Genomic DNA, 72,089 nt, shown 5'->3' on the forward strand with positions numbered 1-72,089 from the left:
CTTGGAAATAGGGTTGCATTTTAGATGTCTGTCTTCAACTACATAGTGCTTGTACACTTCAGGTCTGGCAGTTATTTTCCCAGACAACTGCACTCCAAAAGTCAGGGGGAAGAATCCCACAAATTCTTTGTACTGACTAAGATTTTGTAAACATGAATTCTGAGGTGAAGTGACAGGCACGAAGTGAGTTTTGCTTCACTTCAGTAATAGGAACAGAAACGCGCTACATTTCTTTGTAGAGCTGCACAGACTTTTCAATATAAGGAAAAGCTGTTAAATCACTACCAGCAGAGAGGTAATTTTAGTTTTGTCCTGAATGTACAGGTGAAATATCACACCTGGCTTTTCACAATCAGTGTAGAACCCAAGAACGACTCTAATGCTGTTTCCAAGATGATCTGTGGTTTCCCTTGCAATTTCCAACTGACTGGAATGTACAATTGTAGCTAAAAAAGATTGAGTCTTTATAGAAAAAAAGATCTATATGTTCTAGAAAATAAATTTATGCTGAACGATAGATATATAGAAAATGCTTAACACGTCAGTTATGTGTTATGGATTGACAAATGCTACAAATGACAACTCTTTCATTTTCCTCCCGAGCAACACCTTTCCACTGGTACCCGTTGATCACAAGGCTTTCCTATTCAAAACGGTGCATTAACATCCGTATCCACCCCACAGTTGATGACGGAGACCTTGTGTTTGCCACAAGGTCACATCGGGGCTGTTTTCCTGAGCAGAACCTGCCCTGCACTTTATTATTCCCCACTGTGTCTTTTCGGCATTTAGTCTCACCTCCCATGCAGTTCAATCTACATGCCACATTACATTCTGAAGGTGAATTCCATCACCACTCAAATTACTTGCGAGGATTAGTATTAATTTTTTCAACCCGGAGGTTATAATAGTGTGAAGCGCAGGCTCATTTGGCAGGAGCAGTGCCCACCGCTGTCTGCCTCCAGTCAAGGTACTGCGTTTCAGTCAATCAGACCCGAGCGTCGCTTTTCACCTGCGACAAAAAGGTGTCATTCGTAAAAACAAGGGGAGCGGGTAGGCGGGATGACTGGAATAATTGTCTTTGTGCCCGCGAGGGAGGTTTAATTCCAGCCCTTCCCCTTTGTGTCTCCCATTTCTACCTCCTCCTGTATGAAAATAAGCCCTGAGAATTATCACTTGACATCTACAGACAGTGTTATGGCTGAAACATGGCCAGCGGGTATTTTGTGTGTGTGTGTGCGCGCGCACGTGTACACGTGTGCATTCGTGTGTTTGTGATTCTTACTGAGGTGACATCCATCCTGACCATTGTGTAGCTGACTCCCAACTCTGGGAGCCTAGGCATGCTAATGGCAAAATAGAAGCTTTTTAGAATAATGATTTGGTGAGGATGCAACAGTTACCCATAATTCCTCTGCCTGAGGGAGCGGCATTGCTGCGCTGTTTTCTGATGGACAGTAATGGTGGAAGGGGAAAAGGTCACATCAAATTAAACAGCGCCCCAAGCTGACAATCGGGCATATAAACTGAGCATGTAGATATTTTTAAACGGGTCAGCATCGTCAGCTTAGCTTCTGTTATTAGCTTGTATTTAACTATTCGGTCCTTGTTGATCACCACAGTTTTCTTCCTGGTATTTTGCACGTTAACTGAATGTTTCATGGTTTGCAGTATATCACGTGGTATCATACAACAGAGACAAAATATACTGTCGCCATAAATGTTTAATATGCGCAAAACACTATATAATGTAAAATGTATGGCACTTACTTGAAGGGGAAAAAATAAGCAATTCTTCAAATGCCTTGTAAATGCTACTGCGATATTCACATAGTATTAGCAATGTTACTAATAGTAAATTGGGCTAATCGTATTCTGATCAATTTCTAAGAACCCACCAATGGAATGGCGATTTTTAAATGGACAAAATCAAGTGTTGTTTTCCATGAGTTTCCCCCCCCCCCACCAAACACTCTGCAGGGAGTAGTAGATCAAAAGCTAGTCATGAAATGCTAAGCACACAAAATGAGTCCTTGGGGAGGAAGACTCGGAGCAAGCGCGTAAATGATAACAAATACAATGAAGCTCATTTGCAGAAGTGTTTAATGACGAGAACGGTGTCGAGTGCGGGCGGTAGTGCTGGTGGAGAGGCTTGGAGAGGTCCAGGTGAAACGATCAGAGCTGCAAGATACTCATAATTGAAAACAGTCAACTCGCCTTCCCCACTCATTATGGTGCCATATCCCATGAGTGGTGTGTGGGCTGATTTCTAAATGCTCCAACTTAACAGATACGGGTTTTATACTTATAAATAGCTCCATTAAGAATGCATTTCTCTTCAAGGTTTTGGGAGCAAGGCATGGTTCTGACCTTGAATAGGCTGTATCTTGCGCTTGAATTAATGAGATGAAAATGAAATTAAAATGTAGGGCTGGATTTACCAACCTTTCGCGGCGTGTTGTGTGCCTGCAATGCAGACGGCGGAGAACTCTGGCATTCGCCTGACTTCACCTTCATGTGCTGATGAAAGTTTGGGTAATGTAACAGCAATGGCACAAAATATAGCAGTGGATTCATGCGTATCATAACCTGTTGATACCTAATTACGTTTATGAACGCCTACTTGGGGCAATGTGTCTTTTTTTGAAAACCAGGTATAAAGATATTCTTGAAAAAAGGATCAGTCCGGTCAAATGGCTGTCGTAGTAAATACTGCCAAGAGGGTGTTGTAGACAGCAACCAGGAGTACTAACGTGACCAAAAATGATATTTCAGTACAAAATATATCAATTTGAATCATTAAACAAAACATGCAGACTTTCAAGTCATGAACTAATAAAGTTAGTAATTGCTAAAATATGGAACACACGTCGGCGGTTACACCAGCTATAAACTCACGCTTGATACATGAGCACATTGCCCACGTTTAGATTTATTATGCTGTTGCTGTGTTCAATTAGTTCTCATTAACAGGTACCTAAATTTAAAAAATATACATAATTAAAAAATTATATGTAAAATGCAGAAGTGGGTGTTTTTTTAATTTAAAACATCATTCATTGGTAATACATTGGAATTACAAATTCTACATGAAAGGGCTTTTTCCACACAGTTATCTAAGTGCACGAAATAGATTTGCAGTAGATTGAGAAACCGTTTGCCTTTGAGTGTTCAAAATTAGGCTTGATGATAGATGATGGATCTAGATGGGCTGAATGGACCATTCCTGTTACTAAACTGCATTCTTATATTTTTTATGCTTATTCATTCATTTGATGTCCTTGTCTGAGGCAAATTATATAGCTTGTACAAATGCCTTGTATTTTAACAGCTACATTTGCTTCTGAAGCAATCTAGGGTAAGGCAATTGGTAAATGTAAACAATGTTGATCAAGGTTTGAAGAAGCAGTAACTATTAAAGACCAACTTCAAGTTGGCCAGAAAAAGCCAAGCATCGTAGCGGTAGGCCTACTGGTAGACTAATGTTATCTAAGTAGCTTAAGTTAATTATAACTAACATAATTATACTAACAGACAACTTTCTGTTATTAGTTTGGGTTGAAATTGTATTGATGTTGATTTTTCACACCAAACGTAATTATTGGATTCCAACTTTATTTCCCAAACCACAGTGCCAGTTTGCATGGTGTCAGGCTCCAAACACTGAATTGAATGTTTGCTTGGATGGGCAAACAAGATGGACATGGTGTGTTTTGATTCTCTCATTACTAACGCCACAGACTTGGGTGACCTGCTCGATTATGACTGTGTTGCTCAGAAAATCATCTTTTCGAACTTAAGCATTCATCAACTGAGTGACATAGCCCTGAACTTCCCTTCCAATCAGCGGTTTGATGAATGGTGAATTGAGCTTAGAAATGAGGACAAGTGCTTTTTAAAGCGATGCATTGCTTTTGGTTACCAGGTGTGGTGCATTGTGCTTCACAACTTTTGATCTTGAAATCCAAGAGAAGATTGCTTCATTCAGCAGCACAGTGATGCAGACTGTAGATTATTGTACAAAATTCAAATTGTTCTGTATACTCATTGAAAGGTTTGATTCTGAGATCAAATCCATCACCATAGAAACTCTCAGGTATTGAAGCTTTCACACACATGCCAGAGTCTAAGAATACACAACAACATCCAGGTTATTGAAAAAAAAAGCAACTCTTGAAGTCCTTTTGAAATGTTTTGAAAGTACTTTTGAGGTCATTAGTGGATACACTGAACAGTAGATAATGAACATGCTTCACCTGTAGGGCTCTCTGCCTAACTTTTTCCAAGGAGCACACGTACTCCTCAACTGTAAAATTTAGAGTGCTCCTAAATTTTTTCAGTAAGCATGTATCAATTTCACTTAAAATGTGAGCATCGTAGAGCACTGACCTGTTAGCCTTTTCATAGCACAGAAAATAAGTAGCTTGTTATCTGTGGAATACATGGATGCTGAATGGTGATTCGGAGGTCAAGGTTGTGTTCACCACTGGCCGAGAGACTCGTGTTCGTGTTCAGTAGGCCAATGGAGATTAGTTCCCATTAATCTCTCCCCAGTCCCCACACTGCTCCTGACACTGATAGCCCAGTAATTCTCCGGGTTGTGAGGCGACCATTTTTGTCTCTTGGGATGCGGGAGGCCCTTGCAGTTTGCTTTGAGATGTTGCATGTCTTGTACTGTTATTTAGACTTATATATACAGCGCTGCGAAAAAAGTACTTACTTCCTTCCTGAAAAAAATCCCCCTTCCTGATTTCCTGATTATTGTCATGCTGACTGGTCTCGGTTGGTTAGGTGAAATGTAATATTAGACAAAGGGAACACATTTTTAAAATTATTATCAAACACCCCTATCACCCATGGAAAAAAAATAATTACCCCCTTAGTTACTCAATAAACCAATTAACCAAATTTAATTGATAATTAAATTCACCTGATTGAATACAGCCAGGCTTAATTGCAGCCAGATCTATTGAATCTAAAGGTCACTCATGTTCAACCTTACCATCAGAGTGAAGTAGTCACCTCAAAGTTTCTACAAGCACACTATGCCACGATCAAACAAAATTCCAGAAGAGATTTTCAAAGTTGAAATATATCAGTCTGGAAAGGGTTACAAAGCCATTTTGAAGGCTCTGGGACTCCAACTAACCACAGTGAGAGCCAGCCATTATCTCCACTATCTCCATTATCTCCATTATCTCTATCTTGGAACAGTGGTGAATCTTCCCAGGAGTGTTCGGCCTTTCAAAATTTCTTTAAGGGCGCAGAGACGACTCATCCAGGAAGTCACAAAAATCCCGGAAGAACATCTAAAGAACTTCAGGCCTCTCTAGCATTGGCTAAGGTCAGTGTTCTTGACTCCACAATAAGAAAGAGACTTGGCAAAAGTGGGATTCATTGGAAAGTAGTAACGTGGACATCACTGCTAATTAAGAGAAACATCAAAATGCTGATCTCACGTTTGCAAAAAAGCTCTTGGATGTGCACAACAGCCTTTTGGGATAATTTTCTATGGACAGATGAGTCAAATTGGAACTTTTTGGATGACATAGGTGCCATTATTACATTACATTACATTACAGGCATTTAGCAGACGCTCTTATCCAGAGCGACTTACACAACTTTTTACATAGCACTTTACATTGTATCCATTTATACAGCTGGATATATACTGAAGCAATGCAGGTTAAGTACCTTGCTCAAGGGTACAACGGTAGTGTCCTTACCCGGGATTCGAACCTGAGACCTTTCGGTTACAAGCGCAGTTCCTTACCCATTGTGCCACACTCCGTCCCATTATGTCTGAAGGAAAGCAAATACGGAATTTCACAGTCAGAACATCATACCAATAGTTAAACATGGTGTTGGTAGTGCGATGGTGTGGAGATGCTTGGCTGCCTCGGGACCTGGACGACTTAACATTATTGAAGGAACCATGAATTCTGCTTTGTATCAGAAAATTCTTAAGGAGGACATCTGTACGTGAGCTGAAGCTAAAGTGTAATTGGGTTATTCAGCAAGACGATAATCCAAAACACAAAGCAAGTATTACATTTTGTTAAAGATCTGAAACCACTGTGACAAATGCAGTAATAGTGGAAATCAGGAAAGGGGCAAATTACTTTTTTCATGACTGTGTATTGCGTGATCTTTTTACTTCCATTCGGTGGGAAGAGAAGGAATAAGATTTGCAATGCACTAGTACTCGTTAGACATGGTCAATTAAACTTGAAACTTGTACCTGTGTTTGTTTGGACAGGGTTTCTTTAACGTAGTTCTGCCCTAACTATTCATACTGGTTTTTGAACCAACTACAAGTGCAATGCTTGAATTGCAACAAACCGATAATTGTTATTTAGATACTTTTAATGTTTACTGAGGGATAATTTATCCCTGTAAGGCCACATTAAGTCAGAAATAATTACGTGAAGAATAAATGTCTCATCCCAGAACTTCATTCAGGTGAAATAATGTGTTTGTTTTCTGGACTGTGCTGTACAATAAATGATTCCTTTAGAAAGAGATCTGTTTTTTTTAATTGCTTTAATTATAGACTGAAAATTGAATTTGGGGTTTGTGTGCTGCTAATTACTTAATGTGGACACCTGGTCACTGAAACTGTACCAACTAAGCAAAACGAAATGTTCCAAGATAAAAATAAAATTTAAAAAAAGGCAATGAGCTAAACTTGCGTTGTGTAAATAAATTTCAGGAAACGTTATTGGAGGACTTAAGTGCATGTTTTCAACTACTTTATATGATCAAAAGCTTGGCTTTCCTAGATTGGGGAGGGGAAGTTATGGGTACAGGAACTGTGGGGACATGGTTGTGCCAGTAGCAGGCTACAGCTGCTCCTGCCTTCACAAACCCTACTGTCCCCCCCCGCCCTCCCGTCAAAATGGAGCCGCTGCCAGCGCTGAGAGGTACGCCCTGTTGATGGGGAGCTGGGGAGGAACGGGCAGCGGGGGCACAACCTGTCAGAGGTGTAACTGCCAGCCCAGGCAGCCGTACGGAGGTGACGCCGAATGAAAGTGACTTTCACAAGTTCCACTCCCGATTTCCGCCGCGCACGCCGTCAAACGCAGGGAGCCGCGCATCGCCAAAATCAGGTCAGCAACTCTGCAAGGCTCAGCTTGACCCCATCAACCACCCCCCCCCCCCATCTGGAAGAAAAAAAGCAGCATTGGGTTTAGGCCCAGCACACGTTAATTAGATTCTCCAAGAGCGTAATAAAATGCACATTAAATTTTATGCCGAGGTCTAATTGCATTCTGATCTGTGTAATTGCGTTCTTATTACGGCCGTGGAAATGTGACACCTTGTTTAAAAGAAATGGCGAAAATGGCGAGGTCGCCCGGTTTCCTGGAGCGGCCCGAGGAACGTGCGCGTGCACGCACGCGTTCCGTCTCTCCGGCCTCGAAATGAGCGCGGGGTGACGGCGGCTTTCTGAAACGGGTCGCCGGGACCACCGCGGGTCGTTAGAAAGGTAATTTACAGGTACGAACCCTGAAGATTAGCCACGTTTACTGTGGTGCCTTCATCCCTCTGTCCTTCCTCTCTGCCGCCGCTTCGGCACTGAAGAGGACGATGACGGGAGCAGCAGCGCAGCGTTGCCGTTGCGGAGTTTGAGACTCGGGGATGGATATTGTTGTGCATAATACTCTCTCACCGTCTGTGCGTCCGCGAGTCTCCTGGCTCCTCTGTCACATCCAATTTGAGAGCACATTCCCTGGCATCGGGTTTTAGCTGTGAAATGGCTGTCCGTCGGGGGGGGGGGGAGGACAGGGAAAACAGTTTCTATCTGATTACAGTGGTGTTCTTGGTGTACCTGACACAGCCACCCACCACAGAATCATCAATCGACAGGAATCCCTGGGATGCGTAATAATTTCTGTCTGTCTTTTTTTTTTTTGAAGGAAGACGGGTTGCATGGACTTAGCAGTCTGGCTTTGAAAGCCACATACATTTATGGAAATATGGAAATCTATCACTTGCACTCGGTAGTTAATTTATTGAATTCAGTGAGAGATTCTAAATTTAATAAAAATGTGAGCCTGGATGGGCTGAATAGACAGTTCACGTTAGCACGTGTAATCACATCAGATACTTGTAGGAGTGAAAGACAGATTAAAATATATTAGTATTGCCACAATCTGTGAGCCCTTGTTGGGCTCCTTCAGTGCCACAAACATGTAATTTCATATGACATCATGGGAAACGAGCGGCTAAAATCTGGCCTGTTTGATTGGTACGTTCACCGTGGTGTGACCGTTTGAAGCCTTAGCAGCACACAAGCTATAGCATTATGTGTTTGGCATTTGGGAGTTATCCCCACCCTGCTGCTAACTGGCTACAACATAAACCAGACTGCCGACAGTTCCACATTCATTACCAGCTACTGTTCATTACCAACTGTAGCATGAAGAGAGGCTGTACTGGTTGTTAGCTAGCCAGTTTGCCTCACTTTAAGCTACTTTGAAAACATGACATCCTCATGCAGCGTTAATTCCAGTTCTGGTGTCTGTTTTTATCCTTTCTGTAACACGACAGGGCTTAGATAATTTCATGCTAACATTCATTTAAAGGGTATTGCTTTCAGAACACAGACAGTTTCTATGATTTAGTGTGCAGTCTTTGTCCTGCTTGTCTTCTGGCTGTGAGAAGTCCAAACTGAATTACAGATCTGTTTCCAAGGGTTAAAGTCCCCTTGACTCTGCAGGGGACAAATGCAATAATCTGAAGTGTGAAATTATCTCTGCCTAATTTCATGGCCCCACGAAGCTTTACATGATGTAATCAAGATCATTTTGCACGTAAAGCTGCCTTCTGTGAATGTGTTTTTACTGATAGGGGAGAGAATGAATTATTCTGAAGAGCGGCAATTTGGTGATGTCAATGGTTTGAAAGTACTTGAATGTGCCATTGTCAAAGTGGTTGCATCTTAACCTTCTACACTCTCACTATTGTGATACATAATTCCTGCATCAAATGACAAATTATTCCAAACACATTTGAAGCCATGTTTTCTATTTTATTTGAATTAACATTTATATGACCGCAACAAAAAAAAGAAAAAAGAAGATTGCGGTCATCGCAGAGTAAGACCTAGATGTTTGAACAAAACGCATTTCTAAAGTTATTAATATTCATATTTCATTGCCACTATTTCAGCGTAGCAGCCCAAATAATTTATTCGGAGTTAATAAGCTCCAGTTACAAACACAAATGTGACTGACAGATAATAAGTCTGTTCTGATGGTTGCATGGTGCCCAGCAATGCTATGCGATTATGGCACTTAATCTTTTTCGTGTATAGTTTTTAAAAAATGTTGCGCAGTATGTCAAATAATATATGACTTCATGCTTGATAACTACACTAATAAAGCTGGTGAGTTTAAGAAGGATTAGCGAGAGGGATTTTGGAGAGCAGGAGACCACATTATTACTGACGGAAAGGAAAACACCCTTGGGTTTTGTGAAACTCATTTCTAACATGGAGTAAGAGAGGGGGAGGAAGTACACTTAACCGGCTTAATGGAGACATAAAATTCCCTCCCCTCTTACAGCGTTTATGATTTTGGGGTGTGGGGGGGGGTGGCGGCTTCCGTGGTAGGATGTTGACTTTCCCATCATGCTTTAGATTAGCGGTCACAATAGAGCTGGAAGGACCTTTGCTGCTGATGGCTTTGCTGTCACAGCTAACCTGAGCAAACGTCAGCAGGGTTCGCCGCCTCTCTGTACTGTAAGGTCAGGGACCGCACCGAAGCAGTGAGCTCAAGATTTTATGTGCAACCTCACCGTCACTTAAAAATATAAAAAGATTTAAAAAAAAGACTGACAGAAGAGGAAAAATCTTTTGCCCCGCGCGCAGTACATCACGGACGTCAGGCAGAGAATCGCACGCCAGACGCACGCAGCTCATCCAGCAGGACCGAGCAGCAGTCCCCGGACCGGCGACGCTGCCGCCGTGAAAAATGAGGGTGCGATGAAACAGCTGGGAAGATGGGGCGGGCGGGTTTCGCTTGAACTGCCGAGTTCAGGCGTCTCATTTGGGAAGGGGGGTGGGGGGGGTTTGTGCGCCACAGGTCCCATCGTCCCTCATCAACGCGGGTCCTTTTTTTTTTTTTCTCCCCCCCCCCAAGAAGTGGCCAAAAATAGCTCCGGCGGAGCTGTGATCTTAATGCGGCGTGCCGGGCGGGATGTGAGTGATGACATCTCGCATGACAAGCGCGTAACCCGCGGACGGCGCCGGAGCCCCGCGGATGTAATTAAAGGAGATATCGGGATTAGGCGCTCACCTCGTACGCGTACGGCTGCACGGCAGCCCGCTAGCTCGCCGTAGCGAGCGTGTGTCACCTCTGTCGACCCATGCGGTCCCTCGCCCCGCGTCAACCTTTAGGATATATTTAGCTGACCCACTTACTGCCAGGAGCGTTTCCCCCCCCCCCCCCCCCCCCGTGGGATGTTTTTCACTATTGTAAATGTGTTTGTGTTTTTGTGAGTCTCTCTCATTTAACAAATGAACATGTTTGGGGAGTAGGATTCCCAGGCCCTCAGGTATAGGCAAACACAATAAAAAAAGAAAACACTGATGTAGCAAGCTTTCAAAAGGCATCTCGAAGGGACATACCCACAAATTGTGCAAGAATGTAAGAAATACACAGAATGCACATCTCAACTCTTCCTGTTAATTATCTTTGATTTACATAGAAGATGCCTGTATCATGGGTGTGTTCATGAACTGATCGCATTTCGTTTGTAAAGCGTCAGTGTTGTAAAGCAGTATTGATACAACACCATGCAGGAAGGTTCAACAGCAGTACAGCAGCAGCAGCGATCTGGGAATCAAACATGAAACCACCACATTTTGCACAGAAAACACTGCCACCGCAACAACCTACTTGTGAGAAGGCTGTGGAAAAAAACAACAAAAAAACAAACAAAAAAAACATAAACTTGGTCTTATTTAAACATACCACAAACGACAGCTCTGTGGTTGTGTATAAAAACGATGTGCTTCTCACAGTAGATTTTGGTAAACTTGTACCGTACAGACGTGCAGGTGGCGTCAGTGGGGAAAGAACTAGAAAGAAAGTTGCGTTTCATTAACTGGGATTAGGCCAGTTCCTTCTGCCTCGTTTGCCACGTGATTGGAGTCGGAGGCCAGGATAAAGGCAAAGCTTTCTCAGCCTGATTGGCTCCGATAATCAACGAGGTTTATAATTAGTAAGTGGATAACCTTTATGTTTCACGAAGCAAGTTTGTGTGTGTGTGTGTGTGTGTGTGCGTGCGCTGCGCGTGTGCGTGTGCGTGTGCGTGTGTCGTGTGTGTATTGATGTGTGGGTGTGTGGTGGGCCCTGTGTCATTGCTAATTGCTGCTAATGGGCAGGCTGGGAGACCGTGTGTCAGAGGATTGAGTACTTCACTTCCATAAATTATCCCAATTTCTCCTTTTTCGCCCCTACTGTCACACACACGAGCTGGGTCAGTCATCTGCCTCCCGTCTGCCAACCCTCCGGAGTGTATCGCATGCGTTTCTGAGAACGTGGACGCGGCGGTGGTCCATCAAAGGTTAATTGCTTGTGTTAATTTCAGGCTAATGAACATTTTGCTTGGAGGGAGGACATAACACTTGAAGACTTTTTTTTTTCTTCTCTGCACTTTTTTTGTGTGTGTGACTGAAGTTGTGAGTGGAAAATCTGGGTCTCTTAGCATCCTTTGAAATGTGTGATTCTGGAGAGTCTTATGCAAAGTTTATTACTCATTAACACAGTTACTGAGATGAGTGTTTGGCCTCTAATAGTAATTACTAATTGAGCAAGAGGCAAAAGCTAACTAGAGCTGTGATTCCCTGAAAATCCTGCCCCTATGCATGCAATTAAATTCAGATTTAAAGCGAGTACCGTGAGCTGTGTTTACTGCCTGTTACATTCTCAGAGGGATTTTGATCATAAATAGAATATGATCCTTTTAATAGCTTGGCTTTGTATTAAACTCAGATTTTTTTTTTTTTTTTGCAATTGTCTGACAGCCCAGTATCGGTTACTTACATCTGTAAACAGTTATGGGAAGCTCTAATGCAGTGGTAACCAATCGTGTTTCTGGAGATCTGCCATCCTGTAGGTTTGCATGCCTACCCTAATTTGGCACCTGATTCTACTAATTAGCAGCTCAATGAATGATCTCTAGCTGTTGAATGAGGTGAGCTTTGTTAGGGTTGGAGTGAAAACCTAGGATGGATAATTCTTCAGGAATGGGGTTGATTACCAATGCCCTAGTTGGTATCCATTTAAAAGAATCAGGTTTAAAAGGAATCCCATGACAATGATGTCACAGTTAATGCAAACGCTCCATTCTGGGGCAGCCCTCAAAGGAAGGACACCTTTATTTTGCAGCCATTTGAACTGTGCAGACTGACTTGTGGGTGGGGAAATCTGAAGAATTCTGTACAGGCATATGACTGAACACCCCATTGTAAAAGCACTTATCCAAGCTGCTGTGGAAGTGTTGCACAGTGTTTTATAGACATTATCTGGCACTTGCTCTATTGTAAAAAATAAAATAAAAAATGATGAAAAAATAAATAAAACAAAGACTTGATAGGCATACTGAGATTATCTCTATCTGTCATGTCAGGTATATTTGTAATTTATTTATAATAGAACTATTAATCTAAGCCCTAGTTATGATTAGACTGAAATGCCATTTGTCCATGTAGTAATTACTAATTTCATGAATCTCTATTATTATTATTATTATTATTAATAATAATCTTTACTGAATGGTTAGTAATGGTGTGTGTGCCCTGCGATAGATTGGTGACCTTTCCAGGGAGTATTCCTGCCTGTCGCCCAGTGCATGCTGGGATAGGCTCCAGCACCCCTGGCGACCCTGAGCAGGATAAGCAAGTATAGATAATGGATCGATGGATGGAGGACTGGTTGGTCCACATGATTGGTTTTTATTCGATGCTATTGCAAATACCTGCCCACGTCTTTCCATGACCTGTAACAAGTGCCATATTAATAATTGCCTCCTTTTTTTCCCCCAGCGGTTTTCTCAATTTGTAGCCTTTCCTAAACCCAGAGCAAGGATCTATACATATACGGCATGCGCGCTTTATGTCCTTTACTGTTTATGTTATGATGGTGCACCTTGTGTGTGATGCTTAAAGCCCAGCATGCATCTGTGCACTGGAACTAACGGTGTCAAACGTTTCCAGACCGAGCGGTCCAAAGATGGCTGCGTTAGATAATCGTATCGAACATCCTCTTTTTATTCTCCGGGTTGCCTTTGTTGTTTAATTGCTGCGCTGTATGTCGCAACGGGCGTGATCAAAGGCCTCGGGAACGCAGGACGCGGCGTCGGCTCCGGCTCCGGCTCCAGCTGGGTGGATCGTTATTAGATATCGTGTGACAGCAGTCCCAACTGCACTGGCTTCGCCGGGTCAAATGATGTCACGCGAGCAGCAGATGATCCCGGTCTAGGTCTGAGGGAGATTGTGTGGGTTTTTTTTATTTTTATTTTTATTTTTTTTACGGTAATCGCGGAACAGCCGAGGAAGGCTGGGAGGGGCCCGTTGAAACTGCGGCCGCCGCCGGTTCCGTGGCGTCGCCGTGGGCTGCGTGGGCAGGTGGGGTGCAAGGTTCAGACGGAGAGGGCGGTCCGTCATTTCCGAACGCGCTGGACGTGCAGCCGAGCACAGCCGTCAGTCAGATAGCGCGAGGACGCCTGTCACGCACTTAATAGACATGTAAATTAGTAACGGACAAATGACGGGGTTATTAAAATGGGCAAGTGACAGGCAAATATGTTTTAACAAATTGGCGAACGCGCCCGAAATTGCCGATGTCATTTTTTATCATTAACGTTTTATTAAAATATCTCATTATTCTGGTACCCCGAATGCGATGCTCCCCCAAAAGGGCTCCTCTTGAATGGGATTTTAAAATTAATGTTGCTTAATAAAACAGTATTTGCATAACAAGGTATGTAATTGAATTGCTCTATATTTTATGCAATCGCATGGCTTGCCGTAAAGACTTAATAATGTCCCTGATAGGTCATTAATAAATTATTGTTCCTCCTGATACAATATTTATTAGCACTGTATCAAAAGGGGTCCGATTGCAATTTGGTTTGGAAATAAATAGCATCCCCTCGAGTTGTGTCAGTGGGGATCTGTGAAACCCAAAGGCGGTCTGTAATTTAAAGATGGAAAACAAAATTTACAGGTCAAATTTGTCAAAATTTAAAGTAATTATTCTTTAACTCATGCCCTCTCCCAGTACTAATTTGCCAGAAAATGGAGGAAGAAATTTTTTTTTTTTTTTAATATCTTAGTGGTTACACCAAAAAAAAATTTGGACAAATCCCAATAGAATGCATTTGCATAATAAAGAATAGCCAGTGGAAAGTACATTTGTATTAGCGATATTGATGGATGGAGCAATGAAAACAGTTGGCAGGCTTTTTATGTTTCCGTCTACATCCCATAATTTACATCTTATTGCCCTGACCAAGAACGTCAGTACAATAAGTGAATAAAAGAACACACCCCCCCCCCCCCACCACCACCACCACAAAAACGCTTTAACAGAAATAACTATCCCGTGTGCGATGGCCCTTGCTCTGTATTTCCATTACCGATTAATAGCCATTTCCTGTTCCTCGAGGGCTCTTGTGACGATGTTTAAGTCGGTATCTTTGTTCTGTCCTTCCTTCATCGCGTGCATACATTTCCTTTTAATTGGCTTACTTCTCGCTCGCCTTCAGCTCAAGGTGGAGGGGAAAGCGTGCCCTTTAGTGTGCAATCAACTGATAAAATATATTGACCCTTTACGGCGAAATACGATAGCCGGAACAAGTAACAAGGCAGAAGATTTTTTCAGTGCGCTGTGAGGGTGTTTTCACTCTTCAGTGGACATGCAATGGCCAATGCTGAAGAAGTCTGATATTGAAAGCTCATTTAAGAGGTTTGGAGATACTGGTCAACTATTGGAACTGCTGGACTGTGGTGTTCCGTTAGAGTTATTTCTGTGGTAATGGTAATTGGATCATAGGGTAGTAGATCAATGGCAATCAGGTTCTCTGTTCTTGCACAAGCTGTGTGTGTGTGTGTGTGCGCGTGGGCGGGGGGTTGGAGGTCAGCTCATTTAAGAAGATCATATGGGTTTAACTAATTCACAGTCATTATGGGAGATGTGGAGTGAGGCTTTTTTTTTTTTTTTTTTCTTTTCTCGGCCCTGTCGTAGACCTGAATTGGCATTTCATTTTCAGCTGCAGAGAGCAGGCCTGTTGCTTGTCAAGCCAGGGCATTGATTTTAATTTAATGCAAGTAAATGACTTTCGTAAATCTTTCCTTTTTTTTAAGCAGTTTTTTTCTATATATACTTTGGGGACAATGTGTTTGTGTGGTGTTCTCCTGGCAGATTTAGATTAATGGTATCTCTTTTTCTCAAAAGATTGTGCGCTTATTTGCCATGCATGCAGACATGCACGCATGCGGTATCTCTCACACACACATACACACTCACTAGGGCTTGGTGGTTTACTGTTTTTCTTGGTATAACCAGTATGAATTTACTGAATGGAATGCAGTTTTGCGACACACTTATCAATGGTATTTTCTTATTTTTAATCCAATGAATATTTAAAATTTCACATGACAACAGTATGATAAATTATTTTCAACGTAAAGTGAAGATGAACGGTCCGTTTTGAATTTCATTTTTAAGAATGTGATGAGATGTTGCAAAGAACACGTGTGGAGAATTTTCTGGAAACCTCATGGAGTCGCTCACGGTGATATCTGTCCTGATAAAAGTGCTGCATCTGGCTGCACTTTTAAATCATTAAGGAGTACCTGGAAGAAGGGTAATTTGTATAGGAAAACCAAGTACTGTCATATTATATTTTTCATATATATGGAAGGTATATCAGCCCTAGCACACACATGCAGACACACACACACGCATGCAGACACGCATACACACACACGTACACACACCCACCCACACCAAGCCCCAGAATAAAACTGGCGCTCGCTGTCCCAGTGAACTAACCCAGGCTGCCAGAAGGCATTATTCAAAAGTTTCCGCGACTTTCCCTCTGCTGGCTCGCTGTGTCATTTATCGTGGCGGAGGCCCGGTCCACCCGGCCTGTCACTCGGGATGGTGTTCAGCTGCGCGGCGCCTTCGCTTGTGGGCAGTGGGCAACTGCGGCGGGCGCACCAGCTGCCTGGGTTCCTGGTGCCAGCGCCAATCCGCGCGAATGCAGCCCTCCCGATGGGGGAGGAGCGAACGCGGAGAGGCCGGTCCCCCCCCCACTCCCCCCGCTCTTTATTCCTAATTACCCAGTGAAGCCTCGCCTGAAGAGGGTGGTGCTTGCAGAAGTGTGAAAGGAGGTGGGGAGGTGGGGGGTGGGGGGGTGGGGGGGGGGTGGGGGGCTGGGAGAGGCTGGCTTTGACCCACTTTACAATTCCCGCCCAACAGATGACGGCAGCCTCGAAAGTCTTCGATTTCAGACCCAAACAAAACCGGTAATGTTGACCTCCTTACGGGAAGAGGGTGTTCGTTTAGGTTTTGCCCCCTCTGTGGTTTGATCTGGTGTTTAACATTTTTTTTTATCTGAAATAAAGGAGAGTGTAGAAGAGATTTATTTATTTATTTTTTTTTTGGATTGAATTTGAAAATGCTTTTGATTTCCCCTCGGTGGAGGGCAGAAGGTTGTCAGAGCGGTTGAATCAATCTCCCTTTCCGCACTCATCCTAAATCGCATTAGGCCCTGAGGAAACCCGAGACGTTTCTCGACCCTCCTCGCGTGCAATGCTGGGGTCATATTTACCGCGCCCCTCTTAAATCTGATTTAAACCGCACCGGCGCTCTGGAGCTGCACCTCTGAGAGGCGTGGAATACTGACGTTTACCCCCCCCATCCCCTCTTAAGGTTTAGTGTTTCTGCATACTCTGTTCAGAACTCGGCGAGGTTTGATATGTGGAGCACTTGAGGCTCCAAGCATCAAAACGGTTGACAAAAAGTGATTATGTCTGGGGGAATGTCTATCAGACAAGTGTATTTCACATTGATTTCTTTTCCATTTAAAAAAATTTTTTTTTTTTGGATAGGAAACGCAGAGATAAAGAATCCCGTGTAATATTTCACTCTGTGCAGAAGCGGGTTGAGCAGATACGGAGGTATTGCCGTTTCATTGAATCTCGCTGTTATCTGTCATCGCATTTCTGTCCGGCTCTCTGACGCTGGCAGCGGTGTTGACCCTACGGTGCCTTTCCAGGGACGGTCGGGAGTGGGTTTGACTTAGGAGGGCAGTCGGATGCCACCGTGCTTGGAAACGTGAGCTGAATCGATGGTGCTGTGGCCCTCAGGTAACCCCTGATCTTCTCGTGTTGGAGCAGTAAGAGGAAATAGAATGGCACACTCTCCTCCCCCCCCCCCCCCGTCTCTGAAGGAGAAAAGGCTTGTTTTCTGGAATGCACTTTACCCATAATGCACAAAGTGCCCCCCCCCCGCATTAGCGCATTAGCGCATTAGCATTTAGTTTAAGGTGTACACCTGATCCGAAAAAAGGTTTAAGCCAAACAGGCGGTTCCTGTCCGGGTGAAATCTGCCGCGAAGCATGGGCGGACCGTGCCTTATCCCTCGGAGTATGATAATTGGCAGGAGGTTTCGGGTTCCGCGCGTCGTTGGCTTGGCTGCGCAGACCTGCGCAACAGAGATCTATTACCGTTTGAACCGTTTCCCACAGTTGTGTGTCTGCTCAGAGCACTGTGAACTGGGTGCCTGCCGACTTAATGAAAAGAGATCTGATACAGTGAAATGAATGGCATCCTTTTCAGCGGCTCTGCTAAATGAACACTGTGTCATTCAGAAAGAATTTGATAATTGTCTAGATCCCAGTCAGCCTTGGATGCCATTTAATCTAATCAGGATTTTTATTCATGCGGAGCTCGGGTCATTTCAGAAGACGATTTTTTATGCTTTCGAATTCCAAATCTTAATGCCAAGGATGGAGATGACTACATATGTTCCAAAATGAACAGTCCCAAGTATGCTAATTTCATGTTTGTGTTGTGAAGACAATGTGTTGCACAGAGACATGCTTATTTTGATGCGCAAATTTTTTTATCGACAAATAGGTTTGGTCATGCTTATTGATGAGACTGAAGTACATATTCGGCATTTATTCTCTTGCACCGGTGCCTGTTCAGTATTCACTGATTGCTATTGTTCGGAGCAGAACTGGGACGGTAGCGCGGAGACGCCTGGTCAGATTTTGTTCAAACGCTTCTCGCTGATTAGACGGAATCGAAGCTTCAAAGGAGAACTTTCCGCGCGCGGCGAAGACTTTCCAGAGATTATCCCAGGTTAATTTGAGCGCCGAAATTCGGCAGCCGCACTGAAATTGTGCAACTCGAGTGCACGACGGAACTAATTGTTTCGTGCTCATGTCCCCTGGGGTACTTTCCTAGACCTTCAGTGGGTAGAATCATTTTTTTTTTCCCCCCACCCTTCCTCCCAATATCGCAAAGCAAGACCTTTTGCTTAAACCCCACTCCGTACTTTCAGACTCGCTTGTTGGCTCAATATATAATGGAGGCCTGTTATAAAAGGGAGCATTCATCCCACTGCTAATCAGTTGAAATTGCCTCCTTGACGCAGCCTCTAATTTTCATCACCGAGGTCAAAGCCCTGTCCCCCTGTAATTCGTTGGCCGGTTTTTTTCTTTTCTTTTTTTCCTTCTCCTCCTCCTCCTTATCTCGTGGGAATATAAGCCGGCGTGGATGACTGTATTATAGAAATGAAGCCGCCCGGCCGTGTGAAGAATGAGATCCAATCTCTGGTCAAGATGATGTCTTTTCAAAAAGGTTTTATAGCGTCACAGACCCATCCCCAGCCCTTTGACATTATCGTCTGATGGCGCAAATAGAGAATCGCTGGGGGATTTATAACCGTTTGTATTGAAGACAGTTCTCTATTTAGCTAAATCAATATTAATGAACTCACTCAAATACTAAATAACTTGCACATCGGGTGCCGACATCTATTTTTTTAAAAAAGTGACACAGCATGTTTTAAGTTATTGTTTATTTCTACACCAATGAATATGTTGCAAAAATAATGGATATGCCAGGTAATTGAGGAGTCCATATAACGTGAAATTTACTGAAATCTTTTTTAAATGTGCCCTCAAGTTAGCTGTTCGGTAGCCGTCCGCATGCTAATTGTTATAATGTAACCAGGGCAGTTGATTCAAAGTTAATTCATAGTGGTCTAATGCGTAGCCTATGCTGTAGTTACATGGACTATTCATTTGAACTTTTATTTTTATGTTGTTTGCTTCAGGGTTCAAAATCTGTAAATAGTCCAGCTTCTAGACTCCAGTTCAGGTCTAGCACCATGCCAGGCTGACCGTATGTAGGATTTGGTTGCTACCCCTAAATAACATCTGAAATGCTGGAGGTTATGGAGGAGGTAAACCACAAATTCACTCTTGCTTTTCTTTATGCTACAGCGTGTTTCCAGTTACCTGCACACACCCACTGTAGAGCTTTTAAATTGAAATCCCTTTTTACCCCCTTTCTCTGTGCCTGGGTGTCGGAGTTTTGGGACCTCACAAGAAAAGAGAACATTTCCTGAATCAGAAGCAAAGCAAGAGGAGACTCACTCAGAGATGGAACCCACATAAATCTCGAGCTCGCCGCGAGTTACTTCTTTCTGTTCTTTACAGATGAAGAACAGGTGGGCACACATGAAGTTTAAGGGCCGTGTTCTCTGATGGCCAGAGTATGGTACAGATCGTACCCAGGCCTTTATACTCGGGCTATTCATAGAAGAGGCCATTAGACCTTCAGATTCCTACCGTTTTAACCCCCTGGTATCCATGCCGCCTCAGCACAGTAAAGGGCCAGTTAAAGTATGAGATGCACGAAATAAAGAAAAATTACGAAGAAAAAAAACATGTTCATCCATATCGCTCACTTGTTATTGGGATACATCTCCAAACTAAAAATAGAGAAATACTTGTGTTTGTAAAATGAGTTTAAAACAGCATCCAGCATAATGTGAGTATGAGATTAATAAAGTTTTTTTTTTTTTTTAAAGAAATTTGTGCATGAAATATTTTGCTAGCATATCAATGCTAGCAATTTAGCGCACTTTTGGCAAATGGCTATTGAATGAACATAAATGCATACAAGCCAAAATAATTTTTACATTCAAAATTCCTTGGACCAATGAATGGGTTTTTTGCACACAATTTCTGAAATGTTTTACTTGGTGATAGTCTTTGCCAACTTCAGTCATACAATTATAGATCTCAGGCGTGTCAATATTTGCTTTGAATAATTTGCAGTGTTCATATCTGATTGACCTCCGATCCACACGGCACTTTTTCATTTCATTCCAAGGGAATAGCTAAGAAACGGTTGTCATTATCTCAAGGCTGAATGTTTCGAATACATTGTGAAAACAAAGGTCTCCTGTAGGAAGATGGTGAGCAACGCGCGCACACACACACACACACACACACACACACACACACACACCCTGATTGTCTTTTCTCTGCATGTGATTTACTTTGAAGGCCTGTGTCTTTTTCGAGCTTTTGAATGATGATATCTCAGTCTTCCAGGGCAGTTGTAATGCGCTGTGTCATTGATATCACCAGCAGAAGGTCTTTCACACATTTGTTTAGTTTGCCGCGGTACAGAACCGACAGAACTTATCAGCTTCAAGGCTGTTAAAAGACACGGAGGACAAACCTGTACGTGTCACCATCTGTGTAAGCGTAACACAATACTGTGAAATTACGGGAGTTGATATAATGCATTAAATAGCAGTTTGGAAAGAATTTGAAAAACAGACAAGCTTTAACGCCCCCCCCACCCCCCAGCATGGTGAGTCTTATGAGCCAACCCAAATTAGTGTGTAGTAGGCAGCATTATTTCATTTGTCTTAATATCTGTCCCACGGACGCCATAAGTATTTCATTCTCTGCTTGTTGAGTGAGTGTGGCCACGTCAGAAGCAATCCATCCATCACCTAAATGAAGATGTATGCCCGAAATTCCAGCGCCATGATTTAGCTGCTTTTTCCATAATGAAAGTTGTTTTCCCTCCATCTTGAAAAGCATGAAAATAAAGACCTCGTTGTAGCCCTGTGGGCGCTGCATCATATCATATCGGCCAACGTGATTCATTTTCATTACGAACACGTACAGCATCGTTGCATGTACGCTAGAGCTGGGAGCATGCAGGGACTTGTTAGGATCAGGTTCCTGTGCTAACCTGGCTTAGTATGTTTAGCGTTGTTGCTGCTCACCTTCGTACTGGAGTAACTGCAATGTAAAAACAAACAAACAAACAAAAAACAATTTCTACGTCCTTCCGTAGTCCACTTATGCCTGCCTGTTCACCTGACAATGTACCCCTTGATTTTGAATTATGAAACTGACATCATACCATAAGTGTAACATAACCAATTCCAAAATTTCCATGTCTGGACTTATGATAATGCTGCTATCAAGCAAGGTGTTATAGGGGCTCATTTCTACTTAATTTTTAATTTTTTTTTTTCAAGAAAACGTTTTTTGTTAAATTCTTTTTAGTAAAATTATGTATTTATATTTGACAATTTTTGGAATGTGAGCATATCTCTAACATTTCATTTCCTCTCTGTCGTCTTTCACGTAACCCACTCTGATAATGCAGCAGTGGGCATTTTGCAGTGAGCATGGAAAAACGTATGACGGCCTTGACTTTCATCCATTACAGAATGAAACATTATGCATGCGATAAAGAGCATAAACAGATTTATTTGAGAAGATGGAAAGGGTAATGCCTTAATTAGCATATCACTTATGGAGAGAATTTATTACTGCGTAAGAGGAAAACAAAGAGTATTTTTTATTATAATGCAAATATGCTAATATTACAGTACAAAAGACTCTTACTGGTGATGGGCACCACGCATACTCATGCACACACACAACAGCCCTGATTTCCAATCATGAAAAAATAGTCATATTTCATGTTTACAAATTTTTTTTATTTATTTTTTTATAAAGGGAGAACATGCAGTTCACCCTCCTTCAGCATTTTATTTTTTGCTTTATTGTGACAGCAGGGAGGCACTGAGGGTAGCAGGTAGAGCAGGCATTAAAGTGCATGCCCTGGGATTGAGACCACGTCGGGGGGGGGGGGGGTCATATAGGGCTAGAGAGTGCCGTCTTACGGACCATGCCACAAATCTCACCACAATATAGATTTTTAAATCAAGGCAAGCCTACTCTGAATGTCCTTAGTTTTCTGGCTGTGTAAATATTTCATTCTTATTTCTGGCTGCCTAAATGATAATACAAATAATCTTACTTAGTGTATGCATTGAAAACCCAGTCATGGAGTTATACATTTTGAGAGGGGGGTGGGGAGCAGGAGTAGTATCGTGAAACATTTCACAAGAAAACAAAAAACTCTGCCTCTGTCGTCCTACAGTATCTAACTACCAGCACCCAGCTAATTAACAAAGGCCTGCGTGACGGGGGAAAAATAACGCGTTTGAAATTCGGAAATTGGAAAGAGGAAGCTATTCAACGTCCCAAACTGAGGAACAGAGCGGTGCAGGCGTGAGGGAACAGTCAACAGTTCGGTCTCGTCGGCCCCACGGTGAAAATAATTGCTTCTGTCAGCATCGGGGGCTATAAACCGGGGGAAAGATAAAAGGCAAGAAAAACACACTTTCATTGCTGATCTCGGCAAACCAGCAGAGGTAGCCGGGAGTAGCGTGGGTGGAGTGGGTTTTTCAAGGTGTGTGTGTGTGTGGGGGAACTTGGCCTTGGACTGTAGATACAATCGAAGCTGTTGTCTTGATTAGGGCAAGAGCCACAGTACTGCAGTGGAAGAACGGGCCCCCCATACTAGATTAACTTTCCTTGGGTCCTGCTCATTCTAACCAAGATCAAAGTCCATTTAAGAGACTCTGTATATCCTTTTATATTTTGGCTCTATTTCATTGAAAATAAGCAACACAAATTATGAAAAATACATATATTATTAAAATGATTCTTATTTTGAATGGGACCATCAATACAGTAATATTCGAATTAGTCACTAATATGATGTGCAGACACTATCCTACATGATGTCCTTTTGAATTGCATTTTGAATTTTTTATTTATTCATTTTTTAAAAAGAATTTAACTTTAGTTTAATGGATATGTGCAACCCACAATTCACTGACTGTAATTATCCGAGCACCTGCTCCACATTAGGTTTATAGCTTACAATGGAAATGAATGCTAATAAAAATAATTTTAATGGTCGGCCAGAGGAAGATAATCCGAGAATATGATAAAATATGACACTCAGTTCACAATGCAGAACCGCATTATTTATCTATTTAAATGTAATGCTTTCCTTCACTTTTGGTCACAGTCTGTAACCCAGGATCAAAGATTGGAATACGCATTAACATACCTGTATTGCCATAAATCAGGAATCTAATCAAAGTCTCGTACACCAAAGATAGTGTGACACACCCTGGTGCATGAAATTCATGCCTTACACACTCCCCACTGTCTCAAAATAGTCTTGGATTACAAACACTGCCATATCAATGACACGTTTAGAGGCTTTATCGTGAATGCATCGTTGAAAACCTAGATCAGATGGATGATCCGTACGGTTGTGTATTCACGGGTTTCTTGTACAAAGTGAAACACTTAAATCACCGCTCGGTCTCTCGAAGCCCTATTATTTCTCTGTGAGACGCATTTAAGTCTTGGGTTCCGTGCTGAAACCTGAGAACAGGTCTCTAACCCGAGAGCCTTCTCCTTTTGTCAATGTTCGTGCGTTTTTAAGGCAACTGGAGGAAACGTGATGCCGTCTTTGAACTTAAAGCAGTTGAGACGATTTGTTATGGCCCTTCATCTGCATTTGAATAATGGGACTGAGGTGCTATACACAGTGAGGGGTGGCTGCTTCTGTCTGAGTTCATTCTCAGGACAGGCGGTTTGAAGTGACAAAAGGCATGCCGCACACGCACACACACACGCACATCACACTCACGTACGCAAACACACGTGCACATGTCGCGCACACACACGCACGTGCACACTCACCCACACACCAGTACACATACACACACACAGTGCATACACACACACCACACACGGGAGCTGTTGTGGGGTAGGGCACATGGACACTCTGCAGAGGTCCTGACCACATTATTCCACAGGGCAAGAATAGGCAATAGCAACTTATTTGACATTATTACTTTATATTTTGTTGATGCAATTAATGGTATGTGTGTGGATATGATTTAGTTTTATGGCTTTTCACGCATTGTAATTTTGTGTTGGCATTATTTTCCATTGCCATGCCATTTCTGTTTGTGCTGATGGTACTGTTCACATTGAAACCCAAAACTATTGTTTTCTTGTCATTGTATTCTGTATGGCAGTATTCTTCCATTGTATTGACTTCATTTCTGACAACTAAGTGTACTTATTAAATGGTGTTTACACTGAATAAGCAGTGCGTTTAAAATTAACAGGGGAACTCATTTTAGAAATGTACCCGTGTATTACCAATTGTAGTTTATGCTGAACCTTTCATTCACCCGTATATAATTCCCATCGATTTTCTGAAAGCATTTGAACTGCTATGATGGAGTTAATCACTGATGGGGAAACCATATTTCCATGTGACATTTACCTAATTTCTCTGCCCCCGTTTTTTCCAGTTCATACAAGCTAGCACAGAACGCCCGGTATACAGCGATACAAAAACATGTGAAAGTTTGCCTCCGTGCCGTCAAAGGGTTAAATACATGTCAGTCAGTCAACACTGTGAGCCTCCTGCCAGCTTAGCACGATGGCGAGGAACTAGTGTTATTCCCAAAGTGTGTTGTTTACTTGAGGTTGAACAACAGCAGCTGAGGTATATTCACAAATTACTCAAAATAACCAATTATCCGTCTTTCGCTGCGGAGGAAGTCGTCCCAAAACCCCGGAGACTGCCTGTAGTCCTGACACAAACAGAGAAGAAACAAGTCATGTCACACCGTCTAAATTTAGCCCTGAATTTTTTATTTTCCTAAGAAACAAGAACTTGAGTTGGAGGGGGATTTGGGGGGTGGGGGGGTGGGTTGTCACTTTAAAAACACAAGTGGGATACAAATATTTAAATAAATTCAAGCTTGCAGACCTGTCATAAATATATCCTTCATCGTTTATTTTCAGTCTTTATTGCATCTTCAGCATCAGGGTTGCTTAATCAAGACTGACATATTTGTGAGACATTCTTACAAATTTAACCCTTAAGACTATTGCTGGATTAAATAGCGAGGAAGCCAGTTATATGCGCATTATAATAGCCGTAGTACCCTTGCTGCATCCACGCAAATTTCAGCTTTATGCATCATTCAGACTAATTCATGCACAAGCACATAACAGAGACTTCAAAATTACTAAACTTTAAAATTACATTGATTAAGGGGAGGCGAGAGGCAACATTTGGCAACTGCAATAGCTGGAACAATTATATTTTGTGTGTTCATTTGCCGAAACTGTATTGAGTTTATTGCTTCGCAGGAAAAATTAAAATGCATTTTAATCACTGAAAGTGAAAGGCGAGAACTACATTCAGGGATACTGGAGCTGGAGCTGATCCTAAAGCTTTCTGGGAGAATGATGAACATTGTTCGAAATTCAAACGAAGATCTTGGGGAAATATGATGGAACGAGCGTCAGTGTGAACCACACCTGCGTGCCTGGCAGACAAGGTGATGTCATGAAGAGGTGACGGGTCGCCGTAGGCTCCCTGTCTTTCTGGAACGCAGGGGCTGACTGGAGCCAGAATAGGGGGAGGGTCAGGCTCCCCTCGAATAGCCGAGCGTCGTCTGGTAATGAGAGCGAGCGTACACAGTTGGGCTTTTTACGCCCGAGTTTATGAAGCTCTTTAAATTTCATGGTGTTCCGCTTTCTGCCTTGTACAGATGCGTTTCATTGCAAGTTCTCAGTTTCGGAAATTCGTCTGGCACCCTCCGCATGGTCTCTGCGCTCGGGGCTGCCCGTCATTAAAGCGTTCTGCGCAGTACGATGGCAGCTGCGCCAAAAAAAAAAACCCCAAAAAAAACGCCATTTCACGGGACGGTATACATAATTGTTTTGGACCGGCGTGCGGTCACGTGTCTTGGCTTTTTCATGACTGATCTTTGAGCTACCTTAAACCGTTCAGCTATTGTATGTGCTTGTGGGCAACAGGCAGTGTTTTCATGGGTGTTGTAGTATTGACTCAAAGGGCCAAGAACGTCGTCGTTGCTCCTCTGTATGCATTTTGCCATTGGCTGGTCTTCTGGCGCAGTTCTGCTCCCCCGGTTTATTATGTGCATCCCCCCCCACCCCCCCGACGTTTTTGTCTTACAAATGGTTACATGTTTTTTTTTCAATATGCTCTTATGAATGATCCCTCCAAACTGTGCCTGCTGGAATGAATTCATCCCGAGTTTTGTTGCCCAGGATAGGTGAAGACGGGATGGCTGTTCTTTGTTATTACCGTTTCAGATGTCTTTGTGCCTATCGTGTTGAATTAATTCATATTTTTGCATGTCCTCTATTCCTTTGTCTTCGATAAATCAGTTTGCGTTATCGCCTTCGTGTGGCTGCATGCACTAGCTCGACTCCCGCATGCTTTCACCTCAGTAAATAAATTGGTGTTGTAACTTCACCTCAATAAATTTTCTGTTTAGTCAACCATGTCGGGAACAGCCTCAACAAGGAAATTGCACACACGTCCCTGACAGTAATGCAGGTTCCTATTCCATTTTTTTTTTTTTACACATTAATTCTGTGAAGGCATGATTATAACAAATAGGGACAAATATCTGAAGTTTAGGCGTGCAGCTAACAATATTGGCCTGGATTCAAATCAACATTTCTCCATTTAAATGCAATTATTTTTTTCTGTTTTCCATTGATAGTCCTGTACGTGTTGATAGGTCAAACGTAAGCAGCATAATCTTGGTATTTTGCATGGCCCATGGTATTTTATAGGACACAGGATAATGCAGTGGCAAATCATAATTAAATGCAGCTTGTACTAAAATAACAACCACATGACCTGGACTGTAGATGCAAAACAGGCAGCATTTACAGTGATGTAATGTGATACCCGTCTGGCTGCGGTTATGGAGAAATCCGTTATGTTGCATTGATTTATTCAGATTACTTTGGCCTGGTTCCAGGTTGAAAAGGGGTTTGTAGTTCAGTGTTTTATATCCCCCAAGCCAAATATCATGGTTTGTGTTTCAATTAAATCATTTTCGTTTAAATCAATAGTTTAACATTGTCACAAAACAGCACTGCTGGTATTGTCTACATTCGTACAGGATGTTTACTGTATGAACATAATACGATTGTCAAACATTTTTTAGACTCATACCTTTGATATAAAGATGGTAACAGAACTCTATCATCTCTGCACCAGTTTCTAGAAATGAATACAATTAAGTCGTGTTGCACTCTTTATTTGATATTGTATGAAACACAGTTTTTATAAACTGTTATTGTAGTTATTGTAGTGAGTATCTGTATTGAGTTGTCAAATAAAATGTCTGTAACGCACATTGGTAGTGATCCTCTTATAAAAAATGACTTACTTCATTCTCACTAAGCTTGCATATATGTCTGCCTACATTCAGGATAGTTCAAGATAAATTCTGGCTCCAACTCTATTAATTTAAAAATTGTGTACGGGCAATAAAATCCAAAGTAATGCACACATTGCCACCCCTGACATAAAATGAAATGCTCTAGGAAACTTTTGAACACGAGTCATCATTGTTTAATTTCAGCTGTGTAACCAGCTCTGTGGTAGGGCAATAAACAGTGCAGTGGCATTCATTTTTCATGCCTCAGATTAGACGTGCAGTTTCTGCCAATTCAGTCAGCGAGGGCCTCTGTTGTAGGTAGCCTATATAGTGTCTGTTATTTGGTGACAAGTCAAAACACACCAAAGTCTTCTGCGTCACTAAATTGTAAACGCTCATGATATCATAGTTTCGTACGTCAAGGCATATCCTCTATAAAATATAGTAGCCTTCCGTATACCACTTATGGGGTAACTGTTAGAGGAGATGCAGTTAAGCACATAAACTGAACATCTGCCAAACCACATGAGCAGGGGGATGATTGATGGTTCTGTAGACATTTCATACAATTTACATTCTCCGTTTTCGAGCCGGAGGGACACGGGAGCTAGTCAGGCTAGTCTAGTGAACTCTAGCCCGAGAGTTAAATGATTTCGTCTCGTACCATGAGAGAATACTCGGAAAGTCTGGAATGCTATAGCCGGTAGGAAATTGTGGTTGAGGATCTATCAATCCAGGCATCTGAGCTGCAGAGATTGAGTGCCTGTAGAAAGGTGTGGGAATAGGTAGGTAACACACATGCACGCAATGTGGGAATTAAACCAAAAAAAAAAAAAAGTGAAAAAGGCAGAAATTGGCTGCAGTTGTGAGAATTCCACTGGGCTACCTTTTAATTAGGTCTCATTGCCTAGGGCTGTGCATTGCCGGTAGCCAGAGAGTATGCAAAGATCCAACAAGCCCTTAATAGAGCAATTGACCGCTCCACGAGAGAAGCTGATGATAGCCATCATAACCGTTGCACTTGTTTAATTACCCCGGGGTTTCCGGAGACATGATGAATTACAGTTTCATAGCCACTTGCATAAAGATCGATATTTGTCATTCTCGTTTGAAAACACTGACCCTCGCTATTTTTGTACTGCTCCTGCACGGTTCTCCCTTGCATGCTACCATCACTCATAATCCCCCCGCCCCCCCACAGCCACCCACCAGTCCCCCACCCCCACTCACCCGCAATTGCTAATTGCAAAAACCCATCACACACCGTGAATCAATCTGTCATATGCTAGAACCACCCTCTTGGGAAACTAATTTTTTTTATGGTTTCGCACATCTATGTTACCTTAATCATAATTTTTTTCAATTAATGTGGAAGAAAATAAGCTCTAAAAATGGATTCATCTTCTGACATTCCAAAGGCCTTTCGCAGGAATGCCAGAACATAAACAATATCCAGTGAATTGTTTGTCATATATTACATACACAAGCAGAGGCCAAACCTACAGTTTCCACATGCTATATTTAATTGGTCAGCAAGGGACATTGGCTATTGGAATAGTGTCACAGAGGGCTGGTTACTGTTTGTGCCAACATACAAAAACTCGGAATCATAAAATTATTCGTCCTGTGTAGGGTACTGTGCTGAATACAGCACAGTAAGTCGAGTCTTGCCCTCCTGAATAAAAGGGTTTTTTTGTAATTTAATTTTATGAATATAAGGTAATTAAATTTAAATGGGTGTAGCCTATGTTGTCTCACTTGGATATGTAAACAATTATAACCTAATTATTTAATTATTGTTCGGTAAAGCTTGTCTGTATTTGACTGACACAACCTGCGCATTCACTGTTTCCAAACAAAATTCATCCTGGAATATACCAGAGGCCTGCTTATTTATTTTAAAAAAACAGCCATTTGAAAACATCAAGACATCAAGCTGTCAGATTACATTAATAATCAACCAAAAGACCGGGTGTTGATTGTCAAAATAAGTTACTTTAATGATGAAAATGTTGTGAGTTTGCCTGTAATCACTTCAAATGCCACTTACGTGCAAATGTATGCATGACCTCATTAATTCAAATTAAGTTTACACCTCTGTGATGTTTATCACAGGTTTTTAGCTGGTCTGGTATGAGGGGAAAAAATATAGACAGGCAAGTCTATTGTCATTAGAACTCAAAAGATTGAGGCACTTTGGGGGGGGGAAAAAGTGTTGATCTGATTAATTGTGGGCTTTGCCTGACAAATCATGAGAACTGGCTTTCATAGTGTTGTGTATTTGGAATGTTTATCAGGGTGCACCATCCAGGCTTGAAATTGAGTTTTTGTGATCTTTTGACTGTCCTTTAAGCCCCTTATCACAGTTTGTTGGTAGAACAGTATAACCAATAGTACTTCAGTGCTCACAGGGTATAAAGTCAAATAATATGACTGCATTTGTGCATAATACACAAGTGATGGGGAGACATCTCACTCACTGTTGTGGTCAGTTTCAGATTTTGTATGAAAATATAGTGGGCCTTACTGAGGCAGTGATTTTAATTTGAACGTGGTCGATTTAAAAACATAGCCACGAAAAATAAAATGAATGTGTGAATTAGTTTTCATCATTTATCGTGTCATCCTTACCTGACACGCCGGAATGATTGACATTTGGTTCGCCATGTTTGTGAGCTGCCGGTAACTGAGTTCATAAGCTATAAGCAATATGAACCAATAAAATGCATATATGCAGTAATGCGGAGCATATTTCTTAAGGTTTAAAGAGCATGAACGCAACCCTGGCGGTTAGAAGTCGATGTGGTGCCGCTCAATGACTGTCGTATCTTTAGGCACGTGAGTTCATCACCATCTTGGGCTATGTGCCTATATTTAGTAGCCTAATTGTTGACCTGTTTTTCCGTCGAGTTTTTCCCTGCAGCTGCCAGTTGCTCCTGAGCCATGCAGCTGATGAAACAGTCTCCTGCAGTTTGCGCATTTTAAATTTTAATTTCTTTGATGCAGGACAAGACGACTCCCGCAAATATCTTTCACTCGTGTGTGTGCTTGAAGGTTATCGGAGGTCACTCAGCGGTAGTGAAATACTGCAGGGTTTCCGAGGTATCTAAGCTTAAAGACAGGCTTGTGCTACCAACTGCCGCTTGGAGCTATATTTCCAGTATGCAGTATTTCCTATTTGTATCTGCAGCCGGGTTGCTGAATTTGATTACTTTGGGGAAATAATGGCTGAAGATGGGATTAAAAAGACAACTGCCACTTTAGCCCTTTACATTAAAAAAAACTTTTTTTTTTTACTTTAATTTTAAGCTGTGTGCATTTCCTGAGGAACAGGACTTCATTAATGTATCTGTATTCCACTTGGTAATTAATTTAAGCACGTTGGCAGCTGCAATTGTTTTAGTGTGGGGCTTCGGTGTCATGCTAATGCAGATGGAGATGTGGAAAGCTTGAAAATCTGTCTTTTTATTTCATGTCTTTGTAACATAGTCATTTTGCTCATTCATGGTGACTTTTAGATTCATGGATTCAGCTTTAATTTCATTCTATTGAAGCTATATGGATCTGGCAGGCGAAACCTCATTCATCTACGTTACAGGAATTCTCACTGGATCTCCGGAAAGGGTGATGTGTCGGTGTGTGCACAGCGTTGTATTAATTTAGCATGTCCAAACACACACCCACAAAAGGAATAGTGAGTTTAACGTGTGGTTTCATTTTCACTTTCCCTGCTGAAGACACATCACGTAAAATGCAGAGGACAAGGCTTGAATTCCAGGATTCAAGCTTGAATTCCATAATCTATAAAAATTAATCATTGGCAGCAGATGACCGATGTGAGATGCCCACCCTGCTGAAAATTTCGGCTGAAACCGGCTGGGATTCTAAGCGGGTTTTTAAAGACTTTTTAAGCTGTGTTTTTTTTTTTTAACAGTTTTAGCTGGTCATAGCTGGTCTGTGGCTGCTGAAAGCTGGTCTCTAGCTGGAGAAATCTGGTCAAAGCTGGTTTAGCTGGTAGAGTAACCTGGTGGACTAGCTGACTATACTGTGCTATACATGCTGGTCGGCTGGTGAACAGCTGGTTGACCAGTTAAGTGTCAATTTGATATACACTGTGCTATTGCTGTATGGACAGATGTCTATAGTAAGCCACAAATATATATTAAACAAGTAGCCTAGTTTAAACCCACCGCATTACAGTCATTTAGCAGACGTTCTTATCCAGAGCAACTTTTTACATGACATCCATTTATACAGCTGGATATATAGCCTACTTGGTTTAGGCTTAAAATGTTACATTGACCCCAGCTTTTATAGAAAAAAAACCGTTCATTTGATGTACTCAAAGAAATCAAGGAATCCCTTATATAAATGCATTAAATATGAAATATTGAGCGATAACCTTGAAGTAATGGTTATTTTTAGTATTTTGAATGTTTGGTTCCCATTGAAATCTTGTTGCACACTACGATACATAAATAGATGGACAGATATTGATATGGAGGGAAAAGGAAAAATTAAGTTTGTTCTTTCTGTTTGGCTTCGTTACATTGATTCAAATGACTACAAATACTTGCTTTTCCCAGACTGGAAAACCTTTCCATTGTTTTCGTCCCTTCACATTAACTGTGAACTGTACTAAAAAAAACTGTATTTTTCAACTATGTATTGGTATTTTAAAGTGATCTTAATGCACCAAACGATTTTTGCAATGTCCTGTGTTAGGCCATTTAAGGATTGAATCCTCATGAAATGACCCCATTGACTAGCTGAGTGTTGGAGTGAAATGCAAACTCGTATGCTACTGTATTATTTTGAAGAGCAGTGTGTCGGGATGCTGTGTCATCACAAAGTACAATGGAGCTCTTTGCATTTCCCTGGTTGTTCATTTTTTCTCCAGTCTCATTATCACTTAACATTAGTTTATTTTTAATTTGATATGACAACTTTAGATTTTTGTTTTGTTCAATGAAACACCACTGCAGGCTCTGGGCATATTGTGAAAATGGTAAGAAATGAGCTGGAACAGGATGGAATGAGAAGAGGTTGTATTTTTGTAAAAAATAATCTTCTTTCTTTTACTATCTGAATGTTAGTTTAATCAAAAGAGGATGCAAAAGTGTCCAATGAATAAAACATCAATTTAGTTATTTTTGTAGACGCAATCTGCTTCTGTATTTGAAACTATAGTTTTATTTAGTTTCTCTGTTAAGATTAAATAAACACGATGAATGAGATGAAATGCATCAGACACTACCCAATCATCATAGCATCGATGCATATGAATCATCATTTATTCATTTATGATGCTTATTTTTAATACAAAATGAAGCACTTGCTATTGTTGTTGTCACATCTATATTGCTGCTCTGCCATTGAAACAAAATATGACATTTGCCACAGTTTTGGCATTGCCCTTCAGTAAAAATAATTGATCGCACCTGTAAGTTTTGTTATGAAAATGTGCAGAAGATGGCTGTGAAAACTATGCTAATTCCATTATTATCAATTACAAGAGAAGAAAGGCACTTTTAATAAAAACAATAGAAATTAAGTCGCGCTAGAGTCTGCCAATGCTTTGTAAGCGAGACTATTAATGTTGTCTTTGATTTTTTAACGTTCATCTTCATCTTGCTGAATTCTCACTACTGCACATCATTGTTTTTATTAAGATATTATTTTTGCTCACACTGTATGCTATTATGACACTGCTCAGGGCACAAGCTCATATATCATTCTTTTTCTCATATTTTTTTTTTTTTAATTAAAAGTGAGCTCTTATTAGATCCATTTTATCAAGGCCTTGCTGCATGAATTTCACATCAGTGTCACCTTTCACCCCCTGCACAGGGGTCCGTGATTTATCGACGAAGTTCTCACTATGCCCCCTGGAGCAATCCAAGGTCACGTTACATCCCGTTACAGACAGAGCTACGGAAAACAGCAGACACTGGATACTCAACAGAGAATTGGGAGTCACTTGAAACAAGTGCATGAAGGATGAAGGCGATAGACAAACATAAGCAGTTCAGCACAAAGTCAAAACCTTAGATTGAAACGGAGCTCTTGCATGCGATGGCTAAGAAAGTAGGAATATGCACTGGAATAATGTTTGCTCTAATCTTATTTCTGCGTCAGTTTTTTAAATTCTGGTTGGGGTTCCATCCTTCAAATTTGGAATCTTTTCAGATTTTGAGTGTCACCTATCAGGTTCCTCTGAGCTTATTGGTGTCCAGTTGGTAGCACAAGCCTGTCTCTAAGCTTAGATACCTAGGAAACCCTGCAGCATTTCACTACTACAGAGTGACCTCCGATAACCTTCATCATTCATGACTGGAAAACCGTGAATCCTGGCAGTCACCAGGGAACATTACTGGAAACTGGAAATCTGGAAGGGAAGTTCTGGTTTTTCTGTAACTCGGTTTAGTTTAATCGCATGCACTGCGGTTACGCACAGCCTAATGCAGGCCAAGTGAAATATTGCCGTAATTTGCCCCTTTCTTTTGACAGTTTCAACATTAACCCGTCTAACGCCAGGTGTCGGCTGTCTAAATCGCTTTTTTTTTTTTCTTCTTGGCGATATAACCCAAGCGTGTCCTTAATTCAGGTTATTGAAGAAGTATATCATAGTCTGCAATTGAAGGGGAGAAAATCAAGCTGAGATTGGTTGCCTGGGGGTCTCGATTTGTGTTTTGTTGACAAATCGAGAGCAGGAGGAAGGAGCCGAAATGAGACCCGGGTTATATTAGGCGCTCGCTTCCAGTCGTTACCCATGTAATCAGACCGGCGTGCCCTGTTCCTGGGTGTGTGCGCATCCTCTGTATTCCCTTTCTTTGACCCGTCTCATTACGGGGGCCGACATTTTGTCGCAGCAGCAGGCCCTGCGCCACGCAAATAAACCGTGAACTGTGTGTCGTACGTGAAGTTTGGGCCTAATGGCCGTGGTTTTGCTCATAATTACGTGATGCGGTTTTCAAGGATTGCATCTGAACGAAAGGTAAGGTCTTTTTTTATTTTTTTTCTGTGTGACCTCGGTAGAAACTAATGAGGGTTAAAGAGGGAAGTTTTATGAGCAGTGGGGTGCATTCTGGAGAGCAGTAAGATGAGAACTGATGGGGCAAAGCCTTTCGCCCCTCCCCAAACTGGTTTAGGAAGCATTGTCCTGGCGTTTTTAACGCTCAATTTCATACGGGGGGGGGTGTGGAATCTCCAGCCGAAGCTAATGAGGAGGTAATGAAAAGTTAATCCGGCCGGCTCACTTTTTCCTTGCCGATGGCTAATGCCGCCTCTAAATCAGCTCTCATTAACTTTTAAATTGCAGGGCCATTAACAACAGGTTGGTATCCACGGCAGCCCCCTGAAACATTTTTTTCTTCTTGCTGCAATCCTTCAGTGGAAATCAGGGACAATCAGGGGGAAAAGAACTCCCCATTCACCCCAGCCCCCTAATTAGGGCATAGGCAGGGCTTCCAGCATCTCTGCTGTCACAATATTGATTTAACTCCAGGTTCTCTCTCCCCCACCCAACCCCCTCTGGTACTGAGGCCAGGGTCCTTCACAGAACTGAGAGAGACATGCGGATTCACCAGGAAAGTACTTTTTTCTTTAAAAAAAAAAAAAAAAAAACTTGTCGACTCCCAGGTTTAATGCGAACACGGTTTTTTAAGGTGAATTGAAGGCTACTTGCTACCAGACAAGAGGTAGAGGTAATTGAGAATTTTCTCAACAAGGCTGTCATGCGGGCTGTTTTCTCTGTCTGGTGGCAGCAAGAAAATGACACCTTTTTCCCTTGCTTTTTCATTCCTGCGCCACATTGATTTTCTTTTTTTTTTTTTTTTTTTTTGGGGGGACAGTCATGAATTATTTAAAAGGGTAATTAAAAACAAATTACGCCAAGTCTCCAAACTGAAACTTCTCGCTTACTCAAAAAAAAAAAAAAAAAAACTGCTGCCAGTCTCGCTGTAGTTTCGATCCTGCGCGGAATGAGCAATGTTTCCATTCCGGATAAAATACCCGCATGCGATCACGTGGAATCATAACAAGCCAGTCTGAACCAACTATAAATAGTGATTTGATTACAAAATGGATAATGCCGGGCAAACAAGTGTGTAAATTGTGCATTCCCTAGGCTTTCCTGACAGCTCTCAGCTGATTACCAATTCATCATCTTCAGAGCTGTGGTGACACATGGTTCCCTACCAGTGCTGCTCAGAAGAATGAGAATGAGGTTAATGAATGTGAATGAGGCTAATTCTGTTGTCCTTGCCAGACCACCAACCACATTCAGCCCTACATCAAGGTAGTTTATAGCTAAATGTAAATTTTGATTCAGCTCAAGGGAAATTTATCCAGGAGAGATTAAAAAGGATTTTATGATCATTTTACAAGTGGCTTCTCTCAAGCATTGCACAAGCATATTAAATTTCCAAAGGCCACCCGTTCCTCTTCCCCCCCCCCCCCCCCCCACCATTTCTCTTCTGTCATTGTTTCTTTACTTCTAGCACCAAAATCCTATTTGTCTGTACATCAAAAACATTTTCTCTATTCTCCTTCAGTCTCTCGGGGTCTGAATTGAGGGGGAATCCTTGTGTACACATTTTAGTTTGTAAGATTAACAGAAAATAAAGCACATTCCCAGCCCTCCGCCGGTTCTCTTTAAGGTGTGGTAGGGGGCGGGGAGATCGGAAGCCCCAGCAGAATGTCAGGGGTGCAGAGAAACAGCATTTCCTGGTAATTTGGGGTACACGGGGCGATGTGGCCATGTTTAAATTTTAATCAAATGCAGATCAGACAGCCCGCGCGTGGCGGGGTGTCTGTCACTGCTTTTGTCTGGTCTTGAGGGAGCCTCATCAGCTGCGGTTCGGGCACCACCTGTGCCTCAGTTTGCCTTATTGTGCCAATCAAAATCGCCTGTCCCCTCAGGAGCTTTCTGCAGAGCCCTCTCCCTCTCTGTGCCCCCTCCCCGTCTCTCACAGAGAGACATGCTCTCCCTCGCTCTCTTCCACAAATAGACACGCGCACAAACACACACACATGCACATGCACACATACGCTGACAAACAGGCACGCATGCAAGTGCACACATACACGGACAAACACTCACACAAATGCGCACACACACACACACACACACAGGCAAACACATGCATACACACACATGCACACACATGTCTCTCCCTGCCTCCCTCCACGGCTTTGAGGCGAATAATAAATGAGATGTACAGGAGCCTCTTGGCGACCTGCTTCTGTCTCCTCCTTCCTTCATTTGCATCTTTTAAGGAACCCCACGACAGCAGAACATGGTGCTGGCGTGAATCTCTCCCTCCTTAATTTAGTAAGCCTTTTTTCATTTATTTATTTTTTGACTTATTGGTGCATTGTTAAATTTATCCCCATATGGAATGGCTTAAAGGTATTATTGTATCAAGTGGTTTCAGGCCCTTCAGTCCATCCCACCCCCTGCAAGCCACCCCTTTCTTCCTCACCTTGCTTGCTGATATAATAATTAATGGCATAATAGTTCCTTTCTATAATTGCTGTTAAACTGTTTAAATCACTTTGTTGAAGAAAAATCCATGCCCCCTTTCTATTTAATTAGGACTTGCCAAGCAACGGTGTTGTTCGAAACTGGCGTGAACAGATTTCCCCCTTGGTGATAGGCAACCATTTAAAATGGATGATTAGGTTGGATTTCTTAGGGTCTGTTACCTACTCTACGAGGCACAGATGAAGAAGTGTGTGTGTGTGTGTGTGTTTGTGTGAATATCACACGCAGAATATTCATGACCTCGTCTGTACCCAGTGGAAAGCGGGACACTGCAACAATTGGTCCCATCTACATGATAAAGAGAAATAAGGCCGTTTTTCATTTAGAAAATCCACTGAAATGTAGCCGAGTCAGCAGAAACACAAAGTGGCATTAAACTTCTCTCCCATATAGCGGTATTTGAATGAAGGAGAAGAAGAAGAAAAAAAATCACCCCTGAGCAGAGTTTCAAGGGTCTTAGTCCTGCGGTGCATGGAGATTGGGTTTCCTACAGTCTGAGCTGCTTTCAGGAGCCCGTTCCCACAAGGTTCAGAAACCGCTAGCCGACGCGGAAGGAAAAAAGACACACTGGATCTCTTTGTGCGGTAGAAACGGGTTCAAAATCGCACAACATCATGCTGCCCCCCCCCCCCCCTACTAAACTATGTAGCTTCTTTTCCTGTAGATGGGGAGAGCCTATTCACGCTGACAGCACGCTTCAGTGTGCCGGGTTCTTGAATGGCGCTGGCCGCTGGCTATTTGGATGTCTACAGCCACAAACTCAGCCGGCTATTTTGATGGCCCAAAAAGGTTAAGAGCAGAATTCATTTTTTTTTTGTTTTGTATGCAGTGCACCATACTGGCACCACATTGGCACTACGTTGGCACCACACTGGCACGGCACTGTTGGGAGTAGCTGGATATGCAGCTAATCACCCCTCCGTCATATGGGCTCTGCACTCCCTGCGTCAGTCAAGATGCTCTAAATCAACAAAGCGAACCCACGCTGATGTGACGTTCACTTCCTGAACTCGCGTGCTGTCGTGCTCTCAAACTCGCATCATTCGTTACCTCAAGGAAGAAAAATGGCCCTCAATCTAGTGTCCCCATTCTCTTAGGCTTGCAAGCAGCCTATATTTCACGCCTTCCATACACTGTCAAGGCAGGTCAGTTTTATTTTCAGACGCTGTCATTGTAGGCAGCATTTGATGAGAGAGGGAGGTGCTAGTTTGGGTTGGCTGATGTTTGCTATGTTTATTGCCCAATGACTACCGCTTGTGTTTCCTTGGTTCTTTATCGTCACTGTGTGTGTGTGTATGCATGTGTGTGTATGTGTGCAGAAAGCAATAGCCTTAAACTGTATTGTTAATAGTGTCTTATTCTGTTTATTATTAGTGTTTATTTAACAGGTACAGTGGACAGCATAGGAGATTGCACCAGTGTGTGTAGACAATGGCTAACATGAGTCTGTAGGCCCACCACAAGTGCAACAGCCATCTGTGTTATGTGCACCACAGCCCCTTTCCAGCAATAAAGAGTGTTAAATGTTAGTCTAGATACCCTGGACACAAGAGATGGGCAGCCACATTACAGTACACAAACTTTAGAATTTAACTTCGAATGCACCTAAGGCAACCTGATTGACCCCTTATAACCCCTGCCCTGGACCCCTATCTGGCTGGCTACTCTCTGATCAATTTGAGAACTCTGAGTAAGGGAATATTAATTATGACCATTTCCAAAAGAAAGGCCGCTTGTGTTGTCTGTTGTTGTTGATTGTATTGTATTAATTATGATATTTTGATGGATCACTGGCTCGGGCCTTCATTTGTGTAGTTGGCTGGCGATTGAGTTAGCATGTCTGGGCCTGCATAAGTAATGAATGGGAGGACTGGAGCTGGGCATCTCTGTCCTGGTGTCGCCCCTATCATAGTTAGAGTGATTCACTTGCATCTCCTTAGGCTTGATCAGTATGCATTGGTGTCCATCCATTGGTGATAAACCCATTCTGAAGGACAAATGGATTTTTCCTTTTTTAATCACTGGAGATGGAACTTTTTAATGCATTAATTAATTTATTTTGCTCAGTGCATTGTAAACACCCAGCCAGATAAATTCTCAAAAGGGAATGGCCTAGATTTTTAAAGTGCATGATTTATTTGCCACAAGCTTTAGAAAGAAAGACTACCTGTGGTTAATACTACAGTAATTAATTAGTTAGCCATAGCTGCAATAATGAATTTTGACTAGTGCTCCAAGTCTGGGACAACAAATAGCTTTTCATTCCCAGCTACAAGTGTTGTGTCGCCATCCATGTCTGAAGAGTAATTATTCAGGTAGGCCAAGAAAAAATAAGAAACGCAGTTAGTGTGCCTGCAGTCAGAGTTTCTGGTGTTCTTGCGTTTGTGGTGCACGTGTTCCTTCCGTGGCTTTTTGGTGCAAATCATGCCCGTAGAAGGCGAGGTTGGTGTCAGGCATCGCTTAATGGCGCCGAGCGATCGTCGTCGCCCCGCGTTACGGCGCCTCTCTCTCTCGAGATAACGACGCCGCCGCGCTCGACAGAGCGTGGAGCGGTCGTCCCCGTGATTAGAAAAAGGCGCCGGCCCGCGAACCCGGCGAGGCGTTCGGGGAATATTCCGGAATTACGCCTGCGACGGTTTGCCCGCTTGCGTCGGCCGAGCGCGCGTTGATTGAATTTCTCGTGGAAGAGCGTCGTTTTGTTCCTCCCGCTGAAGCCCAGGCACTGGCGGGAACGGTTGACTGTGACGCAACGCAGGCCGTCTGAACCTGGCCAATCACGGAGGGCCGTTTGCCCCGTTGTGTACAGTGGCATTGTTGTCCTCCGCCAGTCGGCTCTGTCTTTTCAAAGCGCAACACACGTTTGTTTAACTTGCGATATTGACACATTTTCGCAGAAAATAAGTCTAAACAGAGTAACATAATATAAATATTTATAGGTTATGGGTTTACTTAATCGTTGAGAAGGCAAAATGCATCAACAAACTTCAGGATGTAATACATATCCTCCATTAATATTTTAAGGGAAGAAAAACTAAATAATTCAGTTATTTAATGCTGCCTATAATATCTCTCAAAGGGAACTTTTATGACAATATGAGCACTGAGGTAAGGGATGACAGATGATCATTAAGAACAGTCAATTATTTAAAAACTAAAACTAAACTAAGCATGCTAATCCATTCCATCTCTCTCCCAGTCTCTCCCTCTCTCTTGCTCTTTCTCTCTTTTTAGGAAAGTAAAAATAAGGAAAGTAAACCCTTTCAAATTTTAAAATTAGTGCCATTTTGCCCCTCTGATTTAGGCGTGATCCTTAGCACCCCCCTCCCTCGGCTGTGGACTGGAGCGGCATGGCCACGGGGAGGCATAGCTCTCTGCGAAATTAAAAAAAGGGGAAAGGTCAAAGGCATATTTCCGTCGGTTTGAAAGCTCCCTCGGCTTTGGGCCCACGGCCGTGTCTGACGGATACCCCCAGTGGCCCGCCGCGGCCGGGTGAATTACTAATGGCTGACAGGGAGGGCCCGGGCCGGTCCGGCGGGGCAGCCCAACCCGGACCCCGAGATTAATTCCTCCTTTTTATTTTCGGCTCGATGGCTCTCGGAGGAACAGGGTGCCACAGCCCCCCCCGGTGCGGAGTCAGCACTTGTCATCGTGCTAAGAGAGCGAGCCGCACACTTCCTGTTCTCTTGAAAATGAGGAATTGTAATTTAATATAAGAAGTGTAATTGGCAGATTCATTACGCTCTGTGTTAAACATACATTATGGAAAGTGTGTAATTGCTGTGATACCGGCCATGTTATCTTAATGACTTTTTAGTTTCCAATTGAGAATTTCTTTTGTCGTGTGGGGTTAATTTAGTCACATTGTAGTACATGCCATTAAATAAGCACCAGTCAGGAAAAAGTTTAGATTAGGAATCGCCATCAAGGAAATTTTGATTGCCACAATTAATTATATGCTGATTAATTTGAGCAAAGTCAGATAAAGAGGAAAATATGAGTTTTGTTATCTAAACTTTAATTACAAAAAAACAGGACCCTTTCATTTTTTGAGTAACCATTTGGTTATAATTATTTGCCATTGTATTGTTTAATATTTGCCAATTCTCTTTCCTTTGTGTTTTAGTGACGTCATTCTTTTTTGTGCAGTGAAAAGACTGTCTTTGTGTTGCGATTGTAATTTTGTATACCTCACTGTGTCTGAAACATCATCTAATACCGCTATGGTGCACTGGAGCGTTTTGTAACACTTGAATAAGGTTAGCAAATTCCCAGGTAGCTCCGCTGCTACCCCAGTAAGTGAATAAAAATGCCTGCTCTTCATAATTACTTTGCAGAGAGGTAATATCAGAACACCGGGGAACTCTTGGTGGATCGGGTGCCACTTGTGATATGTCCACATTGTCCTTACTTAGCAAAAAAATCCACATCCCTTTGCAGTGTGAGAGTGTATTAGCCTAGCTTTTTATTGCCCAGAGCCAAACCTAATCCAAACTGCCTCAAGCCATACTCCAAATCACACACTGCCTGGAGTTAATGGTTAGGAACTGGTAGCATAGCTGTGCACACACTCTCCATGCAGGAGGAAACGATACTATTGGTCAAGTTCATTTTCACAATCCTTAATGTGGATGTGTGTTAATTCTCTCTCGTGCTTTGTCGTTTTTGTCCTCGTGTCCATCAGTTGAAAGGCGTGTCCTTTGTGCAGACTGTTTCAGACAGTGGAGGAGCTGGCCCAGCCTGGCTGGACTTATTTCTATTTAAGTGCGATGCTGAAGGCGCGCTTCCCTGTGTTCCCTTGGCGGCCATATTGCAGGTTTTCTCCGTGTGCACGGGTAATAGGTCGGCTGAAATATTGGGGTATTTGCGGGGAGCCCAGCTTGAAAGCTGCGGCTGCTTGCGTCCATCCCCCCCCCGCCCCCCCGCCCCCCCTGTCCCCGCTGGAGACGCTTTGGCGCTGTAAGTGCGCTGTTCTCCAACAGCTCATTTCGGGTCATTTGCCTGAACCGGCCGTCTAAGCGGGCTAACTGTCCCGCGGAGGTTTGGAGAGATGCCTCTGCCCGATGCAGAGAGGGAAAAAAAAAAACTCCCTCCAACAGGACATCTGTGGAGTAGGCAGCCTGCTCTCTGATATCTGTCTGGTGCTGCTGCTGCTGTCGGTGCCGTCGTTGACATCGTCATTCGGTGTATTTCGCAATTGAAATGTAGATTTAGGAAAGTGCTTTATTGTCAGAACAAACTGCTGCCTGACTGCAGATGGGAGGCTCTGCTGAGGAGAGACTGTGAATCAGAGGAGAGGGAGAGGGAGAGAGAGAACTACAGACTGAAGAATGTGTGTGTGTGTGTGTGTGTGTGTGTGTGTTTGTGTTGGGGGGGTTGTGAAGAAGAGATGGTGCATTGCAAAAAAAAAAAGAAGAAAAAACCCATCAAAACAACTGTCAGGTCATGTGATATTTTAACATCCGCAACATAAGGATGTTAACAATAAAACGGCTTACATTGCAGAGCATTTTTTGTCACAAATACTTTCAACTCAAAGGTCGTGTAACCGATGAAAAATGGGCTGGCAGCTAGCACAGCTCTTTGGAGAACCATTCGAAAACAGTTTGCCACTACAGATCCCCTGCCTTGCCACTGTCAGGTAATGGAACATTTTAAACTGCCAAAACAATTTACCAGCATCACAGGGGAAGGTAGAAAGGGGGGTTTGGGGGCGGGGGGGGGAAATCACATTGTGAATTTCACTGTGCTGATGTTGATGCTTGAATGTGTGGCTGGTGTAGGCCGACTGCTGAACTGCCCTTCCAGTTTTAATGAGAACAGCGGTAATGGTCAGAATGATTCCTATGCCTTTGATTGATGATTAATTTCCCTTCTGTAGAATATGAGAGTTAGGACCGATCCTAGCAAGATATCGAAGAGAGCGGATCTCGGAAACCTCAAAAATAAGGAAGAAGGCCGTGTGTGACATCGGCACTGCCGATTCGAACCGACCAATCGTTTTAAATCAGTCATGGCTTTCATTTTCATTTTGAATTACTTTCCCAGCATGTAGGAAGAATTTCACGATGATGAGTTATAAAGAAATTTCAGCAACGCTAAGTGAACCGTACACCATAAAGCCATCATAGGGCTGTCGTAACAGTGACATAAGCCCCGCCTTTGCCTTCCATGACAGCGGGTTACAGCTCACGACGAGCGTCATATTTCTGTCCTAATGAATGCAACAAATTTTTACCAAACCTAGTTCAAAACGGCCATTGCAAAGTGAGTACTGCATACAGTGCATTGGCGTCTATTAGGCTACATGCTATAACTGACATACGCTGGTTATGACAGGTGTTAAGCCGTTCTTATGACCGTTTAATGTCGGCTTTGTGGTGTATGGGCCAAGTAAAGTGTAGTGTATAATTCTATAATGTTTTTTTTTTTAATTGCATGTGACTACAATAAGGTCATTAAGCATTGATAGTTAAGTGACTTTGGGCCAATTAACATTTTTTAACATGTTTTTAGGCATGGGAACATTCTTTGAAGAACATCTAAAAAGGAGGTTCTGCTGAAATAATGAGTGCAAACTGTATGCCAATATATCAAATGGCCTTGGAGGAGATGCCTTTTAAATTTTGTACAAAACATCTCAAATTGCAGACTTTTTCAGTCCGAAAAGTAAATTTATTCCCTGTGAGGAGGTGCATTTATGTACCAAATTTTGTGACTCAATGTCTTATGGGTCAAGAGTGCTTTCAAAGTCTGCATTTTTAGATCTCTGTTTTAGCACCACCATGGGGCCAACTGGGGCTGGAGTTTACACGTACAGTAGCATTGGTCTCTATATAAGCATATTGAATTAGTTACTTGCTTGGACCCCTAAATATCTGGTAATACAAAATTATATACGTATGCAGTATACTCTCTTGGAAAAGTAGGCCTACTGGAGGTCACTGGAACAATGATGAAATGTACTTGACTTCAAGTTGAGTGAATGCTTCACGGAGAGGCTGTTACTTCAGAGGCTGTTCGTAAGTAAGACCATAGGCCATAAGCAATACATTGAGTTGAGTGTCTTCACAAAAGGGAACCGAGACTCTTATTGTACACGAGGGAAGGGCCCTTCATAGCTTTATTGTAAAGGAGTGGGGTTCTAATCCACGGCGGTACAGCAATTGCCGGAGTGGTTGTACAGTGAAGGCCTGCAGGGAGGAGGGATGTATTCATGCCACTGATGCTCTTCCATACTCCATTGTACAGTTGGGCCTATGCGTTGTAAATTACATGGATGTTCATCTGATTTGAAGCATCTGCATCAATGTTTCCTTCAAATTGGTTTTCTTGGGTTGAGGCTTAATTCAGATCTCAAATTGCCAAATAATTGAATCTGAATTTAGTACAAGGTCTTTTTTCCCCGAAGTGAATGGCTTTCCTCTTGTCTATGAGCATGTTATGAAATTGATAATTTGTACATGGCTTTACCATTTTCCGCATTAAATAGAATTCAGTGTCAGTTACATGGATGGGATGATTGTAAAAGATGTGAAGTAAATTTACTCTCCCACCCCCTAAGAAAAGTGTGGAAAATGGGCTTGTACTCAAACTCTTTATTGACTGGACGATGTGAGTATAAGGAAATTGTATTAATTTGCAAGTTCTGTGGCATGAATTGCAGAAAATGAGTGATTTTAATCGCACCGACCACATCTATCGATCAAAAACTGTGTTAAATTCAGTGTAAAATTATTATTTTTTTTGTGTCAATTATTCATTAATAAGAATGTCTTGGGCTTCTCTATGTCTTCCTGATTTGACCCTAATTAATATGCAGTATACAAATTGTGTACACAGGAAAGACGTCAATAACACTTTCCCTCATGAAATCGATGGCGGGTTCTGGGACTGCTAATTGTCAGTGGTTTGAGGGAGGAGGGTGAGAGTCTTCACTGCCCCCTCTTCTGTGGATGAAAGTAATGACCCGTGCTTTATCATCACTTCTCCGGCAGAAATTGCACTCAGGCGTGTGCAAGGAAAGCTTTAAAAACTATTTACTCATGCAGTCTAATTTGGCTGTGGGCAGATTCTGAGATGCGTTTCTATGACAGGCTTATTGCATTTTTGTTGTTTAGGTTATTTTTTTATATATTTTCTTTTTGTAAACTCCTATTATGTATTTGTGCCAAGTTTGAATCAGACACTATAAAAATTGGACATCCAAGTTCCCAGACAATATAAAACTGAGTTTAACTCCTTCTTTTTTTGGCAACGTGCTACTTTTCGCATTACTATACCGCAGTCACTGGCCAATGATTACTCCTGTCAGTCCAGCATTAATCAAGCTGACCGCTCCAGTCAGAAAGTTGTATAAAACAAACTGTGCCCTTTTCTCTCAGTCGCCAACAGACAAATGAAGCAATAAACACACACACACACACACAAAAACCCCTCACGTCTCACGTTGCCATGCTATAATGTATGGTTCAGAGGTGAACTCGCTTTGCATTGTGGGAGACAGGTGGCAGCCACAATCATAAAATGCTGCACAATGGCTGATCACAATGAGGAAATGAAGTCATTGACTATCTGCAAGGGTCAGGGAGTCGGTGGAAATCCATTGTGAGGGGGTCAGCGATCCATTACACCCGTAAGGGGCTCTAATCCCCCGCCCGGCCACAGGAAATCGAGGAGGCGAGCCTCCGACCGAAAGCCAGCCCACAAAATAAATAAATAAAATAAAAAGAGCGGCCACCGTTCATTTCTCCACCACTGCTCGCGGGGTGGCTGTCTGCTGTCACCCATGCGCTCATTATACACGGAGAGAATATGCCGGCCTTCTACAGCTGCACCCCAGACCCAGAAAGACTGGGGTCAGGAATCATAGTCTCTGCATCTATTTAGTTATCCGTCGTCTTCCGACCGGTCCCCCTTACACCTCGCCCGATTCGTCCACAGCCGTTTTGTCTGTCTTTATGCCCTGCTTATCTTTCCCACCTCCATTTGCTAACTCTGTGATATGTGTTGCATTGTCACAGTGCAGAGGACGCACCTATTCCGTGTACTCGCGTTCCTCTGTTGAACATAATGTTCTCCAACATCCGTTTTAAAGAAAACACAAATGCTCCTATTTCTTCAGTCAGAAGACAGAACTCCACAACATTTCCATTACAAAATGGCCATTCAATTTTCGCACTGAAAGCACATTTAAAATAAATAAAAATATTCTTTATTTCTGGAGAACAGCGGTGAGTACAGAAAGAAGTGAGAGACAGTGGGAGAGATGGAGAAAGATTGATTTGAAGCTAAACGAGGGGCTGCTCGGACGTGGCGAGAGCAGGGGGAAGTCGGTCCGCGGGCCAATCCCGGCCGCTCCAGAGCTCATCCATCCTCATTACTCGCCCTTGTTTTCCGACGGAACCTGGGAGTGAGGGACAGGCTTCTGGAGAAATGTTGTTTTACATCAATGCATCAGCGGCGCCAAATTAGGAGCGGGGCCGCACGCTTCCTCCCGCTGGCCCCTTCCCGTGAGCGGACGCCAGCACAGCATCGGGCTCCGAACACAAATATCTGTGTGCAAATGGACAAAATAATTTAAAAAGAGAGTGAGGTTTGCACACCTGGCACAAGTTTTAAAAAAGCAAGTGCTTGGAGGAAAGGGCATAAGAGGATATAAAAAGATTAAACTCCCGCACACTGTATCTTGCACAAACTCTTTAATTAAATGATGTGAAATGTGGAACAGTCCTTTTTGGTATCTTGAGCAAAAAAAGTGCCCATTGTCTTTGATCTCAGTATAATTTTATACTATTTGAACTTTCCCTTTTGTGAAAAATTCAGCTCATTGTACTCACTCACTGTTCTTTGTTCTCCAAGACAGAATGTACACTGACCTGCCCGTGAGGTTAAACTGTATTAGAGCAAGGAATAGCTCCTGAGGTCCTTCCTGGTGTAGACATTTCACTCTGGTAGTGACAGGATTGTAATGGGTCCAAACAGTAATACAGCAATACAGGTCACATTCGCTGAGTTAAAGCAGCATTCCCTCCCATTCTCAATTCCTTCATATCATATCAAAGACAATGTTCTTGCTGTAGTGGATTGCATGTTTTGGATTTGTTATCACCGCACGAGATAACATGAGATTTCAGTTTTCATTTTATTGTTTTAATTTGATATTACTCATGGACTGAACATCGTTACAACAACAGGGAAAATAGTGTGACAAATTTGGCGTCCAAATGTACCGGTACATTTAGGAATCTAGTGAGCGTGGGCGGTAATCATCTCAAGACAAACTGCAACAAACTGGAAAAATCGGAGAGCTAAGGAAACGACTGGAAGCAGGACGCGTGCGAGACTTCCTGAAAACACGAAACGTGTCTCGCGGCGGGGGAAGAAGTGGTGTGACGTGGGGTGTAATTAAATACCGCGAATTCCTCCAGGTGTTTTATAGCTGCTCACAAGGTCAGCGAAAAAGGTATGTTTAGGACGTCGTTCGGGCGTGAAGACGGGGTCGGCCATGTGTGAATCGCCAGCCGTCAGACGCTTCGTATGAGTTCCGCCAGCCGGCTGATTTAAGGTTTGACAGCAAATCACAGGAGCGCGTTGTCTGCCGAAATGCATTATAAGTTCATGATCTGGGTTACTGGAGCGAGCCTGGCTCGGAGCTCGGGATGATGTACGATCATTTCCATGGGATTACGGGAGCCGGTAGCGCTGCCATGCTATCACGGTGCCAGTTAACACTGGAGACCTGCGATCCTAACCCCCCTCCGGAGGACCGAGAGCATCAATGTCAGACCCAAAAAATCCGGCGTCGGCCTGGGGGAAAGAAGTGCAAGGATAAATGCTGCTGTAATTACACGTGAAATATTTAACAGGGCCTTTTGGTCTCCTGTAACATGGCCGATCGTCTGAGGAGATGGGTCCCATCTCTCTCGCTCTCTCCTTAGTCCCTACAGTCCTTCGGTCCCTCTGCGGCGGCTTGCTGCCTGGAAGGGTGATCTGTCGTTCAGGACGAGATTGCTGGCCCACCCACTGGGTCTGGTCACATTTTAAGCCACACGGTCGGGCAGTTTCAAGCCCTTAATATTTTTTATTCTCCGGTGAACTGCTGATCTTTAATATATTCTACATGGGCATCATGGCCATTCTTGGTATTGGTATGTTTTAGTGATATACTGTACATGGTTGGTAATGTTGCACTGATGACAGGGCCATAGGTAGTTTGGAGGTTGTGTGTATGTGTGTGTACTCATGTATGGGAGGAATTCCTATTAGCAGTTTAGCTGTGAAAAAACATGTCTTCTGAATTTCTGTTATGTTGATCAGTACCTTAATATATTATGAACATTATCCATCTCGGTTGATGTTGAAAGATGGTGTTCTTACCTCTTGGCTTATTCATTCTGCTGCAGATATTACATCCTCTGATTTAATTTGAGTGGTTGCCATGGGCAAACGCCATGGAGATTCTTTCTTACCTAGCAGATAATGAAACACATGTTGGACCACCTGTGAACAGTATGAGATAATTACCATTTGGGAGAACTTAGAGGGCATGAAGGGCTAATAATGCTACCCGCTCGAGCGCTGTCATAGGCTAGTAATGGAAATGAGGAATGTAAAATAATACGGTCCATGCATGAAGAAAGACCCACCTAAATGAAGCAGCTATTGTAGGCAATGTATAATTGGTAGGCTTAGCATTATGGCAGTTATAATGCTTTTGTGCATTAGCTTTCTGTCATGGTAACTGTTCCTTAGTATGGTTTGTGTGTGTTGTTATCGCAGGCCCATAACTCGGACACTCGAGGGTTTCGCTGTCTTCGGCCAGCACTTGCATCTCAGCTGGAGATCTGCATCCTGGCCCGGACCCGACGGGGCCCAAAGGTATGCTGCGCTTGGGTATATGGGGCCCATTTTTAGCTCCGTGACGTAGGGTCCGATCGGGTTGTGGGGGCCCGCTGCCAACCCAGAAGTTTACAAATTGTAGCATAGCAACATTTCTGCCACCTGTGAACAATGATTGACAACAACGGCGCAATGCTTCCGGTTTTTGTAATGTACCATTGTGCTCCAAACAGTGGTATTTTGACAACCCTGTAATATTAAGCTGAAGAAAAAACAGCTAGCCTGTGATCAACTGAAGGAAAACATGCACTAAAGCTAGCTGGATAGCCTGTTCTGATAACCACAAACATTAAAATCTGTATTTGTGTCTATTTTACAAACATACTTTTTGCAAACACAAAGGCCCCTTTGGAGCCCTTTTTTAAAAGGAACTACTTGTCCTCAATCACATAATGAGATTTGAACATTTTAAATAAAATATGCGTGAGTGCAATGCAATATTGCAATATTTGGGAGAACACAGGATATGGTGCAGTAATAAATTACAGGTCACTCTTCATGTCCATTATCTGCAATTAGGATGGAGATCTTGGGATAATTGTGTCACAATAACAAAACATTTCAAGCTACAAGTAGGTTTAAGAGATTAGATCTTTCAGTCTCAATCTTTCAACCTTATTTTTAAATTGAGTATGAATCCTATTTGGGAGCTTAGGCACTGTTTTCATGTAGTAATCTAATCATCAACTGTAAAAATTGCATTGATAATTAACCCAGATGTCCTATCTTGTTTGTCTTCATGCTCCCTTAGCATGTAATACAAATTTAGCGGTGTTACAAAATCAGGCATTCAAGTCAATGAAATTGAAATGTGAAAGGAGGCTGTGAATTATTAGTTTAGTCAGTTTAATAATCAAAAAAATACATTGTAGAGCTTTGACTCCATGATGGCTCCAAGCACCTTCAAAATAGTAAAGTACTAGTGTGCTCTCTGTTGAATGCATTAGTAAAGTGTCAGTGAGTCAGAAGGCCGCTCTCCAAACACACACCCACCTTTAGTCTGACTTTCACCTTCCTGGAACAGCTACTTGTGGACCTGATTTAGCTCTGAGCATCAAAAAGAGTTCAGTCTTCATGTAGGAAGATTGAAACACCTTATGAACACATTGAAATGCATTATACTGAGATGATGAGATTTTTAGAAGTGGGTGTCAGTCTTCTTCCGTTCCACACACAGGTTCACTGACTCCCGCGTGAAGTTGTGTTCTTGGGAGGAATTGCACCCACAATATGGACACTGTGCATGCACGCACATACATACACACACACGCGTACACAAGCATAACGTGGGTTTTAAATGTTTGTAATTGAACGTATAACACAGGTTGCATGTTCACTAGTGATAAAAATCACATACACTACATGGCCAAAGGTATGTGGACACCTGACATCCAATGTTTCATCCTAAATTATGGGCATTCATATGGAGTTGGCCCACCCATGGCCACTATAACAACTTCCCTGAAGAGTGGAGGTTATGTTATTTGCTTCCATTCAGCCAGAAGAGCATTTGTGAGGCCCGGCACTGATTGGGTGATTAGGCTTGGCTCACAGTTGGCTTTACATTTGATCCCAAAGGTGTTGGATGGGGTTGAGGTCAGGGCTCTGTGCAGGCCATTCAAGTTCTTCCACAACGTCCTTGACAAAACCACTTCTAAATGGACCTCACAGTGTGCCCTGGGGCATTGTCATGCTGAAACAGGAAAGAGCCTCCCCCAAGCACATAATCATCTAGAATGTGATTGTATGATTTAAGAATTTAAGATTTTCCTTGACGGGAACTAAGGAGCCTTGCCCAAACCACGAAAAAACAGCCTCAGAACCAATGGGTATCCAGGCTCTTTCGGTCATGTGGTGTACAAAGTGTAAAAATACACCTGCAAGTGTAAGTCAAAGAACAGCTGGAACAGAAGCTGGCGGTAGACTTTCCCTGTGGCGCGGCCACTCACCTGTGCAAGTCTTTCTTAACGGGAAAATAACTCAGATGGCCCCCAGCTGAGCGCTTTCCTTTTTTTAGTTCTTAAATTTGTCTTGTCAGCCAGGCATGAAAAAGTCCTAACTGATGCACATCACAACCTCCCTTCTAATTTCCCCCCTCGTATAAAGACCATCTATTTGGGTCACGGCGCTGCTGGAAGGAACCTTTTCTCGGACAGAGTTAATAACGTGGGGGCCGTCGGCTGGAGGAAAAGAGCATTTCTAATTGGGTAAAGGTGCACGGAAACTGCGGGACGCATAATTGATAATGAGGCGGTTGCAGCCTGCCAGCTTGATATAAACCCTAATGCACCTCTCATGCATCACGGCCAAAATTGGGGAGTTAAACTTTCTGGGGATTTATTGCGCACGGGATAAATTCAGCAGCCTTGAGAGTGATACATCGTCCAGCTGATTATGTATCATGGATAATGTATCAAATTGGCTATCTTTCACTGCATCATGACCTCCAGGCCCCTAACACATCTCTTCCTGGGGGGTGAAAAAAGAGTGTAATTTTCATCATTCAATTAAAATTTGAAGAGGAAGTATATTTTCTTGCGGTCGTTCCTGATTTCTCATTTGTTTGCTCCATATCCCATGGCCCTGCGATGGGCACGCCGGTGGGATTGGTTAACGCCCTCCCCTAACTGGTTAACTTTGGGCACTCCACATTTCTGTTCTCTCCGAGGTTGTTCATTGTCCTAGAGTTATGAATCTTTGGCTCCTGTTCCTTGTATCAAAAAAAAAAAAAATTAAAATCTTCTGGCATAGTGGAGGAAAAGTCACTGGATGAATAAGAACTGAATTTGTCAGCACTTCTGCCGTCTCTGTGGTGGAGGCAGTACGACTGCCCTGCAGTTATTGCCAGTTAGTTCCCCATGCCAAGATAAGATGGCTGTCTGCAGTCCCTTCCTGTGCTTTATGTTGCTTTTTGCACAGTGGCATCCAAACTTGTTCCTCTGCACCACATCCGCACATATTAATCAACCGCCGGACTGCTGAGGTGGCAATTATTTATATTTTTTGACATTCTTATGTCTCTTGTAGGGATATTTCCTTCCAGGCAAAGAGGCCGCTTGTTTTGTCTGATTTATACATTTTTTTCCCCCAAGATATATTTTGAATTTTGTGATGTATAAAAAAAATGAAAAAATCCACAGTGACATCGTCAGCAGGGAAAAGGCAGGGGAAGATGTAAGGTTCCATATCAAAATGCTGCCGGAGACACAAACAGATAAAAGTGACGGTAAATAAAAGGACAGTGAATCCTTCCTCCTTCCTCCTCCTCCGTTGGGAACGCGCGCGTGTCGCGCCTGCTGTCCGAATGTCAGCGAGGCAAGCTGTCGACGGAGAGCGGCGCTTATTTAAATTTGGCTGTGGCTCTTCTCGCCTCGGGCCAGCTCTTGTCGCCCCGTACCTTAACTGCGCGACGGGACTGTGGCTGGTGAAGTACGTACGAACCTAACCTGCGGTGTCCTCGCAGTTAGACGGCGTTAGAGCTGCATTATCGCACATCAGTTACTCCGTTAAAGTAGGACGGGCGGACATTTTGTGCTTTGAGGTGGCAGCGTTCCGTCTGTAACTGCCATTATTGTGGCTTCTCATTGCATTAAGTGCGTGGGCCTCCAGGGAAATCCGGTCACTGTAGGAGTAATGCTTGTCCAGTATAACCAGGCCTGATCAGGCCCCATTACACTTACAATCTCATTTCATACAAAGCACTGGAACTCCAGTCTTCATAATCCCACTCTATAATAATAAAGGGAGCTGAAATCATAACTATGAACCACTAACTGAGGGGGGGGGGGAGGAGGGAACTTAACATCAAAGAAAGCCCATTACACCTATTGTGAACACATGTATCCATTCAGTTTTCTGCGGCGGTCATAAATCTGAATCTGTAACTCTGGATTGCTGCCTTACGCCTCACTGCACCTCGAATGAGTGCCTGAGTGTGGACTCTCACTACCCAGAAGCCCCGGCACTGTTAAATATGCGCACAGCGGAATTCTGCGTTCCTTTTACGCTGCTGTCCTGTCGGATATGTATATATTGTGTATATATATATCGCAGGATTACTCGTCGCGCTTTTCGATCTACGTTGGGCTTTTCGGGCTCGTTCAGCCTGCTCGGTCCCCACTCGAGCCTTTTCCTGGCCTCGTTCCGCGCGTTTCTCTCTCTCTCTCCGACCCGAGCTGGCAGCCTCCGCAAACGCGTGCGGGATCGGCGCCCGCGGGCTCTCACCTCCCTGCGTCGAGGCTGCCGAGATTAGCCTGGCCCTAGACTACTTTCCGACCTCTCCGGGTCCCAGGCACCTCAGAAACCTGTAATGAGAAAAGTGAGATTGAATTTACAACTCGCCGTGACCGCGGATTAGAAAAGGAGCAGGAGAGTTCTTTACCTCCAAGAACCTGGCGGGCTCCGAGTTGGGAGGACGTTGTCGATGACCTACATTTTGGCTCTCCTGGACGGATAGCTTTCCAGAGGAGTTACAACACAAATGTGGCGATGAGCGCTCTTACTGAGGGGAAAAAAACGCAATGAAAAAAAGTGCCAATGTGCTAGGAATTCATTTGGCCACAATTCCCCCAAACTGGGACTATTTTGGTGTTTTTTTTTTCTTGTTTGCTTGCTTGTTTTTGAAGTGCAACGACCAGTCCCTTTTCTGCCTTTGCTGAGGCGTTGATAAAGATGAATATTTAGCCCATTTCTGTTGAGTGTCTTTCTACTTGTCCACCGGATAATCGCCTGAAATCAATAACATCAAGTGACCTCTTGAAAAAGAGCAATTAAAATAAATGAAACATTTTCCAGATTAATATTAAAACAATGAGCTGGCGGTTTTTCCCGGGCCCAAGGCTAACAGCAGCAGCCTCACTGAATCTGCCGTTTTTTGGACTTCCTGCCGATGCAGGGATGCTCTTTCACGCAAGCGACCGCACACTTGAGGAGAGCTCAGCAGCTCCGAGTGGATTGAATGGCTGAAGAGTGGCTGTGGGGTCGGTGTCTTGAGTCGCGGCTGAGGAGCGGTTTGCGGCTCAGAAATGGAGCCCCCCTACCCCGCGGAGTGTCCACAGCACTCAATTTACCCCGCGTGTCTTCCCTCATCCACAGATTTAATTCAGAATTTGAGGGGTGAGTTCGAGGGGGTGAAAGTCATGAGCGAGAAAGGCTTTTGACAACAGGAGAAATAACAGTTATTTGCATAAATAATAGCCCTTTCTTAAATTCAACCCTCTCCTCGCTTTCTTTTATTCAAAATAATAACCGAGTGGCTTGTGTTGCTAGGCAACCGTGGCACAAGTGCTTATTGCTCTTGCGTTTGCAGTGCGGTGTTGACGCCAGGGCCTGCGTCTCAGGGAAGCCAGTGGGGTTTGGAAGTTGCAGAAATCTATGGCACGTCTGAACACGCACGTCACCTGGCAACACCAAAGTCACTTTCATTGGTTAGTTTTCTTTGAAAGAACAATGGTGTTCGCTATTTGTCGTGTCAGTGGGGGTCTTTGGTATTTATAAAGTCTATAACTTTACTGCACTGAGAGTTTGAAACATTATTCTGACACAGAGGAGTCTCACACTATGACAGGCATGATAAACACTGACAATTTTCTTGCTACACTGTTGTTTATACTTTCTGCTGCTTATATTTTTCCCACTGGCTTCTGTACTTATAGATTTCAGTCTTGATAGGCTAAGTCCCAAATCTTGACAAATAGAAAAGTCCATCATGAATTCACATGTTGACAAATAGAATACGTACATATATACACACACACACATACATATATATATATATAATCATTCACTGTGAAATATGTTTGATGTTATTGCAAGCACAGTATGTTGTGTCTTCATGTATATAATAATTTAGCCAATTTCCACAATCCGGTAAAGTGGGAGAAACACAGAGGCCTTGTCAATCCTCTAGGTGTAAATTAAACGGATTCCAAAGATAACATATCCTTCTGTGTGATGTACATGTCAGTGTTTCACATGATCCCTTTATTTAGCAAAACATTTCTCATCTTTATGCATTTTTGCAGACATTATCCCTCCGTCCAATTACAGTTAGACATTGATACAGTTGTTTTGTACTCATTGCAGTGTACATTTGGAAAATAAATGGTCTGGCTGCAAACCTGTGTGTGAATGGAACCTTGAAGTTCAATGACAGCTGAAATTAGACCAGCACATAGGAGGTGTGAATACCTGAGAGTGGGAAGTCTAACATGCAGAGAAAACACAAGAAACTCAGAGATGGGTGCGATTCACACGGTAACCAAAAAAAAAAAAAAAAAAAATACACAGCAGAAAGTAGGGTCTGAATTCGCTCCACATTTGCCCTTTACCTCAAGTTATGGGGAAATGTCTGACAAAGAGCTTTATCTTACGAAGAATGTGTTTATATATAGTTTATATCTTCACAAATACTGTTCAAAGAGAATCAGCAAAATTAACAACCAAAACTGTGTTCATGGGGGCAAAAAAATAAAATATACATTTTTTTTTTTTGGTCAATCAAAGTTACAGGGAGATTGAATCTAAATTTAGTTATGCCTTAGCAAAATGCAGCCTGAACGTGGAATCATAGTGCAGGGCTACAGGTAAGGGTTTTTCGACTGGAATGGCCCTGCAACATATTATGTCACACAATATTTTTCCAACTGAATCATGTAAACACGGTTTATGCATAATTAGGCTAATTCTTCCGATCTTTGTGTAAAATGTAATTTGGGTGATCGTAAGTCACCGGGAGCGTTTCAGCACGTCGCAAAAACTGAGGCACTGCAGTTTTTACTGATTCACATGCAAATGTGTGTACTGTGTACTTTTTAAATTTTACATGTAAATAGTGAGTGACTATTCTGTCACTTTGTGAGTCATCCTGAGTGAATCAGTCTATGAAGGTACTCATCCCTGTCTGTGGCTACATGGTTAGAGCACTGACGTGGTCCAGTTAGCGCAGCGGTGTGGTCAAGATGAATCATCTGAAAGGTAGGAATTCAGTGTATTAGAAAAAAAATCCAGCCTGTGCTGTAACCTTGTCTTTCTGCCTGACGTAAAGCCAGAAAACAACAACTCTCATTGAGTGAGACTCCGGGCCCTGATTTTCAGTCAAGGCGAAACTGTCAACCTCAAGTGGTTAGCGCGCGGCAGTGCCAAATTTAGGCGTGTCCAACTCAATTACGGTAATTTCCTGCTTGGAGTCTAGCACACCGGTTGTGAAAGTATGATAAAATAGTAGGCATATGAATTCGTCAAAACAGACTGTGAACCAGGAGGCTTTTTTCATCTTAACAGATTAGGAGCCTAAAGTGTTGATTTATTATTTGTCGTTTTTCTTGTGTGGAATAGTAAAACTTGTTTATAGGATGTACTACTTTTTGAGTTTATCAGGCAATTTGCAACGACACGCATCTTCGTCTTGAGCTGCATTTCAGTGAGGCACTTGATAGCACACCCCTTTGTGTTCCACTCAACCCATGTTGATGTAAACAGGTTTACTGTGCAGATCATGAAAATGCCTGAACGTTCTGTTTGCGCAGCACTAAGCTAGCGATTTCACTAGTTCCCAGATGCATTTGTGCTGTCGTAGATGTTACTGCGGAACCATCATTCAAAAAGGGCAGTCGGAGATAAAGAACAGACTGAATGTCTATGAGATCACCTGGGGGTGATATGCTCACATATGCCAAAATCAATTTAAAGCAATAAAAAAATATAAGCAATGATGGAATCGAGAATTGCATAATTGAAAAGTATATTTAAATTAATGTAGCAATAAATTATTCTCTATTTAACATGATATCACAACGGCAAAAAACGCCAACACTTTTCTCTATGCAATAAAAACTAAATAGCTCTTTTTTTTACATAAAACCAAAAAAATCTATCTAGTGTTAATCCCCAGTTGATTAAACAAATGGATGGACTTATTCAAAATGACTCTACATGCCCTTGAAGTTCAAAAATACACAGTTCAAACAGCCACCTCGATGTACCAGATTGCTCGCACCGCCCACAGGGAAGTTGACATCAAATCAACACCCCAGCCCCTTCCACCCACCCCCCTCTGCCATCCGTGACCATTTGTTGAGGTGAAACTTCAGAAGTCTTGCCAAGCACACAGTCTGCGTATGTGATGCTGAAATGCGGCGAATTTAATCACGGCCTCCGAAATGTGTTGTTATTTACACTGTATGTATTTGACAGCGTCTGTGATCTGCTACTAAAGCCTCGTCTTCCCCCTGGAATTGGCGGTTTTTTTTTTTTTTTGCTCGTTGGCCACTCCGAGCGTAATTATGAGCCGCACTGTTAGATTACACAGCTTATCCGGGAAACGTGCTCGCAGTACTCCGCTCGCTGGCCCGCGCTGCCGCTCAGAGGAGAGGGACGCCTGTGAACGGGGGGGGCTGTGTTCATTTCTCCTTGATCCAATATTTAGGCAATAAATGCTCGGCAAAATCCAGTAGATCTGCGCTAATGACTCTTATCCATCTGCAGCATCGGCGCAATTACTTGCGCGGTTTTCCGAGCCGTTTTCCCTCCCTTTCCCTTTAATTGGCTGGGCTGAGCCGCACGGCCCACGGTCATAGTACGTCTAGCGCCGCAATCTCTCCTGCCTCTCGTCTGCGCGGTTTCTTTTCTCTTTCTTTCTTTCTTTTGCGAAAGTGTACCTGCTGTCATTTGACGTGTGAATATGCCCCCTGCCCCAGAGCCATTTATCTTTGTGGATGGGTGGAACAAAAAAAAAAGAAGTAGAACAATAGATATTGTGCCAGGGCTTTACCGCGAATGACCAGTGCGCCTTATTTTCCGGAGGAACGCAGTCTAGTCTCGTCCTTACACGGTCGGGCCTGCTCCGTTGAAAAATGGCTCATCTGTCTGTCTGCCTGAGATTCACTTTAATCAATTACCAGTGGCCGTCCGCCACTTTCCAGTGCACGGAGTCTGCAGAAATGCAGTGCCGCTAGCATGCGCGGTCGCTGCTTTTCGTGCCAAGCAGCATAATGTTGTAACACACAAAATATGCACTTTATTTTTTGAGCCCACCTCCCTAAAAATGCTATTTCGTAACCCTTATATTTCCCCCCCCCCCCACTCTCTTGGCTGTAATCGTCAGTCACTCGTACTATGCCGCCATTTCACAGGCACTTGCATGCAGAACATATTCCCTGCAATCTGTTGAGTTCTCCCTGAGCAGCTCCCTTAAAGAAATCTGTTTTTTTTTTTTTTTTATCTAGTGGAGTGAACTGGAGTCATGCTGAGCACAGGTTTAGCTGCACTTAGTTTATCTGTGCATCTGCTTGAGAATCCTAGATCCCCTCAATGCTGAAATGCTCTTTTAGAAGTGAGTATATATATATATATATATATATGTGTGTATATATATATATATATGTGTGTGTATATATATATATATATATATATATATATATATATTATATATAAAGCTGGTATCTTTTGACTGAAGTATTTATTGTACTTTTGTAAGTATGTTTTTGTATTTGTTTTAGGTGATATTCTAAAACACATCTGTTTTCTAAAGCTTCAAGCCACTTTGATTGTGTGTATATTGTTTGTCCTGCAAAAGTGTGAATACATTAACCAATAAAGATTCAGATTCTTACGGGCTTAATAATTTATCAACTGGAGATGAATTCATAAAGAATAACAGAATAATATGGCTATTAATTACCACAGCCATACTGTACTTCAGTACAGCAGAAGATACCGCGAGTGATGTACTTTCCTGGTAACCTTTCATTTTTCTGTGAACAGTGTGGGAGAAGTAGTGCACATGAAATTATCTCACAAGGAAGAAAGCTGCTAAGTCTCCAGAGCTGCTAATTTCCATATTATGCAATTTAATGCATAATATTGCAATGCATACATTTAGACATTTATACAAAGCGCATCTTAAAATATGATTTCTAAGCTTTTTCCCCTGCAAATAGAAAAATCTAAAAATGTAACCGCAAATTTCACTCAATGAAGTTCTTATATTCCAGAGGTCATAGAAATATACATTATTTTAAAACTATTTTGAATGTAATATTGAATTTAAATGTTTAATTTACTTACTGGTTTTTGAACCCATGACCATAATCAAGTCCATATATCGAATGAATAGCAGACAGTAGAAGAATAATCTGTCTCCCCGAAAAAATAAAAGTGCATGGAATTGTATCCCTTTACATGATGACACAGATGACTGAAGTATCACTCTACCTCCTCCTCTCTCCTCTCTTACAGATGACAGTTTGCATCCTACTTTTAAACCTTAATTAATTATACATGTAACACGGTGCCAACACATTCCCATGGCCACTTGGCCGCTGCTCCTGCACCTCCGAACTTCCAAATATCCTGCTGCTTGCACCCTTGACCCCCCCCCACCCAGTCCCCCCTCCCTTCCACAGTCCTCCACTGTTCTTCTGCCATTAATCTTGGCTGTGATCATCTTGTCGCTGAACACTTACTACGTCCGCAGGGAATTCAGGCGGGCCCAAATAACACTGTTACTCAAAGAAAACCAACCCTGGACTCATCTTGGACCCATCAAAACTGTTGGCTGATATCCTTCCTCACTTTCCTCCCTCCAACCCTTGAACGGGTTATCTCTACTTGGCTTACAAATTACCTAACTCTGAACAGCCTCCTTGACCCCAATCAGTCTGGCTTCAAAGCTGACCACTCGGCAGCGATGGCTCCAGTCTTCTTGCTGTTACGGAGCCACTCAAATCTGCAAAAGTAGTCCCTGTCATCGGTCTTGATCCTCTTCATTTGCATTCGATAAAGATGGATATCAGGTCCTTATGGCACATCTGAATGAAATGGGTATCTCGGGCAATGCCCTCATAGTTGTCCTCACATCTTTGTGACTGCTCCTACCTGTAAGGGTTTCTGAAGTCTATTTCAAAGTTCCTGTGAATTATCACCGGAGTGCTCCAGGGATCTGGTCTTGGTTCCCTCCTGTTCTCAGTACATATCAAGTCTCTTGGCGCAATATATTCACATGGCTTCAATTAAAACTGCTATTCTGATGACACACAGATGCAGTATTTCTCTCGTTTTCACAGAAAGGGGAACATATTGCATATCAAAAGACTGATATCACAAGTTTGGGTGATTAGTCAGCATCTCAAAAGTCTTGTCAAAACCGACGTTCCCTGCCAACTAACAACACCCCCCCCCCCCCCTTCCAACATCTGTCCATCATTCTCAGTAACACACTTTTGTGTGCATCCCTGACTCCCAGTAATCCTATGTAGTCCTGGAGTGAGAATATTGTGACAATAACTCTTACTGCCAATTTCTCCTCCACAGCATCTGCAAAATCCGCCCTTCCCTCACTACATATGGTACCCAGCTCATTATACCGGCCCCTGCGCCGTCCTGACTGGATTACTGCAGCTTTCTCTTTGCTGATCTCCCTGAGGGTACCATCAGGCCTCTCCGGCTCAATCAGGATGCTGCTGCTCGTCTTCACTGCCATCAGCCAAAACACACATGACACACCTCTTCTCATCTACCTCCACCGGAAAATACAAATCTAGTCCTGGCCCCTGATACTGCCAGAGGAGAGCAGCAGCACCCTCTTACCTGCAATCTGCTATCGAACCTTACTCTCCCGCCAGTCGTCTCCGCTCAGCATCCGCTGGTCACCTCACTGTCCCCTCCTTAAAAAAGGCCTTCCTCTTGATCATATCTCCCCTCTATCCAGGCCGAGCGGCGGCGGAATGAGCTCCCCGCTACAGTCGGGTCAGCCGTGTCACTGCCTATCTTCTGCTACCGACTGAAAAGTCGCCCATTTAAACTGGACTGTGGCATGCATGGCTTTCCCAGCTGTACCTGTTATAAAACAATAAATATAAAATCACAACCCCTTGGCTTCCTGTTAACATTACATTCTCAATTTCCCTTTCACACCGTCTACAGTATTTAACTTCGTGTTCTAGGACTATGTATCGACTGCTGCTATTGGTTGTGAACCCGATGGCTCGGTTGCCTCGGCACTGTTCCTTGCCTGAACCTGCGTGTAAGCACTTACGCACGTCACTCTGGATAAGAGCATCTACCGAACGCTGAAATGTAAATACAGGGCACTTCTGCCGGTGCTGTTCATCGAGTCTGTTTAGTAACGTAGCGCACTGAGCATGAGATGCTCTTAAAGACTCTTTGTTTTCAGACTTTGGAACGTTTCCACCGGCGCAGTCACAACGGCGGGAATGCAAATCAAGAAGAGTCGAACATGTAAACAGGAACTGCTTTCACTTTGCGATTCGCCCTTTAACAATTCATCTCCTGTTCTCTGTACCACCATTACATAACCACAGTGATATGCCCCCACATAGTCAATAATGCAGACGCTGCACCTTGATCTCAATTATTTATTTTAGCAGTTTTCCTCTCTACTAATCTTTGTTTATCACTTAATTTACTGTGCATTGACTGGAAGGTATCACTAAACTTAGGCACATATGCTGTTTTTTTATTTTTTATCTTAAGAAATAATAAATAAAATGACACATTCTGATACAGTTTTGATGCAGGCGGAATTAGCAGTGTGTACGCCATAACGAATATGGGGTGTGATAATGTCTCGATCTTGGCGTGGTGTCATAACTTGTGCTCTTCCAGATGGTAGCCTATCATTGACAGGCTGTGTTTGGCTCCAGCCCCTTGCCAGGTTAGAAATTGCAGGCTGTGTTCACCCCCAGACGGTGAGAGACAGCCTCCAACATTAAAATGGCACCGAGGCCTGTTTCACTGGATGGGCAGAGCGTACCGCTTTCTTTCCGGCAAGTCCGTTCCTGATTTTTCACCTGGGGCGCGTTCAAGATGTCAAATGTTTTGCCTCGGTTTGCCTTGAATGCTGCGTTCAATCTAAATGGCTTGCCACAATCTTTGCGATACGACTGTTCCGGTGTAGTGGACGTGATGGCCGTGCTGTGGTTTAAGCGCAGTAGTAACCAGGCGCTGTGAGTGATGTCATTAATAATCGCCGTCTCCCCGTATGCAGTCAACAGCCAGGGGAACAACGCTCTGTGCCAAGACATTCAACGCAGTACCTTTTCAGGTTACAAAATGGTTTCCAGCAATTTTCTTGTCTAGATTTTCACTAAGTATTCAGAAGGCAAAAGCACCTCATCACCTGTGCCTATTCACCTCTGAATGAAGAGTTGATTTTTGTAATTTTGCAACCATCAAAGTCTCTCCAGAGTATCACAATTAATCATGAATCATCAACCAAAGTGTATAAAATGAATACATTTATCAATCAATTTCCAGAAATCCATCTTTTAGATTGCTGAAAGAAATTTGCGCGCATGAATATGGTTTTGTTGAGTGTGGGTATTTTACATCCACAGTGATATAGTAATGGAATTAAGTCCTCCTACTTTGCGGCGAAATCTTTTCAGTCATACAAAAAAGCACTTCGTCATTGAATCTGTCCAAAGGTCATTTTAACTCCATTTGTACTGCCAGTATTGTGGTATTTCATTAAGCCTTGAACCATGAATGAGAACCTTCTTATGGCAGTGTATCTCACCCATAGAAAATCTAGTTACATTTTAATACTTACATTTTCAGATTAATGTGTAATAATCGCACCAGCCACAACTAGCTTACAGGAAACGAAATATATTTAATTAAACCACATAAACTAAGATGGTATTTTTGACATGCGTTTTTAAAAGAAAGAAATGTATGTTTCATTATAAAGGATTTTTGGATCCACTGCACCTTCTGTGTGTTTATATTATCTTGTTCCTCTCTTCTGACTAAATTGCAGTGCTTTCAGCTTTTGCATTATGCAGAAACCCTCTCACACAGAGCAAGAAAAACAGAATAATGTAAAAAATTTCAGTTCACCTTCGATAACATTGCCGTGTAATGGTGTAATCTTTTGATGGGCTGGGGGTGGTGGGTAATTTAGCTAGACGTGGACCAGCAGGGTGTCCGTAACTAAGAAGGCAATGGCAGAGAGGCCTAGACCCGGAGTCTTAATGGCGGGTTATAATGGGAACGGGCAGCTCATTCCCCCACTTAGGAGCCAGATAAGCGGATAAGCAGTGTTGTGATGTAAGGAAGTGGCGCCGTGACACTGTTAGCGTGGGGAAGACAGAGCGCGGCGGCGATGGATGAGGCCTTGAGTGGAGACTGACACCGCAAGTGTTTTTTTTTTTTTTCCCTTTCCCCGGGCTGCGGTCGATGGAAATCCGGGGGTCTCGAATCCGGCAGGTCTCCTACCGCGGGCGCTCGCCAGCGGACAGACCCGCGTCCCGGGCCCCGCGAACGGCGGGGACGAACCGAAACCCGGTTAGCCAGCGGACACGCAAATGGACGGTCCTGTCCAATAGGATCAGAGACGCGGGTCTCCTCTCTGCCGTAACGGGCACTCCTCCTTCGTGCTACGTTTGGCATTTAGATTCCCTCCTCTGTACAGCTTTACAGTCGGATATATACGGGGGCGTACAAAGCAAGCGCTTTGGTAAAACAATGAATAGATCCTCCGGTCTCATGTGGAAGCCTATTGTGTTGAGAGAAAGCACTGTCCTGTTTAGCATTGTTGCAAAGTCACATTTAACCAAAGTTCATTTCTTCTAAATCCTCGCCAAGCACTCTGATGTCGTTCTTTTTTTCAGTGTCAGCCTCGCACAGATGTTAATGCACAGTGAAATTTGGAAAAGGCTTCTGTAGAAGGTACCTGCCTCCTGTGCTCAGCATATGCAGGCTGTTTGAAGGAGAGAGGCAGAGACTTTGAGGGGGGTGAACTGCAGCCTGGAATTCAGTTTCTGTAGAGTCGCTATCAGAAGTAAGGTGGAATTTCAAATAACAAAAGCAATTTAATGTGGGTTGCTATTTTCGTCGAGGTGAAGAATAAACACAACGCACGCTGACTGCCACAATTATTGTGCTCAGCCACATGAAAGGCAACATCCAAAGTCAGAATTGCATTCCCTTTTTGTTTTGCAGAACTCTTTAAAATCTCAGAACGATTTGAAAAGGGATTATAGTGATGTGTGGAAAGTCAGCAAGACACTTCAGCGAAAGCGGGCAACTTTCTGCATTCAGCGCTAAGAGTGAAAGGGGATTTTGGGGGGTTTTTTTCGGAGCAGCTGGAGAATGCTTGGGCGTTTTTTATCATTTTTTTCATCTCCGCGAATGCGCAGAGCACTTTTTCAGACGAGCAATGAAACACCACGTCTGGCGCCAAATTGCTGCCTATCAGCACCAGAGATGTTGAAAGAACGCATTTCTTTTGGCGCCTCTTGAAAGCGCTCCTTGTCTGGCTGTAGCCGATTTCTTCCCAGCACCCAGCACAGTAAAGCCCCCGCCCCACCCCCCCCCCCACCCAAAATAACCATTATCCCAGCTTGCCTTCTCATTCCCACTTTTCTCCACAGAGAGCCAGCTTCAGGCCCTCACTGCATTCCTTCCACCCTCTCATTATCATTGAGCAATTTTCAGAGGGTTCTGCCACGCCTGCATTCTGCCAAAAACCCTGCCCCCCTCCCCCTGTACCCCCCCCCCCCCACCGTACCCCCATCCCCTTCAGGTCTCATTGCCCTCTCAATAGAAGGAGCCCCATGATCCTGGAGCGGAGCCATACTTTCTATTACCCACCCCAGCGGCCGGTCTCACCTCACTGCAGACTGCAGCCCAGTGTGGGGTTCAGGACTGAGGAGGCCCCGCCCTTATCCCGCTATTACCTCCGCCTCCGCCCCCGCCCGAAAACGAGAACGCCGGACGCAGGACGGGAGACGTAGGAAAGGAAGCGGCGTTTAAAGAGGAAGAGAAAAAAAAAATACCAGGATCGATAAGTCCTTTCAAAGGAATTCATTTTGAGCTTGGAGAGCGGCCATCTAAAGATTTTTCCACAAATGAACAGAATAAAAAGTGTGTAGCTGTGAAAATTCGAGGGCCCGGGCCATCTTAGGCTGGCTAAATAGGATGTGACAGGCCTCTAGAATCTTGTCATCGAATGGAAAATAATTAGATGGGAAGCAACTATTATAATCTGTTCTTTTGTTAGGGAAGCAGTGGCTGTTCATGTTATCATAGCTGAGAGGCATACACTAAAGAATTCAGGGCATCTGCGGATCAATTCAGTCGGGTTCGCCCTTTTTAAATTGGGCTTTTGCACTTACTTTTTAGCCAAATACCGTGCCATTTATTCAAATTAATTTTTTTTCACAGGATTGCAGGATATTTTACAGTTAAAACTGGGGGAAAGTTTATAATTGGTGGCACAGTATTTGATGTAGGTTCTCAAGCATTCATTGGAGGAGGCATACTTTGACACCTGATACAGACCAAAGGTTTGCACGATGAAACTAAATCTAAGAAACTAGTAAACTTAAATCATTGAATTGAGAGGTTTACAGAGGAAAACAAAACATGAAATTAAATTGCACTAAAGAGTTTATTGTTAAGGGGAAAGTTGTATCCCAAGACACCTCTGCAGCTATGATAATCATTTGTTTCATCCATAAATTCTAATTAAAATTGTGATATCACTACCTTACTGTGAAATTACTAGTTCATTTGATAGCAGCCTATTATCACCACCCTGTTTGCATGCACAATGAATATAAATGCTCTCGAAAAGATAATCAGTGCCAAAATGCCACAAATACCACAAATGCTTCGGTCTTAAATGTTCTTTGTCGATAACATACCAATGCACTGCACCTCAGGGTTGGGTCAGTTTCCTGTCCAAAAATAAAAAAGGCAAATTACTCCCTGCTCTCTGGCCACTGCAACACACATTTGAATTTTTAGGTTTCCACAGTTGCAAGATCTCTCCCTGTAATCCCAATTAAAATAATTCACACACTGCGCAAGCTGCAAATGGGGATCTGAGAGGCGGTTTGTGAACAGAAAGGGGGATATAGGAGGAGCTGGGAGTTTTGGAGAGACTGGTTGTGAAGTGAGAACATTGAGCAGCGGAACAAATTGGATCACCAGTCCACGTTTTTGTAGTCTGCTCGCAGTTCATATTTTATCACCATGATACTCTCTAAGAACCAAAGCTACACTCTGAGGCTTCAGAGATTCACATCTTGCTCTTGTGAAATTTGTTAAGTTGGGTGCAGAACTCAAGGCTGCGTGATATGGGCAAAATGTGTGACGTGCGATTAACATGTTGTATACTGAACTGCAATGAGACCACTGTGGGACAACCGTTACAATGTGCCACAAATGTCGACCCTGAAAATGAAATAACCCATGTCTGCTGTGTAATAAAATCAAATGGTGTTATTTTATAAATTATTTATTGAACAACCAATGCAATCATTGTGTCAGTGCAATCTTCCTTTGGTCACTAGAGTAAAAAAGATTCAGTGCAGTCTCTCCTGAAACAAACTACTACAGAGATCTGTCGCAGTAGCAAAGAATTCTAGTTGCTTCAGTTCTGACTCGATCGATGTCCAACATTCATCATACATTTTGGGGATGGCAACTTGGGAGAGATACAAGAGGATCTGGTACCATTTATCTAACTTCTTGAGTCTGCTGACTTGCCAAGTTTTCTTTGCCAAGTGCCATGTCCTTAGCCAAGTAGTGTGTATACTTCGGTGAAGACCTGTGGGGAGGGTACTGTTGTCTCTATGGTAACAAGACACCAAACTGTTGACCGTTTGTTTACATTTGTGAAAAACACGTTGGCATCTGGTGAAATTATTGAGATTTTGGAGGAGGAAGAAATTTTTAATCTAGACATATTTTTGTTTAAATGTTAACAGAAAAAAGAAGGTGGTCTATCCATCTCATAATCCAAACGAGGGAAAAACGGGGAATATATTTTTTACTAAAGCAGATAGGCCGGATGAAGACATGCATTTCAAATTGGCCTATTTTAGGATGTCGGCCAACTGGTTCAATGACTTAATTAACCGCATCCGTCCCTATATCATACATCATGCAGCCCCATAAACAGCTCTGATAATGCATAGCTTGGAGGTTTGGTGCATGTACACTTTTTTACATCTGTGTGTGTGGGTGGGTCTAATGTATACGTGTAAATTCTAATGTATGGAATGTGGTGATAAGCCATTGAAACTTACCTTAACTTGACAAATTTAATTGCAAATAAAAGGAAACCTCTGGAAGCTGTCACAGAAAATGCTGAAAATAGAATATAAATCCGTGGCCTAATTTTACAGTAGTTTTAGAGAGTCATAAACAAGAAACATGGGTGAGTGGGCAGTCAATCCACTTAACTGTGACACTGCAAGTCATAAGTAGACCTTGGAAAACTTTTATAAGTGCGGGGGGGGTTTGGGGGATATGCAAATTAGTCACTTGAAACCCTAATTTCACCTAAAAACAGCATTGTACATCTACTGTATGTGAATATTACAGTGTCACACATACAGCTTCTCACACAAATTTTTCATCCAGACTCACTTGCTAATAATTCTCCGTCTCTTTGCGGCTCTGTTGAGAACGAGGCTATAAATAGCATCTGCATTCATTAAGTATCTTCACACCCATTATTTATGTACTGCTCCTCCTGCTTTGTTTTCAGCTCCAGAGAGCCGCTCGCTGGAAAATAATTTCCCGCTATTGCCTGTTATTTAAGACGGAGCGATCGCGGGGGATGGGGGTCCGTGACCGGGACCGCGCCGCCGGGCAGCTATCGGTGCACGCTATCGATTCCGAATGAAAAAGATAATGAAAATGCCTTCTGCTAGCGCCGCGGCTCGGGCTCGGGCTCCCCGATCGCGAGTAAATAAACACACGCGCGGGGGCGCGGCTCCGCCGTCCAGCGAGCCCCTGGCGCGGCGCGGCGAAGCCCCGAGCATGCGCGAGGGATCTGATTACGGCCCGAGGAGGTGCCGGGAGGCTCCCTCCCCGAAATTGCGGGGCGCGTTTGCCGTGGACGGCTGACGGCTGACGGGTGTGGGGTTGGGGGTTGGGGGGTGGGGGTGTGGGGTTGGATGGCGGGATGCTAATGAGGGATTTCGATAAGGCCGCGAGCTGCGGTCGACTGAAGAGGCTCCGGCCGCATGAGTCATTTCTGCCAAGCTGTTCCTTTCTGCCTTTTTTTTTTTCCTTTTCTTTTTTTCTTTTTCCAAAAGCGATGATGAGGAGTGGCCCTTGACCGGGTGCCGTACCCTGCCGTCACTCCGCAAGGGCAGAGCGAGCGCGCTCGCAAACTTAATGAGGAGGAGGAGGAGGAGGAGGGAGGACGAGGGAGGCAGCCCTTTGTCTGTTGAGATGTAGCAGGAAGGATTTTTGTGTGCATATGCTCTAGAATGTCCTGATAGTTTCTTGGGAGGGGAGTCTGAACACTTTGTTCCCTTTTGAGGGCCTGAGTACATCTAGATACTTCCACTTCATCGCTGTACTTAACCTATTAATTCTAGTTATATAGCTGACATTCAGTCACTGACTTGCCTGTCAGAAATGATGAAGAATAAAACTTAGATTAAAACATTTCAGTACCTTTATCTACTAATGCAGCCACTGCGTATCTACCCAAATGTTCATCACTGTGTGGAGTTTTATTCAAATTTTATTTATTTATTTTTTTGCAACAGATGAATACCTGGAGCGGTAATTGGACAGAGAGACGTGAAAATGCTTTGTGATGTATATTACGTAGGTTTAAAGAGAGGGAAATGAGGGTGGTGCTGGTATGAATAACCACAGGATTATTGTGTCGCACCTGGGCCCTTTTGATTATAACATTCTGGTTTCGGGACAAAGTGATCTCCCGCCACCTGTCTGGTGCCAGTCGCTGCAGCTCTCGTGTCCAGCTCCTTGGTAACGGGGCGGCTGGTCACGCTCCAAGCAGAGATTGGATTGGATCAGCCCGGAGTGTATCGCCCCCCCCCCCCTCCCCTCCCCTCCCGCCTGGAGGTGTGTCCGGGAGCATCAGACTCAATGCTTCCCCTCTCTGGACTTTGACCAATTTGGCTTGGCCATAAAGCAAACCTGACAAGCACAACTCTGCACCTGCCCTGGCTTACGGGAGCAGCCAGGAGGTCCGTATGTCCACGGTTCGACTCTTTATTAGATGAAACTTAAGTAGATTTATTTATTTCCTTATTTATTTATTTTGTACAAAGATGTGTTTGTTTTCTGTCTATGCTTAACCCTTTCACAATTTAACCCTAGTGTAAACACAAGGTGTTTTAGTATGTTTGATAATTAGACATATTAAAAAAACCTCTTGAGTAAAACGGTCATATAAAGTGGTGTCACAAAGCAGTTTTTAGCCATTAGGTGACATTAATGCTGAAGGCTGGCGGCTACATCGTATCTGCATTTTTTGTGTGCCATAGATGTGTACGTAATGTTTACTGGACAGATCAGATGCTACTGTAGATGTACAGCGGTGGTGTTTACTCTTGCACTTAAAAAAAACCGCAGGGTGGTTTGGCTGCTCTTTGTTTTCACCAAAAAAATCAGCGACCAATTCAGAGTCGAGACGAGGTGAGTTAACTGTGCAATCGGCTGCTTTAATTGATCAATTAACTGCTGAGTCACAACACAAACCTGCTCACCCCGTGGAACCCTCCGGGCCAGGATGAATAGACCAGCGGAGGTGCCAGGAATTCATTTCAAGGAGGAGTTCAGCATTTCTGACCGAACCGCTGTCAACCAACAGAGAGAGAGATGGGTAAAGTATCAACGGCGTTCCAGGAATTTCAAATTTGTTCTCTTTCACCCCGCCGCACGTCCGGTGGGTATTATTGTAAAAGTGCCGTCGCAGTTTCATATTTCTGCGACTGCATCGCAATCGCAAAGGACATCGTCTGGCTTCAGAGAGAAGGCAGCGCAGAGCGTCTGCGCACGCTGTTCAGAATCGCGGCAGGCGCGGGGACGGGCCTCTGCGTTTGATTTCAAGAGGAAAAACACAATTAGAACAATTAGGGGGCGGGTGCTGAAATGAGCAGCGCGATTAAAAATGTAAAAGTGCTGGAGCCTGACAGGGGATCTAATGAGAGCTGGCAGTCTCGTCATGGGAGCCATGATCCTAAATTTAATTGGCAACCCATCTTTGTCCGGGATTTTTTTTTTTTTTTTTGGGGATGGGTGGAGTGGTGAAGACACACAATGCAAATATTGAGGGAAAATGGAGAGGGTGGTTCACCCTGCCTCCGTGCTCCGTAGTACATTTTTCATAACCCCAGGAGGAATTTTTTTTTTTTTTTACCAATAAACTCTCTTGTACAGTCTAGCTCTCCCATTAGAGTGTGAGCACCTGACAAAGAAAGATAATCCAACTTCTGCCCTTCAACTTTGCGGCCCCTTTAATTGCGATAAGCACTTTGCGAGTACGATGAGCAATATCCCCTTCAGTATGGCCCGATACCTGCAAAATGTGTCCACAGACTGATGCTAAATTAAAAAATTTTGCTTCACACTGAGCGTCTAATTAAAAACACTTGAGTGGATGGTTCCTTATGCCGGCTGGCAGTTCGACGGTAAGATATCCCCGAGTCTGCGGCTGAATTGCATTATCGCGTGTGCCTCCTTGGGTTAAAAAAAAAAAAGAAAAAAAAACCCCTCCACCGCACGCGCGTTCGTTCCTGTACGCGGACGTGCGCTTGCAAATTCAAAAATACCTGATAGAGAGTTGCTCTTTCGGGGTCAGCGCAGTTTACTTGAAAATTGCTTGAAATGTTGCGCGCCAGGCCCGACCTGTGGGGGGTTTTAAGTACGCTTTAGCTTCACAGTTCTTAACTTTTTTTCCGCAGGAACCGGCCATCCTTAACAGTGGGAAGCCATCTCCAGCGCTAGCGTGATGGTTATTAAAGCGGAAGTACCTGTCAGTGCAAATGCAATTTCTGTTATTTATTTCCATTCATTTAGCCCATGGTTTGTCCCCGGAGATCTGAGCACCAGTAGGTCTCCTCTGGAAACACTCCCTGTTATTTGAACGCTCGCCGTGCCATTAGCGCCAAGCTGCCAGCGTCGACTCATTTCAGGGGGATGTGCAAGTCAGCCCCTCCATCTGTGGCCACACGGCCATGTTGTTTCTTTCTCTGCAGAATATGGTGCATTTTTTTTTTTTTACAACTTTGCAGCTTCTCTCTCTCTTCCTCTCTCTCCCCTCTCTCTCTCTCCCCCCTCTCTCTCTCTCCCTCTCTCTCCTCCTCTCCCCCTCATGCATCTCCTATGGTGTAGGGCTGCTGCTGCTGCTGCTTCTTAGCAGGAGCTCTGATGTTTCCTCAGAAATCTATAATTACATCCTGCTGAAAAAAAGACATTTTCAAGCCATCCATTACTGATTTTTGAAAGTTCAAGATATTTATGTTTTTGCCATATCTGCAGTTACTCTATAGGTCTTGTACTTTTTTAGCCATTTCAAAAATAGCTTTACGCATGTCATACTGTTCTAATGATTTTTGCATTGGATGAGTGCAGTTTTGTACATCAGTAAGAAAAAAAAAATACTGCTTTAAGTCACGTATTTCCATCTGCAGATATATTTGCCATTTTTCTGTTATCTGAAAATGCTCCAGTGAACTTATTTATTTTGGGGTTTTGGAAATCTTCTCCCCAGGTTGTTTAAATGCAAGTACTTTCCCTCAAGCTTAAAAAACCTGGGACCCTCATTCACAGTGCACCAAAAGCTAGCGCTGCCAGTTGGGTTTCACTATTATCACTATAGTGGTGCAAGCACATTGCATGAGGTTTACATGGAAGTTGACATTTTTATTCCTTTTCTGTAAAGTTCTTGGGTGGAATTACGCCTGGGTTGTCATGTGTGGGTGTTGCTGGTGCATCTGAAATGAATAAATTCAAACATCTACTGTATTATTATTATCATTATCATTATTATTATTATTATTATTTGCTCCACAGCTCCAAAGGTTAGCTCCACAGTCATTTTGCTGGAGGACTACATTTGGCACAAGCAGGCTTCATACTTAAAGATCGTGTCTAAGACTCCAAAATTGCTGGGAGAAGAGTATGAGGCCCAAACTGTAAACACTCAGTGTTCTTTATTCTGCAGAAGAAGAGTCAGC

This window comes from Anguilla rostrata, chromosome 3 (assembly GCF_018555375.3).
Source record: "Anguilla rostrata isolate EN2019 chromosome 3, ASM1855537v3, whole genome shotgun sequence".
Classification (NCBI taxonomy): Eukaryota; Metazoa; Chordata; class Actinopteri; order Anguilliformes; family Anguillidae; genus Anguilla; species Anguilla rostrata.